Source organism: Sorex fumeus, unplaced genomic scaffold (assembly GCF_029834395.1).
Source record: "Sorex fumeus unplaced genomic scaffold, SorFum_2.1 ptg000098l, whole genome shotgun sequence".
NCBI lineage: Eukaryota > Metazoa > Chordata > Mammalia > Eulipotyphla > Soricidae > Sorex > Sorex fumeus.
In genome coordinates this window covers 828,884-900,725 of record NW_026606155.1, presented here as the reverse complement: position 1 = coordinate 900,725, position 71,842 = coordinate 828,884, and the positions used below count along the sequence as shown (strand labels likewise).

Here is a 71,842-nt window from a genome sequence, read left to right as displayed (position 1 = left end):
GATCCTGTTGGAGCCCTACTTCCGAGATGATGCTCTCGGCTGCACTGTGGTGCAGCTCCCATACACGGACAGAAGCACCTGCGCCCTCCTCATCCTCCCTGATGAGGGTCACATGGCTGAGGTGGAGGCTGCACTGCTCCCGGACACCCTCCAACGCTGGAGGGACTCAATGAAGGCGAGGTAACACATCCCTTTCTCTATTGGCCATTTTTCTTGACCTTCTCCTTCCCACCCCCACCTCACTGGGACCCACTAATACCAGAGTCAGTAATGGGATCCCAGGTAGAGGGCACACATGGGGGTGGCGCTCCCTGGGTATAGGTGCCTGCCTCATTCTGAGGGTGCATGCAGGAACAGAGGTCCAGTGGCATCTGAGTGAAATGTGCTCAGGGGCAGGCAGAGAAACCCAACTTACCCAGCAATTTACATGCTACCTTCTATCTCATTTTTGTGCACGGAGAAACAGGGAACAGAGTTGACCAGTGAGAGCCTGGGATGCATTCATCCTCTCACTGTTTCACACTCTCATTCATTCCTTCATTCACTCACTCACTCTTTTATTCACTCATTCACTTGTTCATTCATTTATTAACTCATGAATGAGTTCCAGGTGTACAATCGTCCAACACCTACTCTTCGCCAGAATCATTTCCCGCAACCAGTGTCCCCAGTAGACCTCTGTTTCCCAATCTGACACCATGACACTTTTCTTTTACCATTGTCCAAGGATACGCTTCCCTGATCTGCACCACTCCACATGATCCAATGAAGATCTTTCTGATGAACTTAAGTTCTGCTCTTCTTTTCTATTGCCTTGGGGCATTGGTTACTCCCCTTCTGTGTTTATTAATACCCCATATGTGAGAGATCATTCTGTGTCTGTCCCTCTCCCTCTTAATAATTTTTCTCAGCATGAGATATTACACATCCATCCACATAGCATACTATTGCATTACTTCATCTTTTCTTATGACTAAATAGTATTCTATTGTGTAGACGTACAATAGTTTCTGTATCTGATCCTCTGTTCTTGGGCACTCAGATTTTTTCCTGACTTTGGCTATCATGAAGAGTGCTGAAATGAAACTTGTTGTTTGGATTTGCATCTACCTGATGATTAGTAATGCTGAGAATTTTGTTCACATGTCTTTTGGCCATTTGTATTTCTTCTTTGAACACATTTCTGTCCATCTCTTCTCCCCATTTTTGGATGGGTTTGGATGGCTTTTTTTTCCTCAAATTTCTACATCAGATTAGTGATGGGCTGGTAATTTCTCCTATTCTGTGGAATTTCTCTGTAGTTCCTTTGAAGTGCAGTGGCTTCTAAATTTAATGTAGTCACGTTTGTTTATTTTTCTTTCACTTCTTTGGTCAGTGATATTGCATCCTTAAAGATATCTTTAGCTTCAATGTTATGGAGAGCCCTGCCTCTATTTGCCTTTATTTATAGATCAAGTATTATATTGAGGTCTTTAATCCAGGTTGATTTAATCATGTGCATGGCATTATGGAGGGGTCTAAGATTCTTTTCTTTTTTTCTTTTTTGCGTGTGGCCAAGCTGTTTTCCCAGAACTGCTTGTTGAAGAGTATTTTCTTGCTTCACTTCAATGGTTTTTACTCCTTTTTCAAAGATTGCCTGACATTGTACCTGAAGATCTGTCTCTGACTTTTCAATTCTGTTCCAATGAGAATCTGTACTTTTTCCAGTACCAATCTGTCTTAATTGCTACAACTTTGTAATACAGTTTGAAGTTGGAGAAAGTCATGTTTCCCTTCTTCTTCTTCCTAAGGATTACTTGTTGGGGGAAGGGGAGTTATTTTCCTAATGAATTTTGGGAGTGTTTTCTCTGGTTTTTTGAAAAAAATGTCATGGGTAATCTTATAGGAACTAAATTGAATCTGTATAAAGCTTTAGGAAGTATGTCCTTTTTGACAATATTAATCTTCCCGGTCCACAAGCAGGAGATGTGTTTCTATTTCCTTGTGTCCTCTTTCATGTCTTATTTTGTAATTTTCTTTGTATCAGTCTTTCACCTCTTTTGTTAAGCTGATTCCTAGGTACCTAATATTCAAGGCACTGTGGAAATGAAAATTTTTAAGTCTCTCTTTTTTATTTCATTATTTTTATATAAAATATATAAATTATTATGTGATGCTTTTGTAGCCTGCCACTTTACTATCCAAAACAATTGTTTCCTGGAGTTTGTCATCTGAAAATAGTGAGAGCTTCACTTCTTTTACTCTCTGGATGCTCTTAGTATCTTCTCTTGCCTAATTGCTATGGCAAATACTTCCAATAATATATTGAATAGAAGTGGTGAGAGTGAGTATTTTATCTTGTGCCTGATCTGAAAGAAAAGACTTTCAGTTTTTCCCCACCGAATATAATGTTTGTTGTAGGCTTGTGGTAAATGGCTTTGACTATGATGGGGAGGAAAGTTCCGTCCATTTCCTTTGTATTAAAGTCTTTATTTAATCATGAATGGGTGCTGTATCTTGTCAAATGCTTTCACTGCTACTGTTTCTATTAACATATGAATTTTATAGTTTTCTTGTATTGAGATGGTATATTACATTGATTGACTTGCATATGTTAAACTATTCTCGCACTCCAAAGATGAATCCCCTTTGGTCATGGTGTATGATTTTTTTTCTGTTGTTGGATTCGATATGCTGGCATTTCATTGAGGATCTCTTTGTCTGTGTTTACCACCTTTTTTGACTTCTCTCTCTGCTTTTAGTATCAAGGTAATGTTTGCTTCGTAGAAATCATTTAGGAGCGTTTCTGTTTATTTGATTTCCTGAAAGAACCTGAAAAGGATGGGCAGAAGGTCTTCTTTAGAGATTGATTTGAGAGAACTCACTAGTGAATCCATCTAGGTCTTGGCTTTTGATTTGGAGGATACTTTTGATTACCACAGTTTCCTCGATAGTAATTGGTCTCTTCAGGGTTTTTATGTCTTCTTGGTTCAACCTTGAGAGGCCATTCATAGGAGTCCAAGAAATCTATTTCTTCTATGTTATCTATTTAAAGGCATAAAGTTTCTTAAATCAATCCCTGATGCTCCTTTAGATTTCTGTCTCATCTGTTATGATGCCACCCCTTTTATTTCTAATGCACTTTATTTGGTTCTCTCTTTATATTTCTTTGTAGGAGGTGTTAGTTAATTTTTAAATTACTATTTTAATTGAATTACAGGGAAATACACTGTACCAAAGATGTTCATGCTTGTATTTCAGTCATATTATGGTGCAACACCCATCCCTTCACTAGTGTACATTTCCCACTGTTCTCTCTCTCTCTCTCTCTCTCTCTCTCTCTCTCTCTCTCTCTCTCTCTCTGTCCATCCTTCTCTCACCTTTTGGCATTATAGTTTACAATAAAGGTAGTGAAGAGTTATCATGTTTATCCCTTTAGCTAATTGCAACATTCATTTCTCTTTATTTCTTTGTGAGCATTGCTAGCTGTTTTTTATTAGTGAAACACCAAGAGGTACAGTTGTAGGTTTACAAATTTTTGTGCTTAGGTTTTAGTTATACAATGATTGAGTACCCATCCCACCACCAGTGCCCATTCTCCACCACCAATGATCCCAGGATCTCTCTCATCCCTCATCCCCCCATTCCAAACAGCCTCCATGAAAGGGAATTCCCTTTTATTCTCTCTCTCCTTTTGGGTGCTGTGGTTTGCAAAAGAGGCATTGAGTAGCAATCATGTTATGTCTATAGTCTACTTTCAGCATGCATCTCCCATCCTGGGAGGATCCTCCCAACACCCTTTACTTGGGGATCCCTTCTCTATCTGAGCTGCCCTGTTCCCTAGCATGTGTGGCTGGCCTCCAAGCCATCGAGTGAACCTCCTGGAACTTATCTCAAATATTCTTCAGTGTCAGTCTTCCATTTCGTTACTTTAGGTTCCCCGGATGAATGCAATCTTTCTATGTCTGTCCCTATCTTTCTGGCTCATTTAGCTTAGCATGATACTTTCCATGTAGTATCACTTGTATGTAAATTTCATGACTTCATCTTTTCTAACAGCTACATAGTACTCCATTGTGTAGATGTACCAAAGATTCTTTAACCAATCATCTGTTCTTGGGCACTCAGGTTTTTTCCAGATTCTGGCTATAGTAGAGTGCAGCAATGAACATAGAAGTGAAGATGTCACTTCGACTATACTTTTTTGCCTCTCCGGGATATATTCCCAGGAATGGTATTGCTGGATCAAATGGGAGCTCGATTTCTAATTTTTTTTAGAATTGTCCACACTGTTTTCCAAAAGCGCTGAATCAGTCTGCATTCCCACCAGCAGTGAAGGAGGGTCCCTTTCTCGCCGCATTCATGCCAACACCAATTGCTTTTGGTTTTTTGGATGAGGGCCAGTCTCTGTGGCATGCGATGTTATCTCATTGTTGTTTTGATCTGCATCTCCCTGATTATTAGTGATGTAGAGCATTTTCTCATCTGCCTTTTAGCCATTTAGATTTCTTCTTTGAGAAACTTTCTGTTCATTTCATCACCCCATTTTTTGACAGGGTTGGATGGTTTAACCAGTGCTTTGTATATCCTTGATATCAACTCCTTATTGGATGGGTATTGGGTGATTATCCTTTTCCATTCTGTAGTTTGTCTTTGTATTCTGGTCAGTGCATATTTTGAGGTGCAGAAGCTTCTTATATTAAGATAGTCCCATGTGTTTATCTCTGTTTCCACTTGGTTGGTCAGTGGAGTGTCGTATTTGAAGATACCGTTAGCCGCAATATCGTGGAGGCTCTTCCAACCTTGTCTTCAATGTACCTTATGGATTTTGGCATGATGTTGAGATCTTTGTTGGTGCATAGACAACAAAGACAGAAACTGCCGGAAGTGAGCCACATCTATTCAAGTGTAATCATCCGATTCATGTTGCTAGGCATTCAAATGAATCAATGCTCTTGGCCAAGTTCATTTTGACAAGGACACCAACATCTCCGATGCCTCATTTGTTGCATGTTCCAAGGAACAGTTCTTCTCCACTGTCGAAAATGGCGTGATGTGATTGATGCTTTCTTGTCTCGGTCAGACCAATAATGTCATACTAGATTGCGCTTATACCACCAGGTCCTCGATGGATGCATCTGACGCCAGCCTACATGCATTGAAAGTACAGACAGTCATTTTTGTCTTTCTTCATTTTGGCAGCCTAGTTCGACCTTAATATTTTATCAGCCTCTCCTTCCTCATCCTTCTTAATGCTGCCATATTGGTGGCTCTTTCAGGGTCAGGGGAATGAGACTCATTGTATTTAATGGTTTTGGCATATCGAATATGCCACGAATAGGTTGCCTTCTACAAGATCATTGTCGGTGATTTGAATACCAAGATAGGACCCAGAAGATCAGCCGCAGAACTCCACATCAGGACCCATGGCCTAGAATGGAACGAGCAGTGTGAGCGACTGTCTGAGTTCATCATGTCGACCAAGGTCATCCATGGTAACTCAGGGTTCCAGAAGGCTGAATATAAATGTTGGACATGGGAGTCTCCTGGTGGATGGTTCCACAACGAAATTGACCACATCATATTCAATTGACAGTTTTGCCTGACCAATGTCTCTCTTTTCCAAAAATTCCAAATGGGATGGGACCACCATCTCCTTCTTGCAAAATTCTACTTCACAGAGCGGGGAGAAAGGACTGCAAAGTTTATGAAGAAAACTCCAATCATTGGTGGTGGAGAATGGGCACTGGTGGAGGGATGGGTACTCGATCATTGTATGACTGAAACCCAAGTACAAAAACTTGCAAGGTCATCAACTCTACCACAAGGAGTTTCACTAATAAAAAAAAATAAAAGAAGAGAACTCCCAGAACATCCAGCAACTGGGAGCTCTTTGGCACTATTGTGGCAACATGGGAACATGCCGTCATTGACAACATTGACGAGAAATACGATCGACTGGTTCAGCACCTCCGTGATTATGTGAGGAATGCCAAGAGAGAGATAGCCACAAAAAAGTCTGTCTTTGAAAACTCTTTTTTTTTTACGTAGGAGTATTGCTATTTATTCAGCCATTAATTAGCTGATTGAATTGGGCATGAACTCCACCTTACTTTTATTTTTTCATTTTTTATAATTTTATTTATTGAATCACTGTGAGAGCAGTTACAAAACTTTCGGGTTTAAGCCTCGGTCATACAATGAAACACTGTACCTTCACCAGTGCCCATTCTCCACCACCAAAAACCCCAGTATACCCCCATACCACACCCTCCCCCTACCTCTGGGGCAGATGATTTCCACATTACTCTCTCTCTACTTTGATTACTTTCAATATTTTGACCCCAGACCCACCATTATTATTTGGGATTTTACCCCAACACTCAGATCTGCTGAAAAGGCAACAGTAGACAATTTTTTCTGTTGATGGTTATGAATAACATACAATGTTGTGTGGCTGCAGTAGTGGTTGTGCGATTTTTAAATTCTGAAATTTTTTTTTAATTTTTTTTTTATTTTAATTTTTTTTTTCAGTATTTTTAAAAAATTTTTATTAGTGAAACACCATGAGGTACAGTTGTAGACTTACAAATTTTTGTGCTTGGGTTTCAATTATACAATGACCAAATACCCATCCCTCCACCAGTGCCCATTTTCCACCACCACGGATCCCAGTATCCCTCCCACCTCCCATTCCCCGCCTCCCCGTCCCACCCTGCCTCTGTGGCAGAACATTCCCTTTTGTTCTCTCTCTCCTTTTGGGTGCTGTGGTTTGCAAAAGAGGCATTGAGTGCCAATCATGTTTGGTCTGTAATCTACTTTCAGCATGCTTCTCCCATCCTGGGAGGATCCTTCCAACACCCTTTATTTGGTGCTCCCTTCTCTATCTGAGCTGCCTTTTCCCCTAGCATGTGTGTCTGGCCTCCAAGCCATGGAGTAAACCTCCTGGTACTTATCTAGGCTTCTCTTGGGCGTTAGTCTCCTGTTTTATTTCTTTATGTTCCCCAGATGGCATTCAGTATTTTTTTATTTATTTTTTTTCACTATTTATTTTTTTTTTATTTTTATTTTTATAATTTATTTATTTATTGAATCACTGTGGGAAAAGTTACAGAGCTTTCGGGTTTAGGTCTCAGTCATGTAGATACCAAACACATTTCCCTTTACCAATACTCATTTTTAACCCCAAACCCCAATAGACCCCCACCTCCCACCCCTCCCAATTCTTGTGAGGCAGATGAGTTCTAGTTAATACTCTATCTACTTTGACTAGATAGATTATTTCGATAGAAGATGCACAATTATTGTTTAGAGTTTACGACCCCCCCCCCAATCAGACATGCTGAAACAGCGTTGTGAAATGATTTGCTTTCTACAACGTGGTTTAAGAATAAAATGATGTCGCGCGGCCGCGATAGCCGCGATAGGTTTTGAATTTCTGCTATTTTACTTATTGACCCTGGAAGAATTTCTATTAAAAGTTAGCTAGTTAAGAGATTGGTTTCTGTGCCCTGGAGTCGTGGCCGTGCCGGAGAGCCGCTCGTGGGGGGCAGCTGGCGACCTCGGTGGGGCGTGGGGGACGGCCCACAAAGCCCCCCTTCCCATGAGGTCCCCGCCGCTCCCCCGAGCCCGGCTCAAACCTGCTTTCCACAAGGCTCCCGTGCGGCCGCCATCTTTCTTTCCAGAGAGGAGCGAGCGGGCCGGTCAACGCCCTTCCCCCTCCGGGCAGGCTTGGTGGCGCGGATCAACACAAGTCCATTTGCTTTTCTGCTCCAAGCGGCTGGTTCTCTGTGCTAAGTCCTTGTGCCTCCGGGGCCGTGGCCATGCTGGAGAGCCGCTCGTGTGGGGCAGCTGGCGACCTCGGTGGGGCGTGGGGGACGGCCCACAAAGCCCCCCTTCCCATGAGGTCCCCGCCGCTCCCCCGAGCCCGGCTCAAGCCTGCTTTCCACAAGGCTCCCGTGCGGCCGCCATCTTTCTTTCCAGAGAGGAGCGGGCGGGCCGGTCAACGCCCTTCCCCCTCCGGGCAGGCTTGGTGGCGCGGATCAACACAAGTCCATTTGCTTTTCTGCTCCAAGCAGCTGGTTCTCTGTGCTAAGTCCTTGTGCCTCCGGGGCCGTGGCCGTGCTGGAGAGCCGCTCGTGTGGGGCAGCTGGCGACCTCGGTGGGGCGTGGGGGACGGCCCACAAAGCCCCCCCTCCCATGAGGTCCCCGCCGCTCCCCCGAGCCCGGCTCAAGCCTGCTTTCCACAAGGCTCCCGTGTGGCCGCCATCTTTCTTTCCAGAGAGGAGCGGGCGGGCCCTAAATTCTGAAATTTTAACAATTAAATCTGGAGGGATTTCTGCCAAAACCTGCAGGGCTCTGAGATTTGTTTCTGAGTCTTTTGAATCATGGTTGTTAATCAGCTTGATCAGGAGGCAGAAAGGCCTTTCATGGGAGGCGACTTGGGGTCTCATTGGAACGGGGAGAAAAGGGCCAGCTCCATCCCCATCCCATGAGGCCCCGCGTGTCTCATCACTGCAGGCCCAAACCTGACTGTCCAATGGCCTCTGGTGGATAGCAGCCACTGGTCCACCAAGGGGGAGCAGGTGGAGGGACAGCACCCTTTCCCTCCTGGGGTGGCCCAGTGACAGAAACCTACTGCAGGGTCCGGACGCATTTCTGCCAAAAGTTACTGGGTTCCGAGATTTTTTCTGAGTCTCTTAGATCATGGCTGTTAATCAGCTTGATCAGGAGCCAGAGAAACCTTTCATCACGGCGACTCCAGGTCTCGTTGGGAAGGTGAGGAAAGGGCCTGTTCCACCCCATCCCTGAAACCCGGCGAGTCTTGAGACTGCAGGCCCAAAATTGATTGTTCAGTGGCCTCTCGCATATGGCAGCCACCAAGCCACCAAGGGGGAGCAGCCAGAGGGACAGCACCCTTCCCCCCCTGAGGTGGCCCAGCGGCAGTAACCTACTGCGTGGTCCAGATGTATTTCTGCCAAAAGCCGCTGGGTTTCAAGATTTGTTTCTGAGACTCTGGGATCATGGCCATTAAGCATGACCATCAGGAGCCAGATAGATCATTTGTGGGTGGTGACTCGGGGTCTCGTTGGGATGGGGATGAAAGGACCAGCTCCATACCCATCCTGTGAGGCCCCACGTGTCTCATCACTGTGAGCCCAAACTTGACTGTCCAGTGACTTCTGGAGGATGGCAGCCACTGTGCTGCTTGGGGAACAGGCCAAGGCACGAAACCTATTCCAACCTGGGGTGGCTCAGCACCGGTAACCTACTGCAGTGACTGGACACATTTGAAAACTCTTGAGCTTATTCGCCAACGTGGCTTGGCGCAAGCCTCAGGCAACCACAAGCGAATGTCCAAGCTCGCAAAGCAGTGCAGAGAAGCGATAAAGGAAGACCTAAAAGATAGAAGAGCAGGAGTGCTGGCAGATGCTGCAGAAGCCTATAAAATCATTCACAATGCCCGCCTGACCTTCGCCAACTACAAGACCAAGACAAATGCCCTCCGACCTCCTGATGGATCTATCATAACTTCCAGAAGGGCAATGGAGAAGATTATCCATGACTTCTACTTGAATATCTTCGATAGCCACATCCACCTGCCCACATACCAAATTCTGAAGGATGAATCTGTCGTTCCCAATGTTCTCCCTTCTGAAATCCGACACACCATTTCATCAGTAAAGAAGCGAACAGCACCTGGCCCAGACAAGGTCAGACCAAACACCTGAAGGATCTGCCATCGGTACTCATCAATACACTGGCTCGGCTCTTCACAAGCTACCTGTCTGAATGCAAGATTCCATCCCAATGGAAAACCAGCAGGACTGAACTACTATACAAGAAGGGAGACATCCACGACATTGACAACTATCGCCCGATCTGCCTATTGTTTGTCATCTAGAAGCTGTTCACCCAAGTGATCCTGAATAGGATTGGCAGAACACTAGATGAAAGACAACCATACGAACAAGCTGTATTCTGCAAAGGATTCAGCAAGATCGAACATATCCACACAGCATCCAAGTTCACTGAGGTTTCTTGGGAGTTCATGATGCCACTCTCTGTCTAATGTTCATTGATTTAAAGAAGGCCTTTGATTCTGTTGAGGCAGAAGTGGTCATTGAAGCCCTAGCCAATCAGGGCATTCAAACTCAATACATCAGGATCCTCCATGAGCTGTATTACGGATTCACCACCAGAATCTCACCATTCTACAAAGAAGTAATCATCCATGTCAAGAGAGGGGTTCGGCAAGATGATACCATTTCACCAAAACTCTTCCATGCCACCCTAAAGAACGTCAGGCAACGACTGGAATGGGAAGGAATGGGACTGAAGATAGATGGTTGGCAACTACACCACCTCCACTTTGCTGATGACATCCTTCTAATAACACCAAACATTAGCCGAGAAGCACAAATGCTGGCCGACTTCGACCGTGAGTATGGATAGGTCGAACTACAGCTGAATCTCACAAAAACAATGTTTATGGTAAACGGTCTTGTTCCTGACGTTCCATTCGCTCTCAAAGGAATGAATATCTCCGTATGCAACAGTCACATGTACCTAGGTTGAGAAGTCAACATGACAAATGACCTGGCACCTGAGTTGCATAGGAGGAAGAGAGCAGCTTGGAATGCTTTCAAGAGCGTTGAAGAAATCGCTAAGAGGACGAAGAACTTCCAGCTCCTGGCACATCTCTTTGATTCCACTGTTCTTCCTGCATTAACATATGCCTCAGAGACCTGGGCCCTACGATAACAGGATGAAAACGCTATTCAAGTCTCCCAAAGAGGAATCGAAAGACATACTCATGGAGTATCACGCTTCACTGAATAGAGAGAAAGAATCCGGAGTTCTGACCTCCGTCGATGGTCAAGAATCAGGGATGCTGTCTGGTTTGTCAAGGTGTCTAAAATCAAATGGACTCGACACGTAATGAGATTTGGAGATGACTGCTGGACTAGAGCCATTACTGACTGGATTCCATGGGACATCAAAATATCACGTGGCTGCCCACCTATGAGATGGTCAGACTTCTTCGTCAAGACCCTGAATGATTGGTTTGAAGCTGTTCATTTTCCTAGAACGAGCAGATGCCATTGGGCTACACTAGCACATAACAGGGAAGAAAGGAGATGTTATTGACACCCACTCGAGCAAATCGGTGAGTAACGGGATGTCAAATGATCAAGTTGAGAACTTTTATCCATTTTGATCTGACTTTTGTGCATGGTGTTACGTCGAGGTCTAAGCCCTTTTTTTTTCATGTAGTTTTCCAGTTATGCCAGCACCATTTGTTGAAGAGGCTTTCCTTGTTCCACTTCACATTTCTTGCTGCCTTATCAAAGATTAGATATTCATACATTTAGGTTGTGAGTACGGATATTCCACACTGTTCCATCAGTCTGCGGCCCTGCCTTTGTTCCAGTACCATGCTGTTTTAGTTATTACGGCTTTGTAGTAGAGTTTGAAGTTGGGGAGGGTAATGCCTCCCCATGTCTTTTTCCCAAGAATTGCTTTAGCTATTCGTGGGCATTTATTGTTCCACATGAATTTCAGGAGTGCTTGATTTATTTCTTTGAAGAACTTCATGGGATGTCCTTTTAGGGATCACGTTGAATCTTTATAATGCTTTGGGGAGTATTGCCATTTTGACGATGTTAATTCTTCCATTCCATGAGCTGGGGGTATGTTTCTATTTCCTAATGTCCTCTTTAATTTCATGAAGTAGCGTTTTGTAGTTTTCATTATAGAGGTCCTTTACATCTTTAGTTAGGCTGATTCCAAGGTATTTACTTTTCTGGGGCACGATTGTAAACAGGATTGTTTTTTCATGTCACTTTCCTCTGTCTCATTATTTGCATATAGGAAGACCATGGATTTTTGGGCATTATTTTATAGCCTGCGACCTTGGTAGAGGATTTAGGATATTTTGAGAATCCTAAATCCTCTACCAAACATTGCTAGGTTTTGTTGATTTTGCTTTTTTTAAAAAAAATTATGTACTCTTGGTTAAATTAATTTTTTAGATTGTTTTCCCATTAAAATTGATTTTTTTCTTTTTAAAACTAATATTCAATGGAATCACTGTTAAGTACAAAGTGATAAAGATATTTATGATTGAATTTCACTTGTACATTGTTTCAACACCAGTCCCTTCATCCTTGTCCACCACTTCCAACAAGTGGTGTCCCCAGTTTCCCTCTCACCCCAGCCCCCCAGTCTCTCTCTGTGGCAGACACTTTCCTCTCCACCATTGTCCTTGTATTCCCTTTCTGACTGATACCCCGCCTCATCCCAGAGGCAAGCTTCCTATGAAGGCCAGTTCTCCTGCTCTTTGTGTCTACTGACCTTGGGTATTATTATTTAGGCCATTTAAATAAGCCCCTTATTTGTTCCTCATGAATGCTTGCATCAGTATCAACATTCCTCTTAACACTGCTTTTGCTGTGGCCCAAAGTCTGATGGCTCATGTCTTCTTTCTTCTTTTTACCAGGAATCATTTGATTTCCTCTTTGACACGCTGGTTGCTAAGTAGTGAGCTACACTTATTTATTCTTTCACTATGCATTAATCTCATTCATGTATTTATGAACACACTCATTCACTTCCTGTTTTAAAGGTAAAGGTAAAGGCCCTCCCGTTGATCGTCGATTTGCTCGAGCGGGCCCAGTAACGTCTCCATTGGAGACTTTGTTGTTACTGTGTCTGGCATATCGAATACTCTCGGTAGCTTGCCGGGCTCTCCGAGAGGGGTGGAGGAATCGAACTCGGGTTGGCCATGTTGGCCGCTTGTAAGGCGAATGCCCTACCCGCTGTGCTATTGCTCCAGCCACGCTTCCTGTTTTATTCACTCATTTATTCTTTCATTCACTTTCATTCACTCTCTATTTACTCACTCGATCAGCCTGGGCTGCAGGTAACTTATTCAGTTATTCACTTTTTCATTCACTCCTTCATCATTGATTCATTCTCTTTCTTTTGTTCTCACTCAGTCATTTATTCACTCACTCACCGAGCCGGGGTGTTGGTAAGTGAGCACTACTCGGACCCAGGCATGAATTCAGACAGGAGGGGATCCTTCTGCTGAAAACTGATCCTCTGCCACTCTCTATCCTGGAGAAAGTGACTCCCTCCACACATCAGTGGTTTGGTATCTTGAGGGTGAGGACTGGATGGCCCATTGGGGGCAATAGAGGGAATGGGGACCCTGGACCTGGAAAGGGGTATTGTGATTTGAGAAGGGCGCGGATCTGGAAGTGGGAACTCAGGTGGGGCCCATGGGGGCTTTCTAGGGAAGAGCAGCTGGAGCAGCAGGTAGCAGTCACAGGTGGGCCAAGGAGAGTGGGAGGTCAGTGGAGGGGCATGTGTGAGCTTGGCCTCCAGGTCTAAAGAGCCACTCAACCCACAGCATCAGTGTCTCTTCCTCCTCTGAGAGTAAATGATCAAATTCAGGAAACAAGTTTTTCACTCCAGCTGGATCAGGGAGTCAGGAGGTCCTGGGGGAGGGGGGGCAGCTGGGAAGTGAGCCGGGGCCGTGCCACTCACGGTTGCCTTCTGTTCCCAGAAAGATAAGCCTGAGGCTGCCGAAGTTCTCCATCTCCGGGAACTACAACCTGAAGCAAGTCCTGTCTAAGCTGGGCTTCAGCAACATCTTCTCCACAGAGGCGAATTTCTCAGGCGTCACCGAGGATGAGAAACTGAGCGTCTCCCAGGTGAGTTGGAGCTGTGGGCCCATTTTTTTGTGGGGGACACGCTCTGAGGATCCTGGTGCCCAGGGGAGGGGCGCCAGTGTCTGTTGTAACTCTCTCTCCCCCTCACATCCCCCTTTCGCCCCAGGCCCCCTGGGAGAGTGGTCCTTAGTTGTAAGTCCCAGTCATGCTCTGAAAAGTGCCCTAAGTTAGACACACCCTTTCTTGCATGGGGTCACCTCAGCCCTCCAGCCTCTGCTCATCCACCATAAAGGGGGGACTCAGTACTGAGCTGGGCACAGCAGGTGCAGCAAGGAACATCTCAAGTGGAAAAGGAAGCCCTTAGGCTGTGCTGAGATGGCACTTGGCAGAGGGGACACCTAAACGTGCCTCGACTTGCTGAAGCAGAGAAATTAATTTTGATGAGGGCAGCTGGGCAGCCTAAGCCTCTCAGGGCCTCCGAGGGACTCAGAGCAGAGGTCCAGGGCCGGGGAGGGGACATGATGCTTGGAATAGACCAGTGGGGGACAGGCAGAGATAGAGGGCACAGCACAGCCAGAAGCAGGGCCAGGAAGGAATCATGGCTGGTAGGCCATGCAGGGCCTCTGTGCCTGGCGTTGGGTGCGGCAGCTGTTTCCAACTAAAAAGGTTCAGTGTAGGAGCTAAGGAAAAAAGTCGCCAGTGCTTCTTCCAGTTCCCATAGTGCATGCCAGGGACTGCTGGACATTGCCCTAGGCAGAGCAGGACAGGCCAAACCACCCCCTCTTCCCATGTCTTTCATGTGAGTTCACTCCTGCCGCTCAAGATGTTTGTCTATTTGTGGTCTGGACTGTGCTGGCCAACTCCTGGGTTTTGGAGGGCCATGACAGGGGACTGCCCAGGGAAGGACAGCTGCCCCTCAAGGGGCTCTAAGCAGACTAGCCGCTTCCTGCTCATCCTTGTCCCGGTGATGATGGCTTTACCCTCTGTGTCCCCCAGGCGGTCCACAAGGCCACGATGGATGTGGCTGAAGAAGGCACTGAGGCCGCGGCTGCTACCGGGATGAGTCTATATTCTCGGGGAGGAGTACTACTGAATATCCTTATTTTGACCTTCGACAGGCCCTTCCTGGTGGTCCTTCTATCTAAGGACACACAGGGCATCCTCTTCCTGGCCAAAGTCGTGAACCCCCAGCAGGACTGAGCTTCCCTGGGTCGGGGTCTGGCCTGAGGAGTCAGCTCAGCCTGAATGGGCCTGTTCCCTCCTGGGTCACCTCCCTGGGGCTGTGCCCAGTATGGGGGCTATGGTGAGAGCAATAAACATCTTTCTCACAGCAACGGCTGGCCCTGAGTGTCCCTACAGCTGCCTGCCCCGGGTCCCAGTGCAGCCCCTCAGCCCTGGACCCTGTTCTGCCCCTCAGCTCTGGACAGCAGCACCTCCTGAGGTTCCTTCATCCAGGCTCTGTCTACTGGCCCAGATTCCCAGGAAGGGCAACCTGCCACCCATTATCTCCGACCACCCTAGGCTCTTGGGCCCCAGTTGAGGTCCATGCCGCCAAGGAACCTGGATTGACTGACTGGACCCCATGGGGATTTTGATTCAGACCCCATGTGCAAACAAGTCTCCCTGAGCTGTGTGGCGACCCCTGCTAGGACCCCTTATCCCAGACTCCACCCCCCAATCTGTGGAGACTCATTCCCACAAGGTTCCAGCTGGAGCTCTCAGTTACTCCAGATTCCATGGTTCCTGAACAGACACTCCTGACCCGGCACCGGATGGGAGGGCACGGGGGGGTCTGGGGAGAGCAGGAGAGCTGCCCTGAGCCTCATTCCAACCCAACAGCAGGACTGGTGTCGCCAAGCCATGAGGTGTGTTGATGGGCTGAAGCCCCATAAACATCTCCTGCAGGCAGTCCACTGAGATCTCCGTGTGCAGTGACCCATTGGATCTTGCCGTGTCCATGTGACTTCGATGCAGTTATTATTCCTGGGAATGGATGACAGAGAGGTTCAGTCATTCCCAACAAGACCACTGAATTGGCAGTTCAGAGAGCAATTGCCACGACTGGAAGCAGGGAACTCTTCTCTGGGCTGTCCCACCCACCTGCAGAGGACGCCAGAGTGCACAGATACTGGTGTAACCCCGCTGTCTCCCAGCGCACAGATACTGGTGTGATCCCACTGCTATTGTGCCTCTGACAGAGTGTCTAGGAACTGGGGCTCCATGACACCCTCAGTCCAGTTAATGTGCCAGAGCAGCTCAGGGGACTCAGAATCGAGTCCTCATGGGGCCCTGGGCCTCATCAAGGACAGAAGGCAGGAAGAGCAGCTGGGTAAGGAGCCAGGGGCAAGTCGAGGGAAGCGCAGAGTGCCCTGTCCTCTAGGTGAGCCCTTGTCCCAAGTCTCCAGGTGTCCCTAGCTGGGGAGCGCCCACAGCTCTTTGGGACTTGTGTGGTTTCTTCACCATTGTGATGGGAAAATTCCTTGGGAGGGAATTTTACCTTCTACCCACTAGCCCCCAGAGGACTATGGTGATCCTCTGGCATTAGATTAATCTTTCCTACCACCCTCTTCATCCCTTCTGCACATGTGTGTGTGTGTGTGTGTGTGTGTGCGCACACACACACACACACACACAAACACACCAGCACCCTCCAGCCCTCTCAGCACTTAGCAAATCCAGGGCTCCTGTGTGTGGTGACTTGAACACTGTTGGTGAAAACCAAAGATGCGTGAGCGAGGCAGGTTGGTCATCTGCGAGATCAAGTCCCCATTTCTCACATGTCCCAGCCCGACCCCCGTTATGGCCACAAGCATATGTTCCCTCCTACTGACCACAGTTACTCACCCTAAGGGGGATCACAGGGATAGTCCATGGACTATCTGAAGAGCAAGATAGAGGGTAAAAAAAATAAAAATATTTTATATTCTTAAATTAGGTAGGTAATGAAGGGAGCAGAACTAGTAGATGATCTGAGCAGGCTCTCAAAATTAAGTGAAGTAAAACTGAGTGTGGGGTCAGGGAAGACTTCCCTGAGGAGGTGCTGTCAGAAGAAATATCGTGGAGGTACAGGGAGGGGACTGCAGTTCTAGAGAAGAGCCAGCAAAGAGTACTGAAGACATTGGCATGAATATGAATGAATGGGGCATGTCTGGAGCAGGAAGGTGGGTATGTAGGGGGAAACTGCATATGACTGCGCTCTTGTTTCTGTGTGCAGGAGCTGATAGGTGTCTAAAATGTTCCTTCAAGTAATTAGCAGCTCCAAGAATTTTATGCAGCATTTTTGGCACCAGCCCGGCAAGCTACCAAGAGTATCTTGCCCTCACAGCAAAGCCTGGCAAGCTACCCGTGACATATTCGATATGCCAAAAACTGTAACAACAAGTCCCACAATTTGTTGTGAGATGTTACTAGTGCCCACTCGAGCAAATCAATGAACAATGGGAGGACAGTGATACAATGCTACATTTGGCACCAGATTTGAACCTGAAAAAGTGATGCTGGCAACGTTTTGTCCAGGACAGAGTAGGTGAAAGAGAACTTGGAGTTCTCTTTCTCTTCCACCCATCACCCAGCAATCTGTCAGACATCCATCCACCAGCCATCTACCAGTCATCAATACAACTAACCACCCATCCACTATCCACCACCATCCACCAGCAATACAGCTATTATCCATCCATCCACCACCCATCCAACAAACATCCATCAATCCATTCATCCACCCATCCATCCACCCATCCATTCATCCATTCATCCATCCATCCATCCATCACCATCCATCCTCCACTATCCATACACCATCCATTTACCATACACACATATACCATCCATACATCATTTATCCATCCTGAGGCACACCCAGTTCCATCAGGCACTGATAATTACATATTGCTTTTCTCTTTCCTTTATATTATTCGTATGGTTCATTTAAACAATGTCCTTTTTGTATAGACACAGGAAGACAGTTGATGCTATGCTATGTAACATGGGAGTTAATTGACTCCGAAATAATATTTACTCCTGAGCATCCATATTTTCTTGACTTAAGCCTCAGTAGTTCCTAGAACTCCAAGAACAGGGTCCCAACGAAGGACTGGATGGACCCAAGACAAGCTGTGAACTCTCCTGGCTTTAAAATGGGTCAGGCCAAATGCCATAATTCTTAACTATAAGTTAAGAACATGGTTAGGGACAAATTCTGTCATGCCCCTAAAAGTGGTAACTGAATAAGGGCCCTGCTTGTGTTAGGAAAGTCTAACCTGGTCTGAGAACTATGGTCTGAAACATATAGTGAGATAGCCCCAGGAAAAGCCAAACTTTAATTTTAATATATATCTTACTGTGTTCATACAAAATGACATTGCTAGAAATATTATAAGAAATATATTCACTATCACTGGTTAAATGGATTACTAGCTGAGAAAAGGAGATAACAAAACACCCTGGATGGAATACCAATCTTAGGCAGATCCTCTTGTAATCTGAAGTGCTGAATCCTCAGATGAGATTTTGTCCTTGAATTAATCTCCTGAAGGAGAGGCTTTGCATCACTTTGTAGTTATGATAATGTTCGACCCCACAATTGTATTCCCACCTTTTATGATTTATATATAACTATTCTGTAAGGGGTAAGAAAAAACTAGACCCTGGAACCAGATGTTGGGGGAAAAGAACAGAACTACTTTGGGACAAGACTCTTGGACTGGACTCTGGGAAGGAGATGCTGAGAGGGAGATGAAGACGAGATGCTGGGACTAGATGTTGGGAATAAGAAGTTGGGATTAGATGCTGAAGACTAGATGCTGAGTAATGGATGCTGAGTGTGAGATGTTGAAGATAAGGAGACTAGAGTGATGGAACTCAGATGGCTGGGGCTACAACCAAAACTATGACTACGATTGCACCATAACGAGAGAGATCCAGACCATGCTGGGGAGGAGACAGAAATAAATCACCTGAAGACTAGCCTGGGGTCCAGTTCCTGTGCCTCCATTCCCCTCATCCGTTCGTCCACTGAACGCTCAAGTGCTTCACATGCGAGGGCCCACCGTCCTTTTGTTGGAAACTTATGCCCTGCCCTGGGCCTTTCCCAGTCCCTCTTCCTCTAAACTTGACTTGCTCAGTAGCTCCCACCACTGCGCAAGGTCTAACTCTGGTTCTCGTTCCTTCCCTGAACACTCACAGAGTCTCCGTCCTGTGATGGAACCTGATGGATCACCAGGACAAACCTACCCCAGCACTGATCTCTGCCTCAGTTTTTTTTTATTAGTGAATCACCATGAGATACAGTTGTAGACTTACAAGTTTTTGTGCTTGGGTTTCAGTTATACAATGATCGAGTACCCATCCCTCCACCACTGCCCATTCTCCACCCCCACCAATCCCAGTATCCCTCCCACCCCCATCCCCCATCTCACCCTGCCTCTGCAGCAGGGCACTCCCTTTTGTTCTCTCTCTCTCCTTTTGGGTGCTGTGGTTTGCAGAAGAGGCATTGGGTGGCAGTCATGTTCAGTCTATAGTCTACTTTCAGCATGCATCTCCCATCCTGGGCGGATCTTCCCAGCACCCTTAATTTGGTGCTCCCTTCTCTATCTAAGCTGCCTTTACCCCTAGAGTGTGCATCTGCCTCAGTTGTGCTCTCACAGGACAGGGCTCACAAATCTAGAAGGCATCAGGTACAAAGTGAACCCTGGTTACCTCGAGGTGGTGGGTTGGTGAGCAATCTCAATTGGTGCTTTTTTATGTTATATTTATGCATATTTATTCAGTCTTCAAATAAGAGTAATTATTGGAATTATTGCAGTGACTTGAATGCTTTAGTATTGATATAACAACCAGAGATCGGCATAACTATTTTTTCAGTGACACATAGAGTTAATTTTTGAGGCTTTTAGATGATATTTGTCCCTAGCATTTGCTCCACCTGCCTTAGAGGGAAAATAGCTAAACATAGAAGATGGGTGAGGCTTTGTACCAATAAAACTTTTTTAGAAACAGGTAGCATCTTTACTTTTAGCTGAAATAGATGGCCCTTGCTGTTCCCTTTTAAAAATTTCCCAGGAACATATGAATATCATTCAACTCTCAAACAAAACTTTCGTCCTGACTTCAAGTAAACCTTATGCTTTGTTTATACTAGTTTGGCCTCTGGGCTCAATGCCAACACCCTGATGGTGCTAGTAAATTCTACTTCCATGGTAGGGGCCAACTGCTGATGCTTTATCTTCTCTCTCCTATGTACATGCTGGCTAATTAAATTAAGGAAAAGGACATGCATAAATCAAATTGGTTTGGGGATTCATTTGGGGGGGTGATACTCAGGGTTCACTATTAGATCTGCACCCAGGAATCACCCCTGGCTATGATCAGGGGATCTTGGGTTGCCAGGGATCAAATCAAGATCAGCATATGCATGGCAAAACCCTACTCTACTATCTCTCTGGACCCATGCACAGGTCAGATTCCAGAAGGGCTGGGCACCCTCTGAAGATGTAATATTAGTGTGTCAGAAGGGTGGACAGTTGAGACAGGTTCTCATCATAGACATATTTTCTTTCTTTCTTTTTTTTTTTTTTTTTTGCTTTTTGGGTCACACCTGGCGATGCTCAGGGGCCACTCCTGGCTCTGCACTCAGGAACCACTCCTGGCGGTGCTCAGGGAACCATATGGGATGCTGGGATTCAAACCCGGGTCAGCCGCGTGCAAGGCAAACACCCTACCCGCTGTGTTATCGCTCCAGCCCTCTTTTTCTTTTTTGAAATGCGAAGTTTTATTTTATTTATTTTTGGCTTTTGGGGTCGCACCTAGAGAGCTCAGGGGTTACTCTTAGCTCTGCACTCAGAAATTACTCCTGGGTGGTGCTTGGGGGACCGTATGGGATGCTGTGATCGAACCCAGGTTGGCCGTATGCAAGGCAAATGCCCTCCCCTTTATATGGTCATTCCGGCCCGTTGACGTATTTTCTCACTGATCTCTCAATATGTGTGTGCAATGAAGTATGTGATGAGTTCGATTTCATGATTACCACAAAGATTTGTGGATTTGTCTCCAAACTCTGCCACCAGCAGTGTAAACAAGGCAGACTATTTGCTTAAACAAGGCAAATTGTTTGCTTGAAGTCATGATGATCATTTTGTTGAGAGTGAAGCAATATTTATATTTCTATGTAGGTAAAAGGGAACATAAAGTTTCATCTATTCTAGATAAAAGCCAAGAGACCACTGGTTTCTTGTAAAGAAAATTTTATTGGGACACATTCTTGCCCACTCCCCTGTTTTTGGTTACCTTCACTCCAAGGCAGATGGGGCAGTTGCTAGGGACAAGATGACAACTAAAAACCTTAAAAATTTCTCTCTGTTTCTTTGCAAAAGAAGTTTTCCAATCCCCTTTTGTTGTATTTCCCTGTATCACTGTATCACTGTCACCTCATTGATGGTCGAATTACTCTAGGAGGCGCCAGTAACATCTCTATTCCTCCCAGCCCTGAGATTTCAGCAGCCTCTTCTTACTCGTCTTTTCCCAACGATTTGAGGCTCTTTCAGGGTCTAGGGAATGAGACCTATTGTCGTTACTGTATTTGGCATATCGAATACACCACGGGGAACTTGCAATTGTGGGCAGGATACTCTCAATAGATTGCCACGCTCTCTGTGAGGCAAAAATGGGTAGGAAGTGTCTTATAATATTATTATAATAATTAGTCATTGCAAGGATCCCGATGATAACTTTTATTCTTTTTTTGAAGACATTTTAAGAAATATATTACAAATAAAAGAGCAGCAATAGAGATTTCCCATCATCCTACAACCTCCTGGCAACCAGTATAACAGTGATTACATTTCTTACATAAGATAAAGATTATTAACTTATGGAAAATATATAAATCATAAGTATTGTTCTAACAATCCTTATTATTTTTATTATAGCACTGTGATTTATAAAGTTACTCATAATACAATTATTCCAGGTATTCAATGTTCCAACACCAGTCCCGCACCAGTGTGAACTCTTCACCACTGTTTCTAGTTTCCTACACACCTTCCAAGCCTATCCCCTTAGCAGACACAAATTTACTTCATATTCCTGGTTACCAAAAAATGGCAAAAGGAATTATCAAGAAATTGATGAATAAAATATTATTTTAGATCATTTTTATATGTCACAATGCTGTTACTAAAATCATCATCAGAAAATTTACTGAGCTGGTTGGTGCTAGTTGATCCTAATGTGTTATTGTTTTCACTGATTGACCTTAGTGGACTTCTATGCAAATTCCCCATCAAATTTGCTGAGCCCTTACTGGACTGTCAGTACTACGAAATTTGATTGGGCTTCAGTCATACAAAGTTCCAACAACTGTCCCTTCAACGGTGGACCATTTCTTACCACCAATGTCCCCTCCCGCCACCACCCCATACTGTCTTCCTCTATGACAGGCACAATCCTCCCTCCTCCTCCTCATCCCTATCTCTGTATCTCTGCCTCTGTCTCTCTCCTTTCACCGCCTTTTGGGCACTAAGGTTTGCAATAAAGATACTGAAATGCCATCATGTCTATTTCCTTACCTACTTTCAACACTCAGTTCTTGTCCAGAGTGATCATTTCCAACTATTATCATCATATTGGTCCCTTCTCTATCCTAACACACTTGGGGCAGGCGTCTAATCATTGACTAGTCCTCTTTAACCTGGCCTTGGTTATTGGTTTCGTAGTATTTTTGATATTAAATGAATGCAGTCCTTTTATGTCTCTTTCTGACTTATTTCACTCAGCATAGTAATCTCCATGCCCTTCTATTTATAGGAAATTTCATGACTTCATTTTTCCTCGCACCTGCATTGCATTCTTTTCTTTATTAGTGAAACACCATGAGGTACAGTTGTAGACTTACAAACTTTCGTGCTTCGGTTTGAGTTATACAATGATCAAGTAAACATCCCTCCATCAGTGCCCATTCTCCACCACCAATGAACCCAGTAGTCCTCCCACACCCCTTCCATCACTCCACCCCACCTCTGAGGCAGGGTGGGGTGCTCTCGTTTTCCTTTAAAGTGTTGTGGTTTGCAATAGAGGTATTGAGTGGCCATCGTGTTTGGTCTTTAGTCTACTTTCGGCATGCATCGTGCATCCTGAGCAAGTCCTCCAAACACCCTTTGCTTGGTGTTTCCTTCTCCATCTGAGCTACCTTTCCCCCCAGCATGTGCTGCCAGCTTCCAAGCTGTAGAGCAGACAAATTTTCTTGGGTCTTGGTCTACCTTTCTATTACTTTATATTCCCCAGATGAGTGCTATCTTTCTGTGTCTGTCCCTCTCTTTCTGACTCATTTCACTTAGCATGATACTTTCCATGTACAACCACTTGTTTGCAAATTTCATTACTTCATCATTTCTAACAGCTGCATAGTATTTCATGCTGTAGATGTACCAAAGTTTTTTTAACCAGCCATCTGTTCTTGGGCACTCGGGTTTTTTCCAGATTTTGGCTATTGTAAAGAGTGCTGCAATGAACAAACAAGTGCAGATGTCACTTCAACTATACTTTTTTTGCCTCTCTGGGATATATGCCCAGGAGTGCTATTGCTGGGTCAAATGGGAGCTCAATTTCTAATTTTTTGAGGATCGTCCATACTGTTTCCCAAAGGGGCTCAACCAGTTGCCATTCCAAACAGTAGTAAAGGAGAGTACCTTTCTCCCCAAATCCGCGCCAACACGAGTTGCTTCTTTTCTTTTGGATGCGGGCCAGTCTGTGTGGTGTGAGATATCTCATTGTTGTTTTGATCTGCATCTCCCTGATGATTAATGATGTAGAGCATTTTCTCATGTGCCTTTTAGCCATTCAGATTTCTTTTTCGACAGTTTCTTTTCATTTCATTACCCCATTTTTTGATGGGGTTGGATGTTTTCTTTTGTGGAGTTCAACCTGTGCCTTGTATATCCTTGATATCAACCCCTTATTGGATGGGTTGGGGTGAATATCCTTTCCCATCCTGTAGATTGTCTCTATATTTTCGTCACTGTATCTTTTGGGGAGTAGGAGCTTCTTGGTTTAATATAGTCCCATTTGTTTATCTCTGTTTCCACTTGGTTGGTCAGTGGAATGTCATCTTTGAAGATACCATTAGCCTCAATATTGTGGAGGGTTTCAATGTACCTTCTGGATTCTTGTCTGATGTTGAGGTCTTTAATCAATTTTTATCTGACTTTTGTGCATGGTGTTAAGTCTAGGTCTAAGTCCATTTTTTGCATGTGGTTGTACAGTTATGCCAGCACCGTTTTTTAAAGAGGCTTTCCTTGCTCCACTTCACATTTCTTGCTACCTTATTAAAGATTAGATGTTCATACATTTGGGGTTGTGTGTAGGAATATTCCATCCTGTACCATTGGTCTGTGGCTCTGCCTTTGTTCCAGTACCATGCTGTTTTAATTGTAATTGTACCACTTTGTAGTAGAGTTTGAGTTTGGGGAGGTTAATGACTCCCATCGTCTTTTTCCCAGGAATTGCTTCTTCCCAAGAAGTACTTCCAGTACTATATTGAATAGAAGTGCGAGAGTGGGTATCCTTGTCTTATCCCTGATCTTAGAGGGAAACTCCTTATTTTTTCCCCATAGAGGATAATGCTTACCATAGGATTGTCCTAGATGGCTTGACTACCTTGAGAAAAGTTCCTTCTAAGCCCATTTTGGTGAGAGTTTTCATCATAAACAGGTGTTGGATCTTGTGAAATGCTTTCTATGCATCTATTGATATGATCATATGGTTTTTATCTTTACTTTTGTTAATATGATGGATTATGTTCATTGATTTCCAAATGTTAAACCATCCTTGCATCCCCGGGATGAATTCCACGTGGTTATGGTGTATGATCTTTCCGATGAGTTGTTGGATTCTATTTGCTAATATTTTGTTGAGGATTTTCGCATCCATTTTCATCAGAGATACTGGCCTGTAATTTTCTTTGTTAGTGGTGTCTTTGTTTGCTTTGGGTATTACGGAGATATGTGCCTCATAGAAATTGTTTGGGAGAGCTCCTGAAAGTGATAGAAATTGATTGTCATTCAATGCCTCTTTTGCAAACCACAGCACCCAAAAGGAGAGAGAGAACAAAAGGAAATGCCTTGCCACAGAGGCAGGGTGTGATGGCGGGCTGGGGGTGGGAAAGATACTGCGATCGTTGGTGGCGGAGAATGGGCACTGGTGGAGGGATGGTACTTGATCATTGTATAACTGAAACCCAAGCACAAAAATTTGTCAGTCTACAACTGTACCTCATGGTGTTTCACTAATTAAAATTAAAATAAAAAACTCCATCGGCCTACTGCAATTCCAACAAAAGACCAGTGTACGCAAGAAGCTGTACAAGCCAGATATAAAAGAGCACCTCCTCCTACACTACACTAGATGCCCATCATAAGCCACAGAATAATATCTGAGAGAAAGGACATATTCTAGAAGGGGAGAAGGGTGACCACCATTGACCAACATTATTCATAACCCTTTCCCAAAATAAGAGGGAACAGTGCTAGTGAACTTAAAGGTTTTACTTCGATACAACGACAACAGCATAGGAAACAGCACAAATCTCCACTATGAGGAGAGGACGAAGGAAAGAGTCCTCAGGGAACATCAAGGAACAAGGAGGTGTTGGATGGAAGCCCAACACCTCCTGCAGGCAGTCTGCTGAGATCTCCCAGGCCCATTCAATCTTGCCATCATTGATACTGTCATTAGTCTTGGGATCTGGGGAGCAGAGAGAATTATTGATATCAATAATTCCTCATAAGGCCACTGATTTGGATGTCCAGGGAGCAATTTCTGAGAGCAGGGAGCCTCCCACCAGGGCACTAAGCATTTTGACCACCATTAGGAAGTCCCAGAATTCAACTCAGGGCTGATGCTATGCACTTACAGTGTGAGAAGTGGTGGGTTCCTGCACTGTGGGGAGGCTGGGGGTCTCCACAGTGTGGGGAGTGGGTGAGGACCCTGCAGGTCAACTGCAGAGCACAATCATGCCATCACCACAGTCCCGGGTCCCGCTGTGTGCTGGGCCATGGGACATTAGGAGTATCTGGGTCAAGGGTTCAGGGATCCAGAAAGGCTGGGATTGGTGGGGGGATATCACCGTGAAGTGACCCCAGGTAGAGACTGGAGCGACCCTTGTGGGGTGACAAAGGAGAGAAGAGGCAGGTGAAGGCACCTAGAGGCAGTCCAGACAGAGCATGCCCAACACCAGGCCCCACCCAAATCCTGGGCCTTCGGGTGATTCTGCACCAAATATGGATACCCAAACCACACATAAAAGATCCCTGAGTACTGCCAGGTGTGGCCCCAAAACAAACAACAATAGCAACAGAGCCCAGAGTATTTGCACCAAATTTTTTATGAGATTCGATTCATACATACATGCTGTTAAAATAGACATTGAAAAAATAAACAAAATGCCTTGTTTATTTTTTGGTATCACAAGGCCTGTGGGTCATCCATAAACCAAATAGAAGTGAATAGGGAACCTTGGGAATTTGATTTGGGGGTGGCGGGCAGGTCCCTGTGAAGAAAGAATGAGCTAGGCTTCTCCTAAAAGAGAGACCCAGAGACTGGATGATTCCTGGCTTCAGAAGAGACCAAGAAGGCCAGGCCAGGCTGGACACAGAGTTCTGGACACCTGTGACCAACAGGGAATGGAGTTGGGAGCTTATAGGGAGCCTTAGTGTATAAGGAGCACCTGGCTCTGTGTGTGTATCTGCCTTTGTCTCTCACTGATTATCCCTGATTCTCTCTCTGACTCACTCTCTCTCTCTCTCTCTCTCTCTCTCTCTCTCTCTCTCTCTGGGTCCCAGGGTCTCTATCCATATCTCTGACACTACTAATCCTGACCCTTAGCTGCTCCATGGCTCCATGCTAGGAACTCATCAGACCCTCTTCTGGGACCTCACATTGGGTCTAGGAGTGTGTTCAGGAGTGGGCTTGAGTGGTTTCCAAGAGTCCAAGGCCACAGAGGGGTGGGAGGTGGGGGTGAGTGTCCCTGAAGGGGGAGTTTCTGTCCCACAGGGGTGAGGCTCATGTCTGCTTCGGTAGGATATAACTGGGCACCCCTGCAACTGGTCACCCAAAAGTGGGCACCCATGCTGTTCATACCCCATAGACGCAGGCGCCCTGTGCAGATGACAACCCACACAGCTGCCAGGAACTGCAGGTTCAGAGATTCAAAGTCAAGAGGGGCCCTGCAGGCTAAGCTCTCAGCAGTGCAAACTATTTTTGCACTATAATTCCCCTGAACTGAGAGCCAGACACCCCAAGTATCTCAGCACTGATGGGCTGCAGAGGTGACCAAAGTCACACAGACACCTGCCTACCACCAATGGTCAAACAGATGAGCCCTTTCTCTTGGCACTGATGTGACGAGAAAGAGATGAGAAACAACAATCTGATGGGAAACGTGTAACTGCAAAGAAACGGTTGCATCAGCCTGAAGTAAATAAACCGGTGAGCCCAGGGAGGAGGTGAGGGTGAAGGTCTGTGTTACCTCAGGCAACTCTTTAGGGTTCAGAATGGGGGACTCAGGGGGAGAGAGCCAAGAATCATGGGTGCAGGTGCCTGAGGGGAACACTGTGGCAGAGGAGAGGCGGCAGAAGCTGAGGGACGGACCCTGAAAGCTGTTCAGCCTTCCAGACATGGAGTCATGTCAGTCCTGCTGGCCCTGCTCCTGGGGGCTGCACTCTGCCCCCGTGTCCTCAATCTCCCAAAGGGCACCACCGAGCTGGAGATGGTGACCCAGGTGGACAGCGACAACAGCACCCTGGTGGGTGTCCTCAGTCTAGCCCGCAGCAACACCGACTTTGCCTTCAGCCTCTACAAGCTCTTGGCTGCCCAGAGTCCAGGATCCAACGTGATCTTCTCCCCATTCAGCGTCTCCATGGCCTTGGCCTTCCTGGCACTGGGGGCCTGTGGTTCCACCCAGACCGAGATCCTAGAGGGCCTCAAGTTCAACCTCACTGAGACCCCCGAGGCCGACATCCGCCGGGGCTTCCAGCAGCTACTGAGACACCTGAGCCGGCCCGGGATGCCCCTGCAGCTGAACGTGAACACGGCCATGTTCCTGGACCAGCAGTTGGACCTGCAGGAGAACTTCCAGCAGGAGGCCCAGGCGTTGTATGCCCTGATGCTTTCTCCACAAACTTCAAGGATGCCGCTGTGGCAGAGAAGCTCATCAACAACTATGTGGAGCAGAAAACCCAGGGGAAGATCAAGGAGTTGGTCAAGGACCTGGACACAGAGATCAGGATGGTCTTGGTGAACTGTCTCTTCCATAAAGGTGAAGCCACGTATGAGGGAGGAAAATGGGCGTGAACTCTGAGCCTTCGGGGCACATCTGCCCTGCACAGCCTGCTGTGACCCCAGGAGCCAATGCCAAGGCTCGGCCACCCACGTGGAGACCAGGGGCCTACTAGGAGCTCAGCGTGGGCCTGGAAGGAGCTGTAGGGTCCTGGCCTGGGGCTGGGGCCTGAGGATGGGTCTTTGAGCACCCAGAGCTGACTGACCCAGGTGGCAGATCAGGGTCCAAGAGAAGACAGCAGGCTGGCCTTGCTGAGGAGGAGACTGAGGAGGGCAGAGGATGGAGGTGCTGGTGCGGACTGCGCGGCTGCGGGCAGGAGCAGGAGGATGGGCCTTTGGAGGGGTCTGTGGGTCTCAGTCAGTGCCCCAGGCTGCGTCACAGCCACTCTGCTGGCCTGACCCCCACATTACCAACTGAGGGTCCTAGGTGCAGAAACTAGGAAAGTCCCCATCCCCCACCCTGTGCGATGGGGAGAACAGGGACCAGGCTCACTGTAATATGGGCAGATACTCACTCACCCACAGGCCCACAGTGCTCAGGAGCCTGTTCCCTCAGCTCAGCACAACCAGCTCCTCTGGGCCCAGTTTCCAGCCTGCCCAGATGACCCCGGGTCCAAGAAGTACCTAGACAGTGTACAAGGTGGCCATTCCCTGTCAGGTGCTCAGCATTCTCTCTGCCTACAGCCCAGTGGAAGACGCCCTTTGACCCCCACGACACCTACCAGTCAAATTTCCTTGTGAGCGAGAGCAGGAAGGTGAAGGTATCCATGATGAGGGCTGAGGACATCCGGGTATCCTACTTCCGGGACGAGGTGCTTGACTGCACCGTGGTGCAGCTCCCGTACAGGGACAGCAGCGCCTGTGCCCTCCTCGTCCTCCCTGACTACGGTCACATGACCAAAGTGGAGTCCAACTGCTCCCGGGCACACTCCAACGCTGGAGGGACTCGCTGAAGATGAGGTACCCCACCCTGTCTCTTCAGCTCCTCTTCCTCACCCTCACTTCCCTATTCCTACCAGTGGGACCCCCTCACCTCACAGTCAACAATGGAACCCCTGAGTGGGTGCAGCGTTATGGTAGGGGTCCCCCAGGCTCTGGTATCAGTCCAACCCTGGGGTACCAAGGGGAGCATAGGGCCAGCTCCCTTTGACAAGCACAGGCCTGGAGGGAACGGGATGACCCCGAATCCCCAGGACTCACATGCTTACACCAACGCCCTGTCTCCATGTCATGAGGCCGGGATAGAGGACAGGACCCCTGGGGGCTGGGAGAGATGGGCCTGGGGCAGCTGTGCCCTGGCTCAGGGTGGAACTATTCTGGGCTGAGATAACATGGAGGTGAGGGACTTGTCTGCAGTGATTGATTTTGGCTCCACCCCTGGCACCCAGATCCCTCGAAGCGATGCCTGAGCCAGAGCTAGGGGTAAGCACTGAGGATCATTGGGTTTGACAGGAGAAATTCATTCACACTCTCATCATTAACTCATCCATTCACTTACTCATTCACTCACTCATTCACTGATTCATTCACTTTCTTTTATTCTCTCACTCTCTCATTCATTCACTCACCCAGCCTGGGGTGTTGGTAACTGAGCACTACTCGAACACAGGCATGAATTCAGAGAAGAGGGGCTCCTGCTGCTGAAACCTGGTCCTCTGCCTCCCTCTGTCTGGGGGAGAGTGACCCCCTCGATACGTCAGTGGTTTGTTGTCTCGAGGTTGAGGACTGGATGGGCGATTGGGGGCACTGGTTTGTGAGAAGGGGTGCTGGAGATGGGAGCTCAGATGGGGAGCCGTGGGAACTATCCAGGAAAGAGCAGCTGGGCAGAGAATCAGTGGGCAGCACTCACAGGCGGACGGCAGCCAGCAAGTCAGGCTCTCTGTCTGAATTCATGCCTGGGTCAGAGTAGTGCTCAGTGGCAGCACCCAGGCTCAGTGAGCGAGCAAGTGAGTGAAAGAGAGAGAGTCACGGGTGGAGGGGAGCTCAGTGGAGGGTTGGGTGTGAGCATAGGGGCAGGGCCATGCACCCACAGGGTAAGTGTCTTTCCCTGCTTTGAGGGAGCCCAAGGGATCAGTTAGGGGCCTCACCCAGAGGACCCGGAGAGCAGCTGAGCAGAGGGCCATGGACAGCACTGCTCGCTTCATGGTTTCCTTCTGCTCTCAGAACCATCACCCTGCACCTGCCCAAGTTCTCCATCTCCGGGAACTACGACCTGGAGCAAGTCCTGATGGAGCTGAGCCTCAGCAGCATCTTCTCCAAGCAGGCGGATTTCTCAGGCCTCACCCAGGCTGAGAAGCTACACGTCTCCCAGGTGAGGGGGACCTGCGGACCTGCGCCTCCAAGAAGGACGCACTCCAGGCCCCCCGGAGCACCGAGGGCCCCCAAATCTGTTGTAGCTGTGTCTGTCCCTCTGCTTGCCTGCCCCTGGGCTCCCCAGGAGAGTGGTCCTAGTTGGGAAGGTTCCAGTCCCACCTGGAAAGGGCCCTGAGTCTGGACCAACCTTCTCCTGCCCAGGGGTCACCCAGGCCCTCCAGCCTCTGCTGGCCCAAAAATACATTGGAGGCTCAGTACTGGTCACAGCCCAGCAAGGACCAGCAGCTCGAGAGGTAAAGGAATCTCATAGGCTGTGCTGAGATGGCCCTTCGTCGGTGGGACCCTGCACCTGCCCTGACTCCCCAAAGCATGAAAGTTCATTCCTAAAGGGTGGTCGGCCTGATCTGGTCTGGGAGCTGGTGGCTGGGGGACATGCAGAGTCAGTGGGCACAGCCCATCCGGGAGCAGGGCCCTGCAGGAAGCAGGTGGCTGGGGCTGTCCACTCTGCTCCAGGCGCTGTGACAGCAGCTGCCCCACTCACAGGGTCTCCGTCTAGGAGCTAAGGAAAAGTACCGAGTTGCCCCTTCCTGCTCCTAGAATGTGTGTTGGGAACCTCGACCACTTTCCCGGGCATAACAGGACACCGAGGCCCCTCTCCCATCTCCACGTCTGAGCTCACTCCAGTCCATGGCCCGGTCGACCATCTGTGCTGTGGACTGTGCTGGCCAGGCCCGGTGTTCTGAAGGGGCCATGACTGGGGACCCTCTCCCCAGTGCCAGGACAGCTGCTCCTCGAGGAGCTCAAGCTTGCTGCCTTCTGCCTTCTGCTTGTCCTGCCCAGTGGTGACAGCTCTGTGTCCCCCAGGTGGTCCACAAGGCTGTGCTGGATGTTGCGGAGGAAGGCTCTGAAGCAGCAGCAGCCACAGGAATCAAATTCTATCCTCTCTCCGCAAGGTGGTATAATACAGTTGTGAACTTTGACAGGCCCTTCCTTGTGGTCCTCCTCTCTGAGGACACACAGAGCATCCTCTTCCTGGGCAAAGTGGCAGACCCCCAGCAGGCTCCCACTCCCACTGAAATGGGTCCTGGCCTAAGAATTCAGCCCTGCCCCAGGTGCAGGCACTCCCCATCTCACCTGGACCACCTTGCTGGTGGCAGTGTCCATGCTTGAGACTGTGTGAGAGCAATAAATGTTTTCAAAGGTACAGATAGTACAATGGTCTGGGCATTTGCCTTGCATACAACCAAGAGGGTTCAATCCTGGCACCCCATATTAGTACCACTAGGGACTCCCTGCTCCGTTTCCGACCTGGACCGGTTCACCCCTCCTTAGGCAACCTGGTGGTCCTCCGCTCCTGGAAGGTCACCATATTGATGCCGAACTTAGTGCAGACACCCGATCGGCATAGCGCACTACAACCGAGAACTCCTGGACTCAAGCGATCCTCCAGCCTCAGCCTCCCGAGTAGCTGGGACTACAGGCGCGTGCATAGCACAGCGGTAGGGCGTTTGCCTTGCACGCAGCCAACATGGCCGACCCGAGTTCGATTCCTCCGCCCCTCTCGGAGAGCCCGGCAAGCTACCGAGAGCATCTTGCCCGCACGGCAGAGCCTGGCAAGCTCCCCGTGAGGTATTCGATATGCCAAACACAGTCACAACAAAGACTCCAATGGAGACTTTACTGGGCCCGCTGGAGCAAATCGATGAACAAGGGGAGAACAGTGACAGTGACAGTGACAGGGACTCCCAGGGATGTCCAACCCATCTGCAGAGGGCGCCAGAGCTCACAGGTGAGAGGAGCTGTCTCCCAGCACCACCCAGCGCCCAAATCCTGGTGTAAGCCTGCTGCTATTGTGCCTCTGACCGAGTGTCTAGGAACTGGGACTTCATAACCCCCTTCAGCCCCATTAATGTGCTAGAGCAGCTCAGGGGACTCAGGATCAAGTCCTCCTGGGGCCCCAGGGCTTCACCAAGGACAGAAGGCAGGAAGGGCAGCTGGGTGAGGAGCCGGGGGGAAGGTCGAGGAAAGCCCAGAACACCCCATCCTCTAGGTGAGCCCCTGCCCCAAATCTTCGTGTGTGTCCCCCAGCTGGGGAGCACCCGTAGCCCTTTGGGATCTTTTCAGTTTGTTCACCAGGGGGAGGGGCAACCCCATCATCTCCCCACTAGCCCCCTAGAAACAAACACCGTTCCTCTGGAAATCAGTCCACTATTCCTGATGCCTTTGACTCCTGCATATACACTAGCCCCTTCTGGCCCTCTCAGCGCTTAGGAAATTCAGGGCTCCTGTGTGTGGTGACATGAACACTGTGGCTGAAGACCAAGGACATGTAAGCAAGGGAGGTTGGTCATCTGCAAGATCAAGTTCTCGTTCCTGACACATCCCAGCCCGACCCCAGTAATGGCCACAGGCGACCTGTTCCCCACCTGCTGGCCACAGTGACTCACCCTGATGAGGCTTACAGGGATGGTCCATGGACTGTCTGAAAGGCAAAAAAAAGGGTGACAAAAAATCAATATTTTTAAAATGTTGAATTGATTAAATAGTGAAGGGGCAGATGAGAGCAGGTTCTGGAAGGTCAGTGAAGTTAAACTGAGTATGCAGTCAGGGAATATTTCCTCAAGGGGGTTAGGTCAGAGAAAGCACGTGGGGGAGGGGAACTTGGGGAGGTGCAGTGACAGCAGCGTAGAGAAGAGAAAGTTCCGACACCAAAGAGTAATGCAGACATTGGCAAGAGTTGGAAGAATGGGGCGGGTCTGGAGCAGGAAAGAGGGTTTACAGGGAGATGACCTATATAGCTCAGCTCCTGTTGCTGAGATCAGGGGCTAGTAAGGTGTCTAGAATGTTCATTCACTGATTCCATCAGTGACTCCAAGAATTTTTTGCAAATTTGCTGGCACTTGATTTTAACTTGAGAAAATTAGGGTGGTGGCTTCTCTGCCCAGAACAGAGAGGGTGGGAAGGACTTAAATTTCTGTATGTATTCCACCCACCACTCACCCAACCATCACCCACCCATCTACCATCCATCAATACAATCATCCATCCACCACCTATCTCCACCACATACCTTCCATCAATCTGTCCATTCAACCATCCAGACAGACAAACAGACAGACCGTGAACAAGTGTCTCGGGCTCTTAGCTCCTTATGCCCCAGTGAGGAAGATCTGGGAGAGTGTGGGATGAATGTGGGTGAGTGTGGGATAAATGTGAATGAATGTAGATGAGTATGAATGAGTGTGGGTGAGTATGGGGTGAGTGTGAGGTTGAGTGTGGGTGAGTGTGGGGTGAGTGTGTGTGGGTGTGGGGTAGTGTGGGTGAGTGTAGGGTGAGTCTGGTGAGTTTGGAATGAGTGTGGGTGAGTATAGGGTAACTGTGGGGGGGTGATTGTGGGTGAATTTGGGGGTGATTGTGGGTGATTTTGGGGGTGATTGTGGGTGAGTGTAGGGGGTGTGGGGTGAGTGTGGGTGAGTATGGGTGGTGAGGGGTGAGTTTCCGTAAGTGTGGGTATGAGGTGAGTGTGGGGGTGAGTGTGGGGGTGTGGAGGTGACTGTGGGTGAGTGTGGGGTAAGTGCGGGTGAGTGTGGGTAAGTGAGGGGTGAGTTTCGGTGAGTGTTGGTGAGTATGAGGTGAGAGTATGGGTGAGTGTGGGTGAGTGTGGGGTGAGTCTGGGTGAGTCTGGGTGTGTATCTTTGGGGTTGCCTCAAGTGTGGGGTGCACATTCTCAGCCCTGGGTTCCCCTCTCTCCCAACGCAGCCTCATGGAGCTCTGGCTCCTTCTGAACCTGATATTCCTGTGCCACCTGGTGGCCGCCCCCATGACCACAAAGCTAGGAGGAATAAGTAGGGCAAGGCCCAGCCTGTGCCCAAAGTGTCCCCTGCTTGGCCCTGAACTTCATCTTGGGCCTCTACCCCAGGAGCGGGCAGAGAGGAGAGAAATCAGGACACCCACACAAGCTGGAGGGACTCCAAGAGCAAGGAGGGGAGGGGAGAGAAGGGGAGAGCAGGATACCCTTTCCTTAGGTCCCGCTGTACCTGCTACCGTCATGGTGTCAGGGTCTCAGTGCGGGACCCATCACCAGGCTGCAGACATTCTGTCCTAACTTGTCCTGTCCTTTCCTGTCTTCTCCTGTCCAGTCCCATCCTGTTCCATCATATGCTGTTCTTTCCTGTTGGTTCTGTCCTGTTCTGTCCTGTCCCATCTTGTCCAGGTCTATTCTGTCCTGTCCCGTTCGGTGTTATCCCGTCCAATTCTGTACTGTCCTGTCCTGTTCTGTCCCATTCTGTTCTGCTCTGTTTGTTTTGTACTGTCCAGTTCTGTTCTCGTTCACTGGGAAGTCCTTGGGCATTGAAGGGCAGGGCAGAACACACTCTAATAAAGCCATCATGAGTTTACCTGTCTTTCAGGGTTACCCAGGCCTGGCCAGTGTGAAGATGTGAACATCACGTCAGTTGAGGGAGTCAGGGAGGCCTCTATAGGAGTCTCCTGGCAGGAAGGAGTCCATCCCCTCCCTCTCCAGCATTGGAGGGGTCCTGGTCTCCAAGAGCCTTTTTGATGCTGACAGCAGGCCCCAGGCTGTGGTCAGTCATTGAAGATCTGCACATTCCGCATTTTCCACAGCAGAGATTCCCAATGAGTCTTTGAGCTGGCCTGCCTTCAGGATCTCTCTGAGCTTAGTAGAGAAACTAAGGCACTTGAACAGGTTACAAGTAACAGATACTTGTAATGGTACGTGTTATTATAAGACCTGCTCCTGCCATTTAGCCTTGTGCCTAACTGCATCCATGGAAAGGGCTTGTGGGATCCCATAGCTGCTTTGAGATTCCCTGTGTGTAGGAATGGTAGACCATAACACCCTCGTACACTCTCTATATGAGTTTATGCAAGCCAATATAGTGCCGATAAGCATTAGAAAACATACTGAATTGTGCTTTTGGGTCCCTGGGATATCTTCTCAGAAGCAGTATTACCGAGTAGTATTGAAACTCAATTTTCAATGCTTTTGAGAAATAATCTTACTGTTTTCCAGAAAGGCTTGGCCATCGGCATTCCCACCAGCAGTGAATGAGAGTCCCTTTCTCTCTGCATCCATGTAAGCACGAGTTGTTCTTTTTTTTATGTAGGAGTACTGCTATTTATTCAGCCACTGATTAGCTGATTGAATTGTGCATGAACTCCACCTTACTCTTTTTTTTCATTTTTTATAATTTTATTTATTGAATCACTATGAGAGCAGTTACAAAGCTTTTGGGTCTAAGTCTCGGTCATACAATGAAACACCCATACCTTCACCAGTGCCCATTCTCCACTCCCAACAACCTAGGTATACCCCCGTCTCACACCCTCCCCTTACCTGTGGGGCAGATGATTTCCACATTACTTTCTCTCTATTTTGATCACATCCAATATTTTGACACCAGACCCACCATTATTATTTGAGATTTTACCCCAACACTCAGATCTGCTGAAAAGGCAACAGTAGACAATTTGTTTTCTATTGCTGGTTATGAATAACATATGATGTCGCATGGCTGCAGTATGGGCCATGTGATTTTGAAATTCCGAAATTTTGACACTTAAATCTGGAGGGATTTTTGCCAAAACCTGGTGGGTTCCGAGATTTGTTTCTGAGTATCTGGGATCATGGCCGTTAAGCAGCTTGATCAGGAGCCAGAGAGGCCATTCGTGGGCGATGACTTGGGGTCTTGGTGGGGTGGGGAGGACAGGACAGGCTCCACCCCCATCCTGTGAGGCCCTGCGTGTGTCATCACTGGGGGCCCAAACCTGACTATTCAGTGACCTCTGTAGGATGGTGGCCAAAGCACGAAACCTATTCCCACCTGGGTTGGCCCAGCACCAGTAACCTATTGCAGGGACCAGACGCATTTCTGCCAAAAGCCGCTGGGTTTCGAGATTTGTTTCTGAGTCTCTGGGATCATGGCCATTAAGCAGTTCAATCAGGAACCAGAGAGGTCATGCCTCCAGTTATATACCTGAGCTGGAGGTGGTTTGTGGGTGTATTTCCCACATACCTAACTTTTGGCCATTTACTTTCTTGGCAAAGTTTGCCCCAAGTTTTGGGGGTCTGGCCAAAGGCACAGCAGCAATTTGGGGGTATCTGGAAGTCTGAAGGCACTATGAGGCTGCTGATGCACTCGCCTCACAGGCAATTGACCTGCTGGCAGCACCACACCCCCGACGAGTTGTTCTTTTGATGTGTGTCAGTCTCTGTGGTGTGAGATGATATCTCATTGTTGTTTTGATTTGTAGCTCCTTGACAATTAATTCTGTAGAGCAAGTTTTCATTCGCCTGTTGACCACTTGTATTTCCTCTCTGAGGAAGTTTCTGTTCATCTCTTCTCCCCATTTCTGGAAGAGGGTGGATGTTTTATTTGTAAAGTTCTACCCTAACAGATGAGTCATATGCATTGCCCTTATTAGAACTATTCACAATAGCCAGAATCTGGGAAGAACCCAAGTTCCCAAGGACAGATGAGTGGATAAAGAAGGAATGGTACATATATACAATGAAATACTACACAGCTATTAGGAAAAATAAAGTAATGAAATTTTATTATACTCGTATAGACATGAGATGATTATGCTAAGTGAAATGAGTCAGAGAGAGGGACAAACACAGAATGACTGAAATCACTTGCAGGATACGAAAAACTGCAAAATTTGAGCATAAAAACCAAAGACAGTAGAGACAAGGGACAAGAGGACTGATCCATGGTAGAAAACTTGCCATAAAGGTAGAGGGGAGATGCAGTTAGGACAGAGAAGGGACCACGATGAAATGACAATAACACTTATCATTGTTTGTGTTAATACCAATTAGCACTATTCACAATAGTAATAAAGGTAAAGGCCCTCCCGTTGATCGTCGATTTGCTCGAGCGGGCCCAGTAACGTCTCCATTGGAGACTTTGTTGTTACTGTGTCTGGCATATCAAATACTCTCGGTAGCTTGCCGGGCTCTCCGAGAGGGGCGGAGGAATCGAACTCGGGTCGGCCATGTTGGCCGCTTATAAGGCGAACGCCCTACCTGCTGTGCTATCGCTCCAGCCCACAATAGTAATAATAACAATAATAACAATCATGATTACTCTGGACAAGAAATGAATGCTGAAAGGAGGTAAAATGATAGGCATGGTACCTTTTGAGTAACACTATTACAAACCATGCCTAAAAGGATAAACGGTAAAATAATAAGAGAGAGAGAAAGAGAGAGAGAAGAAAAGTGTCTGCCAGATAGGCAGGCTGCAGCAGGGTTAGCGGGAGAGAAAATGGGGACATTGGTCATAGGAAATGTGCACTGGTGAAGAGTTGACCGTTGGAACGTTGTGTGACTGAAACCCAGTCATGAACAAATTTGTGGCTGTGCATCTAATGATGAGTCAATTTTTTAAATAATTAATTACTTTTAAAGTACTGAAAGTGCCAACAGGAGAAGAAAGCAAGTATTTCACTTTGCTTGCAATAAACTCCATCCACCCATTTACTGTGGATCCTGGTTTCAAATACACTATTAAAACCTGTAAAGGCAAGGCATACAATTTAGCAATGTTATTTCTTTTGTTCTTTAAATTTCACATGGAAAACCTTAGTTTCCTGTCCTTTTTTACTGAATCCCCAGAAAATACACAATTGCGAATTTGTTCATGGCTGGGTTTCTTCAGTCATACAATGAGACAAATACCAGTCACTCATCTACTTTACATTTATAATCACCAGTGTTTCCAGTTTTTTCCTGCCTGGCCCCCCACCGACTTCCTCTATGGAAGACATTATTCTTCTTTCTCCCTCCCTCCCTCTCTTTCTCTCTTTGTCTCTGTCACTCAATATCTCTCTCATTCACTCTCTTTATATATGTGTGTGTGTGTATAATTCTCTCTCCTTTGGGCCATTATAGTTAGAAATATATGAAAGGGTATCATGTATTTCCTTTTACCTGCTTTTAGCATTCAGTGCCTGTCCAGGGTGATCATTTCCAACTTTCATTGTCGGAAGTGATCCTTTCTCATCTCAAATACCCCCTTCACTTGTGGCATGTTGCCAACCAAGGATCAAGTCCTACTACCCCTCATTTCTATTCTTCTTGAGTGTTGTTTTCATACTATGTGTTTTCATATTCCGCAAATGCATGCAATAATTCTGTAACTGACCCTCTCCCTCTGACTCATTTCATACAGCATGATACTCTCCATGTCCATCCATTTATAAGAAAACTTCATTACTTCATTTTTCCTGGTGACTGTGTAGTGTTCCATTTTGTAAGTATGCCAAGGTTTCTTTATTCATTCATCTGTTCTCACAAACTCGGGGTGTTTCTAAATTCTGGCTATTGTGAATTGTCCTGCAATGAATAGAGAAGTATGGGTGTTGATCCTGATGAGATCAACAGAGTATATTTTGGCCCCCATACTATATTCCTAGAAATGGTATTGCTGGGTCATGTGGAAGCTCAATTTCTAGTTCTTTGAGAAATGCCCATATTCTTTTTCCAAAAGGCTGGACCATTAGGTATTCTCACAAACAATTAATGACTTCATCTTTTCTATCAGCTGCACAAACAATTAATGAGAATCCGTTTCTCCCCTCAACCACATCAGCACTGGTTGTTCTTGTTCTTTTTTAAAAAAAAATTTTATTAGTGAATCACTGTGAGGTACAGTTACAGACTTATAAACTTTTGTACTTGTGTTTTAGTCATACAGTTATCGAGTACACATCGCTCCGCCAGTGCCCATTTTCCACCACCAGTGGTCCCAGCATGTCTCCCCCCACCCCTACCCCATCCCCTCCACCCTACCCAGCCTCTGTAGCAGGGCATTCCCTTTTGTTCTCTCTCTCTCTTTTTGGATGTTGTGATTTGCAATAGAGGTATTAAGTGACCATCATGTTTGATCTACAGTCAACTTATAGCCTACATCTCCAATCCCGAGCGGGCCTTCCTAGCACCCTTTACTTGGCGGTCCTTTCTCTATCTGAGCTGCCTTTTCCCCCAGCATGAGAGGCCTGCTCCTAAGCTGTGGAGTAATCCTCCTAGTACTTATCTCTACTATTCTTGGGTATTAGTCTCCCATTCTATTAATTTATATTCCACAAATGAGTGCAATCGTTCTACATCTGTCCCTCTCTGACTCATTTCACGAACATGATACTTTCCATGTTGATCCACCTATATGCAAATTTCATGACTTCATCTTTTCTAACAGCTGCATAGTATTCTATTGTGTAGATGTACCAAAGTTCTTTAACCAGTCATCTGTTCTCGGGAATTCGGTTTTTTTTCCCAGATTCTGGCTATTGTAAACAGTGCAGCAATGAACATATAAGTGCAGATGTCATTTCCACTATGCTTTTTTGTATCTCCAGGATATATTCCCAGGAGTTGTATTTCTGGGTCAAATGGGAGCTCAATTTCTGATTATTTTTGAGAAGCATCCATACTGTCTCTCGCAGATGATATGATACTATATTTAGAGAACCCTAAAACCTCTACCAAGAAACTCCTAGCTGTATAGTAATGATGCAGGCTATAAAATCAATACCTAAAAGTCCATGTCTTTCCTATATGCAAATAAACAAAGAAAAATAGTGACATGATAAAAGAAATCCCGTTTACAATTATGCCTCATAAAATCAAGTTCCTCGGAATCAGCCTAACTGAGGAGGTAAAGGACCTCTACAAAGAAAACTACGAAAATATGACTTCACAAATTAAAAGAGGAAATGGAAATATATCCCCTGCTCATGGATTGGGAGAATTAACATTGTCAAAATGGCAATACTCCCCAAAACACTGTACAAATTCAACACGATCCCTATAAGGTGACCCATGACATTCTTCAAAGAAATGGAGCAAACACTCCTGAAATTCATATGGAACAATAAGCCACCACTAATAGCTAAGGCAATTCTTGGGAAAAAGAAGATGGGAGGCATCATCTTCTGCAACCTCAAACTCTACTACAAAGCGGTAGTAATTAAAACAGCATGGTACTGAACAAAGGCAGAGCCGCAGACCAATGGAACAGGGTTGAATATACTGACACCCCCCCCTTTGATAAGGGAGCAATAAATGTGAAGTGTAGCAAGGAAAACCTCTTTAACAAATTGTGCTGGCAAAACTTGATAGCTACATGCAAAAAAAGGGGGGGGGGGCTCAGACCTCTACCTAACACTATGCACAAAAGTCATACCAACATGGATTAAAGACGGCAACATCAGACCAGAATCTACCACGTACATTGAAGACAAGATTGGCAAAACCCTCCACGACATTGAAGCTAGCAGTATCTTCAAAGATGACACGCCACTGACCAAGCAAGGGGAGACAGAGATAAACAAATGGGACTATCTTAAACTAAGAAGCTTCTACACGTCAAAAGAAACAGTGACCAAATTACAAAGACAGTCTACAGAATGGGAAATAATATTTACCTAATACCCATCTGATAAGGGGCTGATATCAAGGATATACAAGGCACAGGTTGAACTCCACAAGAAGAGAACATCCAACCCCATCAAAAAATGGGGCGATGAGGCACAGAGGCAGGGTGGGAGGGGGAAATGGGGGGGGATACTGGGATCCGTGGTGGTGGGAAATGGGAACTGGTGGAGGGAAGAGTATTTGATCATTGTATAAATGAAACCCAACACAAAAATTTGTAAGTCTACAACTGTACCTCATGGTGTCTCACTAATAAAAATTTTTTAAAAATGGGGCAATGAAATGAACAGAAACTTTCTCAAAGAAGAAATCCGAATGGAAAAAGGCACATGAGAAAATGCTCTACATCATTAATCATTAGGGAGGTGCAGATCAAAACAATAATGAGATATCATCTCACACCACAGAGACTGGCCCACATCCAAAAGAACAAAAACATCCCGTGTTGGCACGGATGTGGCGAGAAAGGGACCCTTCTTCACTGCAGGTGGGAATGCCAACTGCTTCAGTCTCTTTGGAAAACAGTATGGATGATTCTCAAAAAATTAGAAATTGAGCTCCCATTTGACCCTGCAATACCACTCCTGGGAATATATCCCGGAGAGGCAAAAAAGTATAGTCGAAGTGATATCTGCACTTGTTTGTTCATTACAACACTGTTTACAATAGCCAGAATCTGGAAAAAATCTGAGTGCCCGAGAACAGATGACTGGTTAAAGAAACTTTGGTACATCTACACACTGGAGTATTATGTAGCTGTTAGAAAAGATGAAGTAATAAAATTTACATACGAGTATCATGCTAAGCGAAATGAGTCAGAAAGAGAGGGACAGAGATTGCATTCATCTGGGGAACATAAAGTAACAAAATAGGAGACTAACACCCAAGAATAGCCGAGATAAGTACCAGGAGGTTCACTCCATGGCTTGGAGGCCAACCACACATGCTAAGGGAAAAGGGAGCTCAGATAGAGATGGGAACACCAAATAAAGGGTGTTGGGAAGATCCTCCCAGAATGGGAGATGCATGCTGAAAGTAGACTATAGACCGAAAATAATTGCCACTCAATGCCTTTTTTGCAAACCACAGCACCCAAACGGAGAGAGAGAACAAAAGGGAATGCCCTGCCACAGAGGCAGGGTAGGATGGGGGTATGGGGTTGGGAGGGATACTGGGATTAGTGGTGGTGGAAAGTGGGCACTGGTGGAGGGATGGGTACTCGATCATTGTATAATTGAAACCCAAGCACAAAAATTTGTAAGTCTACAACTGTACGTCATGGTGTTTCACTAACAAAAAAATTTTTAAATAAATAAACCACTGAGCCCAGGGAGGAGGCAAGGGCGAAAGTCTGTATTACTTCAGATAGCTCTTCAGGTTCACAGCACCGGACTCAAGGGGAGAGAGCCCAGAATCATAGGTGCAGCGGCTCGAAGGGACACTGGGAGAGGTGAGGCAGAAGAATCTGAGGGCCAGACCCTAAGAGCTGCTCAGCCTTTTAGACTGAGGGTGGAGGCATGTCAGTCCTGCTGGCCCTGCTTCTGGGGGTGCACTCTGCCCCCATGTCCTCAGCCTCCCGGAGGGCACCATGGAACCGGATGACCCGGACAGACAGGGACAACAGCGTAACGGTGGGTGTCCTCAGTCTAGCCAGCAGCAACACTGACTTCGCCTTCAGCCTCTACAAGTTCTTGTTTGCACAGAGTCTCAGGTCCAACGTCATCTTCTCCCCGCTCAGTATCTCCATGGCCTTGGCCTTCCTGGCATTGGAGCCCGCGACCTCACCCAGACCGAGATCCCAAAGTGCTTCAAGTTCAACCTCACAGAGACCCCCGATGTCAACATCCACTGAGGCTTCCAGCAGCTACTGAGACATCTGAGCCGGCCCTGGGGGTCCCTTGCATATGAATGTGGGCAGCTCTGTGTCCCCTGACCAACAGCTAGACTTGCAGGAGCCTTTCCGGCAGGAGGCCCAGATGTTGTACGCCACCGATGCTCTCTCCACAGACTCCAGGATCCCGCGGCTGCCGAGGAGCTCATCAATGACTATGTAGAGCAGAAAACCCAGGGGAAGACCAAGGAGGGGGTCAAGAGCTTGGATGAAGAGACCCGGATGGTCTTGGTGAACTGCCTCTTCCTCAGAGATGAGATCATTCTGGGAGGGAAATGGGCGTTTCCCTCCTCTGAGCCTTGGGGCTGCTTCTTCCCTGAGGCAGCCTGCTGTGACCTCCTGTGCTGAGGAGGAGACAGAGAAGAACAGAGGACGGGGGTGCTGGGTGCGGGCTGAGTGGCTGCGGGCAGGAGCAGGAGGATGGGCCTGTGGGTGGAGGGTTCTGTGGGCCTCAGTCAGTGCCCAGGGCTGCATGACGTTTGCTCTTCTGGCCTGAACCCCACGTGACCACCTGAGGGTCCTGGGTGCAGAGACTTAGACGGTCCCCATCCCTCACCCTGTGTCATGGGGGAGCAGGGACCATGCTCTCTGTAAGGTAGGCAGAGACTCACTCACCCATGCCCCACAGTGCTCAGGAGTCTGTTCCCTCAACTCAGCACAACCAGCTCCTCTGGGCCCAGTTTCCAGCTCGCCCAGATGACTCTGGGTCCAGGAAGTACCTAGACAGCATACAAGGTGACCATTCCCTGTCAGGTGCTCAGCATTCTCTCTGCCTACAGCCCAGTGGAAGATGCCCTTTGACCCCCACGACACCTACTAGACAAATTTCCTTGTGAGCGAGAGCAGAAAGGTGAAGGTGATGAGCGCTGAAGACATCCGGGTGCCCTACTTCCGGGACGAGGTGCTTGACTGCACTGTGGTGCAGCTCCTGTACAAGGATAGCAGCGCCTGTGTCCTCCTCGTCCTCCCTGACTATGGTCACGTGGCCAAGGTCGAGGCCACACTGCTCCCAGGCACTCTCCAAGCTGGAGGGACTCGCTGGAGATGAGGTATCCCACCCTGTCCCTGCAGCCCACTTTCTTCACCCTCACTTCCCTGTCCCCACCAGCCGGACCCCCTTCAGCATCAACAATGGGACCCCTGAGTGGGTGCAGCAGTGTGGTCGGGGGCTCCCAGGCTCTGGTATCAGCCCAACCCTGGGGTACCAAGGGAGCAGAGGGCCAGCTGCCTCTGACAATCACAGGCTCAGGGGGGACAGGATGAGGACCCCGAATCCCCAGGACTCACATGATTACACCCCACCACCTGTCTCCATGTCATGAGGCCAGGACGGAGGACAGGACCCCTGGGGGCTGGGAGAGATGGGCCTGGGGCAGCTGTGCCCTGGTTCGGGGTGGAATTGTTCTGGGCCGAGATAGTAAGGAGAGTGAAGGACTTGCTTGCAGCAGCTGATTCAGGCTCCACCCCTGGCACCCGGAGCCCTTGGAGTGATCCCTGAGCCAGAGCTAGGGGTAAGCCCTGAGGACCATTGGGTTTGACAGGAAGAATTCATTCACTCATTCATTCACTCATTCACTCAGTCATTCATTTACTCATTCACTCATTAATCACTGGATCATTCACTTTCTTTTATTCTCTCACTCACACATTCTGTCACTCACTCACCCAGCCTGGAGTGTTGGTAACTGAGCACTACTTAGACTCAGGCATGAATTCAGACAAGAGGGTATCCTGCTGCTGAAACCTGGTCCCCTGCCGCCCTCTGTCCCGGGGAGAGTGACCCGGGGAGAGTGACCCCCTTGACAAGTCAGTGATTTGGTGTCTCGAAGTTGAGGACTGGATGGGCGATTGGGGGCCCTGGAGGGAATGGGGACCCTGGACCGGGGTGTGTTTGTGAGAAGGGGTGCTGGAGGTGGGAGCTCAGGTAGGGAGCCATGGGGAACTATCCAGGGAAAAGAAGCTGGGCAGAGAATCAGCGGGCAGCAGTCATAGGGGGTGGCAACTGGCGAGTCAGACCCTCTTGTCTGAATTCATGCCTGGGTCCGAGTAGTGCTCAGTGGCAGCACCCAGGCTGAGTGAGCGAGCGAGTGAGAGAGTCACGGGTGGAGAGGAGCTCAATGGAGGGCTGGATGTGAGCATAGGGGCAGGGTCATGCACCCATGGGGTCAGTGTCTCTCTCTGCTCTGAGGGAGCCTGGAAGATCAGTTCGGGGCCTCAGTTCAAAGGACCAGAGAGCAGCTGTGCAGGGCCCAGGGGCTGCAACGCTCATGGTTTCTTTCTGCTCCCAGAATCATCACCCTGAACCTGCCGAAGTTCTCCATCTCCGGGGACTACGACCTGAAGCAAGTCCTGACAGAGCTGGGCCTTAGCAGCGTCTTCTAGCAGGTGGATCACTCAGGACTCATCCAGGCTGAGAACCTGTATGTCTCCCAGGTGAGGGGAACCTGCAAACCTGCGCCTCCAAGGGGGATGCACTCAAGGCCCCCAGGAGCACTGAGGGCCCCCGAGTCTGTCATAGCTGTGCCTGCCCCTCGGCCTGCATATCCCTGGGCTCCCCAGGAGATTGGTCCTAGATGGGGGGTCCCAACCCCGCTGTGGAAATAGCCCTGACTCTGGACCCACCTTCTCCTGCCCAGGGGTCACCCAGGCCCTCCAGCCTCTGCTGGCCCCCCATACAGTGGGGGTTCCGTACTGGTCACAGTCCTGCAGGGCCCAGCAGCTCAAGGGGTAAAGGAACCCCATAGGCTGTGCTGTGATGGCCCCGCACCTGCCCCAACTCTCCAAAGCATGAAAGTTCATTCCTACAAGGGTGATCCAGCTGATCTGGCCTGGGAGCTGATGGCCAGGGGACAGGCAGAGACAGCGGGCATAGCCCAGCTGAGAGGCAGGGCCCTGCAGGAAGCAGGAGGCCGGGGCTATCCACTCTGCTCTAGGCGCGGTGACAGCAGCTGCCCCATCTAGGAGCTAAGGAAAAGCACCCGAGTTGCCCCTTCTTGCTCCCTTCTTGTGTGTTGGGGACCTTGGACACTGCCCCGGGCAGAGCAGGACACCGAGACCCCTCTCCTGTTCCCACGCCTGAGCTCACTCCTGCCCACGGCCTGGTCAACCATCTGTGCTTTGGACTGTGCTGGTCAGGCCCTGAGTTGTGGAAGGGCCATGACTGGGGACCCCAGAGCCAGTACAACTGCCCCTCGAGGGGCTTGGGTAGGCAGGCTGCATGCCGCTCGTCCTGCCCAGTGGTGACAGCTCTGTGCCCCCCAGGTGGTCCACAAGGCCATGCTGGACATGACCGAGAATGGCACTAAAAACGCTCCCTTCCGGGGAAAGTTCCACCCTCTTACTCCAAAACCACTGGAGATTATGAACTTCAACAGGCCCTTCATGGTGGTCATCATCTCTGAGGACACACAGGACATCCTCTTACTGGGTAAAGTGGTAAACCTCAAGAAGGCCTGAGCTAATGCTGGAATAATGGGGCCTATCCCAAGAGCTGTCCCTGCCCATGACCCTGCATGCCCTGGCCCACCTGGGTCACCTTCCTGGTGGCTGCTTCCAGTATAGGGGACTGTGTGAGAGCAATGAACATCTTCCTCACAACACCAGGCTGGGCCATGACCCATAGGTCTTTGAGGGGCCTTTTATCTACCTCCACCTGCCCATGTCCTGGACCTCAGCCCTGTCCCTCAGCTTTGGGCCCTCCATGCTCAGAAGCTTCTTCTGGGCTCTCAGATGGTGGTCCAGATGCCCAGGCAGTGGACACCTGGGTCCTGGCTGTGTCCGACCATTCTAGGCTCTTTGTCCTCAATTAGGATACACTTTGCCCAGGGTCCAGATGTGCCCACCTGGACCACTCAAGGTCCCTGAGTCAGTGCTGCATGCAAACAGATCACCCTCAGACTGAAGCTGAGCTGGTGACTGTTGCTTGGCCGCTGCCTTTGACCCCATCTCCCCAATCTTCAGAGAATCATTCCAGCCAGGTGCCAGATGCCTAAGTGTCCCCTCCTTCCTGGACAAAACCCCATGAACAAGGGCTAGAACGGAGGACGGGGGTATCTCTAGAGCAGCAGAGCTGCCCAAGCCTCATGCATGCACCCACATTCCACCTGGGCACCAGGGACGGTGTCACCTGTCCCCGAGATGTGACAACAGGCTGAATTCCAACACCTCCTGCAGGCAGACAGCTGAGATCTGCTTGTGCTGTGACCCATTCCACCTTGCCACCACCAAGTGATCCCATGCTGTGATTAGCACCAGAAAGAGGGAGGGGACACAGGGAGGTTCAGTGATTTCACCTCAAACCCACTAAATTGTGTGTCGCAAGAGCAACTGCCACATGGGTGAGGACAGGGAAGCCCCATCCACCAGACCACCAAGCATTTCCACCACCACTAGGGATGCCCAGAATTTAGCTCCGGGCTGACCCACCCACCTGCAGGGGGCGCCAGAGTGCACAGGTGAGGGGCACTGTCTCCCAGCGCCACCCAGCTGGTGTGACCCAGCTGTTACTGTGCCTTTGACCGAGTGTCTAGGAAGTGGGTCTCCATGCCCCCCCTCCAGCCCTGTTAATATGACAGAACAGCTCAGGGGATTCAGTATCGAGTCCTCATGGGGCCCCCTGGGCTTCACCAAGGACAGAGGCAGGAAGGGCGGCTGGGTGAGGACCAGGGGCAAGTTGAGGGAAGCCCAGAGCACCCGTCCTCTAGGTGAACCCCTGCCCCAAATCCCCAAGTGTTCCCCAGCTGGGCAGCACCCACGGCTCTTTGGGATTTGTGTGATATGTTCACCAGTGTGACGGGGAGAGAGGCAACCCCATCCTCTCCCCATTTGCCCCTGGAAACACAAGGTGGTCCTCTAGCAATTAGCCCACCATTCCTGCTGCCCTTTGACCCTTGCACACACACCAGCCCCTGCCAGCCCTCTCAGCACTTAGCAAATTCAGGGCTCCTGTGTGTGGAGAAAACTGAGGGTGCATGCACAAGGCCCATTGGTCATCTGCAAGATCAAGTCCACATTCCTGACACATTGCAGCCTGACCCCAGTAATGGCCACAGGCAGTCTGTTTCTACCTGCCGACCACAGTGATTCACCTAAAGATGCTTACAGGGATGGTACATGGGCTATCTGATGGACAAGATAGAGGGTGACAAAAAATTTTTTTTTTAGGTTTTTGTAGTACGTAGATGATGAAGGGCAAAAATAGTAAAGGGTGAGAGCAAGCTCTAAAAAATTAAGCAAAGTAAAATTGAGTGTGAGGTCAGGGAAACTTCCCTAAGGAGGTGCTGTCAGAGGAAGCATGGTGAGGATGGTGGTGAGGGTGACTGCAGGACTAGAGAAGAGAACGTTCTGGCACCAAAAAGTGATGGAGACATTGGCAAGAAGTTGAAGGAATCGGGCAGGTCTGGGTAGGAAGGAGGATTTTCAGGCAGGAAGGGGTTATGATTGAGCTCCTATTGCTGAGATCAGGAGCTGGGAATGTGTCTAGAATGTTCCTTCAAGCCATCAGTTGCTCCAAGAATTTTGTGTGTGTTCTTGGCACCATATTTGAACCTAATAACGTGATGTTGGTGGCTTTTCTGCCCATGATAGAGTAGGTGGGAGAGAACGTGGAGTTCTATATCTATGTCTACCCCCCATTCAGCAATATGTCATCTACCCACACACCATCCATCTCCTGTTCATCCATACAAACTTCCATCCATCCAAACTTCATGTACTCCCCATCCTTCTATTGTTCATCCATCAACCACCCATCTACCTTCCATCGAACTGTCTATGCACCCAAGTGTGTATCCATACATCATGTCCCGACCATCCACCCAGACAACATAAACCCATCATCCATCCATTCTACATACGTTTATCATCCATCCATCCATCCATCATCATCTTCCTTCCCACGTCAACTCAATCACCACCATCCACCATCTATCCAACATGATCCAACCATTGATCCAGCCATCCATCCACCCAACTCCTATCTATCCATCTTCAATTTATTTTTAAAAATACGTCATCCATCCATCAACAATCCACTAATGTCCAACCATCTAGACATACATTCGTTTTACTACTGCCATCATTATTCATCTTCCTACCCAACCATCATCCATGGTCATCATTCATCTATCCTTCCATCCATCTACCCATCTGCTCATCCATACATCCCTGCATGCATGCCTCCATCCATCCATCAGTGGATGCCTCCATCCATCCATCCATCCATCCATCCATCCATCCATCCATTCATCCATCCATGTAGACATGCATGCAAGCTTCCATCCATCCTGTGATGCAGATGCTCTCAGGATTTACTTACAAGGAAATTATTTTCCTTCTAATCTTGCTTATATCTCAGGAGGAGAAGGGCAGTGATGGGCAGGGAAGACTGAGGCCAGATAGACAAGTAGGGTGGATCGCAGCCAAGGGCTCAGGAGCCCTTGGAATCTTAAATCTGGGGCAGATTTTCCTCAGAGAACCCACTGGCTGAGATAGGAAGCAGCTGGTCGCAGACCCCCCAGGGCACTGGAGAGGGTCAGCATAGTTGTGAGGCCTCCTATGTGTCTGGGCTTGTGACATCACAGGCAGGACCAATCCTGGACAGCACAGTGACTTGGGGAACCCAACGGGGCTTCCAGGAAAGCGTCCCTGAAAACACGCTCCAGGGCACCTAGCAACCCTCGGCCAGGAGGATTGTCTCAGTGTGGGCAGCAACGCGTAGACTGGTTCTGGGTGGCAGAGTGGCACCCCACAGGTCACACGTGTCCCATCTGGGCTTCTATGACCAGATGCCCCCAGATTGAGGGCACCAGCCTTGGGGTGAGACATGACTAGGGACTCGGGTAGGACAGGGGCACGCATGTCCCCGACCCATCCCATACCACCCTAGGAAGTAGGGGGCAGACTGAGCCCTGGAGCCAGACCACAAGACAGGGAAGACTTTGGGGTCCAGGTGTGCAAGGTAGAGAGGAGGGTCTGGGGCGATGGCTGGAGCGGAAGAGTTCAGCAGGGAAGGAGATTGAGGGGTGGAGGAGCCCACAATTCTGCAGAGGAGACAGGGGCCCTGCTGGGGAGAAGCAGGAGGAGAGCACCCCTGCTAGAAAAATGGAAGCAGGTGAGAAGCACCCCTGCTGGGGAAAGGAAAGGAGGAGGGCAGCGCCACCTGCTGGGGAAATGGAAGTAGGAAGGGATAGCGCCCTGCTGGGAAAAGGGAAGCAGGAGGGGAGCGCCACCTGGTGGAGAAAGGGAAGCAGAAAGGGAGTGTGCCCTGCTGGCAAAAGGGGAGCAGGAGGGGAGCGCCCTCTGCTGGGGAAAAAGAAGCAGGTGGGGAGCGCCCCTCACTGTGGAAAGGGAAGCAGGAGGGTGGCGCCCCCTGCTGAAGAAAGGAAGCAGGAGGGGAGTGCCCTGCTGTGGAAAGGGAAGCAGGACCAGAGGGTCCCAGCTAGGGAAAGGGAAGTAGGAGGGGAGCTACCCCTACTGGGGAAAGGGAAGCAGGAAGGGAGCGTCACTGCTGGGGGTAAGCTAGAGGTGAGCGCCCCCTGCTGGGAAAAGGGAAACAGGATGGGAATGCCTCCTGTCGGAGAAACGGAAGCAAGAGGCAACCCCCTCATCCCCCGCTGAAGAGAGGGAAGCAGGAAGAGAGCGCCCCCTGCTAGGGAAAGGGACGCAAGAGGGGAGCGCCACCTAATGGAGAAGTGGAAGTAGAAAGGGAATGCGCCCTGCTGTGGAAAAGGAAGCAGGAAGGGAGTGCACCCTGCTGGGGAAAGGGAAGCATCAAGGGACCGCCCCTGCTGGGGAAAGGGAAGCAGAAGAGGAGCAACCCCATACTGGGGGAAGGGAAGCAGGCGGGGAGACCCCATGCCCCCATGCTGGGGAAAAGGTAGCAGGAAGGGAGCACTCCTTGATGGGGAAATGGAATCAGGTTGGGAGCGCCACCTGCTGGGGAGATGGAAGTAGGAAGGGAGTGGGCCCTGCTGCAAGAGAGAAGCAGGAAGGCAGCCCCCTTCTTGGGGAAAGAGAACAGGAGGGGAGCGCCCCTGCTGGGGAATGGGAAGCAGGATGAGAGTGGCCCCTGCTGGAAAAAAAGGGGAGCAGGAGGGAAGCGAACCTGCTGGGGAAAGGGAAGCAGGAAGGGAGCGCCCCCTGCTGGCGAAAGGGAAGCATCAAGAGAGCGACCCATGCTGGGGAAGCTGAAGCAGGAGGGGAGCACCACCTGCTGGGGAAATGGGAGTAGGAACGGAGTGTGCTCTGCTGGGAAAAGGGGAGCAGGAAGGGAGCAAGCCTGCTGTGGAAAGGGAAGTAGGAGGGGAGCGCCCTCTGCTGGGGAATGGGAAGCAGGAGGGGAGCGCCCCCTGCTGGGGAATGGGAAGCAGGAGGGGAGCGCCCCCTGCTGGGGAATGGGAAGCAGGAGGGGAGCGCCCCCTGCTGGGGAATGGGAAGCAGGAGGGGAGCGCCCCCTGCTGGGGAATGGGAAGCAGGAGGGGAGCGCCCCCTGCTGGGGAATGGGAAGCAGGAAGGGAGCGCCCCCTGCTGGGGAATGGGAAGCAGGAGGGGAGCGCCCCCTGCTGGGGAATGGGAAGCAGGAGGGGAGCGCCCCCTGCTGGGGAATGGGAAGCAGGAGGGGAGCGCCCCCTGCTGGGGAATGGGAAGCAGGAGGGGAGCGCCCCCTGCTGGGGAATGGGAAGCAGGAGGGGAGCGCCCCCTGCTGGGGAATGGGAAGCAGGAGGGGAGCGCCCCCTAGTGGAAGGAGGACAGAGGCAGTGCTGATGTGACTGGGCTGAAACAGAGTTTGCTGCTCTCCGTGCAAACAGTCTCAGGGTCCCCCAGACTCTGGCTTGAGACCACCTCCTCCTGATACAGGGTCTCTCCGTGCATCTCTGCCTCATCTCTTCTCCCTGAAGGTCCCTACCACAGGGAAGGGCTCCTCATGCCCTCAGTTTGCCTGAGAGACACTAAGGCCTGAGGGTCCTGGGCCAGTCCTGAGGTTTGGGGCTTCATGTCACTGCACCTTTGGTCCCATAAGACCGTCTCAGGGGAAGAGGGGGATGGGGGCTCTGGGCACGGGGCTCTTCCTCCAGGGGGCTGACGGAGGAACCTGGGAGGAAGGCCTGGAGCAGCCTGGGAGCACCAGGAGTGATGGGGTGTGTGTACTGCAAATCGGGGACTCCAACCACCAACCCACAGGCACCCCTAAATGTCTGCTGCAGGCGAGAGGGACCCAGAGTTCAGCCTGTATCTGAGTTAAAGTTTCTGGGAGCCAAGAGGCCTGCAAGCACTTCCGGGTTAAAGTGACACAGAGGTCAAACAGAGAAAGGGCTCTAGTCCTATAACCATGGACACGATGACAGAGAACAAGGGGGGAGAGCCACTCCCACTCCAGTACAGGATCCCGAGGGGGTCTCCCCTGGAGAATTGCTCCCACTTCCGGTCTGCACCTCCTTCTCTCCCTGTTGTATTTACCCCTTCTGGAATGTGTCCTGAACCCCTTACACCCGGAACCCTTCCCAGCCCCAGCTGGTGCCCATGACATGATGCTGCCGTGGGAGTGACTCTGGGAAGGTTTCTCTGCCCTCATGCCTCCTCTGCCCCCAGCACCATGGGACTCTCATTCTTCCTCGGCCTGGCGCTTCTGTGCAGTGGCTCAGCACACCCTCTCCCATAGAGAGAACCTGGCCAAGACCCAGCCTGTCCCTGCAAGTGTTCCCGTGTCCAGGTTCTGGACTGTTTCTTTGATCTCTGCCCACCTTCCTCCAGTGGCTTCTTCTCCCTCTGATTATAACCATGAGCCTGGTTGTGCTCCCCCTGGGTGCCGAGAGTAGCATCAAAGTACAGCTCCTGAGGGCTCTGTGTCTGGACACCCAAATGATCTGAGTAGCAGTTCCCAGTGACTTCCAGAAGCTTCTGCAGGACCTGAACCAACCCAGAGATGGTCAGCAGCTGAGCCTGGGCAGCAGTTTGTTCATCCGTGCTAAGTTGGGGACCAGGAGCTGTCCTGCAGGGCAATGGTGGTGCCCAACCACAGAGACGGCTGTGGCCTCCCGGTCCTTCCCCTGAAGGGTGTCCTGCAATGGCTTGAGGGACAGATCAGCTGAGAAATACTGCACAAGCGGCTCTGGCTGCTGAGGAAGAGGCGTCTGCACACCGGCTGCTCCCACCCCCCCCCCCCCCCACACACACACACTGTCCCAGGCTGCAACTGCCCTAAAGCTGTCGCCTGGGTCTGGACATGCCCATGGCCATCCTGACGGTCACCTGAGGACTGGATATCTCTGGGCCTTTATGTCCCTTTAAGGTTGCCTCTGCAATTCCCAATGCTCTCGGAGACTTGGGACTCCTGGGTGTCTTAGCCCAGTGCACTGAAGGGCTGCAGAGGTGAACAAAGTGACACAGACACCCACCTGCCACTAATTGCCAGAAGAGCCCTTTCTCTCAGAAAATCTGACAGGAAACATGTTTAACTGCAAAGAAATGGTTGCATCAGCCCGAGAATAAATAAACCGTTGAGCCCAGGGAGGAGGCGAGGGCGAAGGTCTGTGTTACCTCATGGTTCACAGTGCCAGACTCAGGGGGAGAGAGACCAGAATCACTGGTGCAGGGGCCCCAGGGGACACTGTGGCAGAGGGGAGGCGGCAAAACCTGATGGCTGGACCCTGAGAGTTCCTCAGCCTTCCAGTCTGAGGGCGGAGGCATGTCAGTCCTGCTGGCCCTGCTCCTGGGGACTGCACTCTGCCCCCATGTCCTCAGCCTCCTGGAGGGCACTAACGAGCCGGAGACAGTGACCCAGGCGGACAGGGACAGCAGCACCCTAGTGGGCATCCTCAGTCTAGCCCACAGCAACACCGACTTTGCCTTCAGCCTCTACAAGCTCTTGGCTGCCCAGAGTCCTGGGTACAATGTCATCTTCTTCCCACTCAGCACCTCCATGGCCTTGGCACTGGGGGCCCGTGAACCCACACAGACCAAGATCCTGAAGTGCATCAAGTTCAACTTCACCGACACCCCCAAGGCCAACATCCACCGGGGATTCCAGCAGCTACTGAGACATCTGAGCAGGCTTGGGGGGCCCTTGCATATGAATGTGGGCAGCGCCATGTCCCTGGACCTGCAGGAGTGTTTCCGGCAGAAGGCCTGGGTGTTGCATGCAGCCAACTCCATCTTCTTCACAGACTTTCCCTAAAGTAACTTAGGTATTAGATATTTGGTGTTAGAGTATTCTGAACTTAACTATAGTTACTTCGCTGGATTGCATATTCTCATGTTTCAAGTTACTCACTGGCACGATTTTTATTTCACACAGAAGACTTCCTTGGTGTCCTGGCAAATTGTTCTAATAGTGATTAAACTACCTCACTTTTATTTGGAAACTCCTTTCTCCAGAACATCCTTTTTGTCGGCAATGTGGAGTGCACTCAGCAGTGCTCAGGAACTTGTCCTAACTCTGTATTACCAATCTGTTCCCGCAGTGCTAGGGTGACCTTCCTGGGGATTGACCTCAGGGTCCTACTAGAAGAGAATGACCTCTATCCCCTGAGCTACCTCTCCAGCACTCTCTACTTTTCTTTGCTAAGATATTCCAGGAGCAGGTTTTTGCTCTTGTTTTATAAATCCTCCCTTCCACTCCCTGGCTTATCACTGTCACTGTCACTGTCCTCCCATTGTTCATTGATTTTGCTCTAGAGGGCCCAGTAATGTCTCCATTGGAGACTTTGTTGTTACTGTGTTTGGCATACGTCACGGGGAGCTTGCCAGGCTCTGCCGTGCGGGCGAGATACTCTCGGTAGCTTGCCGGGCTCTCCAAGAGGGGCGGAGGAATCGAACTCGGGTCGGCCATGTTGGCTGCGTGCAAGGCAAATGCCCTACTGTTGGAGTACACGGAGCTTAGGTTTATCAGATTGTACCCATCACAGTGCTCCCGAGTCACTCCCATTACTTTGTCTGTCTGTAACCTCTTCTATGCTCTCTTCCCCAACCAATTTGTAAGGTCTCATCCTTCTTAGACACTGAAGCTGTACTGTAAGTCAATATTGTCTTTCTCCTCTCCTTATGTCTTTGAGCAGTTTACTTTAATGCAATGTCCTTTTGTATAGATACAGGAAGACAATTAATATTATGCTTTATAACTTAGGAATTGATTGGCTTTGAATATTATTCACTCCTGGGCATCTGCCTTCTCAGCTTAAGCCTCAGTTGCCCTCACTTCCTAGCATCCCAAGGGCAGGGTCCCGACGTGGGACTGGATGGAACCAGGGCAAGTTATGTGCTACCCTGGCATCGCGATGGGCCAGGCCAAGGTGCCACGATTCTTAACTATAAGTTAAGAGTTTGGTCATAGGCAAATGATGTCATGATCCAAAAGTAACGACAAGACTAGGGCCCTGCTGCTAGGAATAGGAAAGATATCTGGCCTGAGCACTGCAGTCTGAGATCAAGATGGCCCTAAGAGAGCAATTCTATAAGCTCAAAGTATTTCTTACTGTGTGCATATGAAATGATTACATCTCCATTGGAGACTTTGTTGTTACTGTGTCTGGCATATCCAATACTCTCGGTAGCTTGCCAGCCCCTCTCGGAGAGCCTGGCAAGCTACCGAGAGTATTGGATATGCCAGACACAGTAACAACAAAGTCTCCAATGGAGATGTTACTGGGCCCGCTCGAGCAAATCGACGATCAACGGGAGGGCCTTTACCTTTACCTTTACCTTTATGCTTATATGTTGGTTGGACAAGGAGAGGAGAAACACGTCCTAGAAGCAGTTTCCTGTGTGTCCTGACTAGCTTGGATGAGACTGCTTTTTTGGAGATGTAGATTCCAAGCTCTAGCAGACTGGTCTTTGTTGTGCTAATCTAAGTGCTTGTAGCTTGTGAAAAGGTGAGGCCAGGATTACTGGCCTGTGGATGTAAGGAAACAATGTATGTTTGCCGCCTCAATGTTCTTTCTGTAACTCCTTTTGATGACATCATTATATTGCGCCCTTTAGAGGTACTATAATCTATATAAGGGAGATTTCAGGGCTCTCTGGGGGGACACGTGCATCAGAGAACCTGGGAAGATGGGGCTGAGGACAGAAGCGGAGAGAACAAAGGCGCACGTGCTCGAGGATTCCTGAGGCCTCCATGACATACATCTCTTCCATGTAATAAACGGCTACTAAGACCAACCAGCCTGGTCCCCGTTTCCTTCCTTCGCCTGACCATCGCCATCGACCTCCCTGGAGTGGGGAAACGGCCAGACCGCCGGCCCTTTTTATTTTGTGTGTGTTTACACACCCTACTGCTGTGCTATCGCTCCAGCCCTGGCTTATCATGATCATTTATCATTTTGTTGATAGCCATATGTAGATTCCCTTGTAAGTGATCAGCTTCTTTCTGACTGCTTTTAGGCTATCATTTTCTTCTATTTTTGAGTTTTTCTATTGGGTGTCTCAGAGAAAATTTTTTTCTGTGTGTCCCTTAAAGTACTGCATTTCTGTCTTCATGTCTGAGGAAGCTGTCATGTGCTCTTGTCTTACCTGACCATCTTTGAAAAAGAATCCCTCAGTCCGGCTTGTGAAATCTCAGTCTTTCTAGGGCCAGCTGTGAGCACATCTGTGCCAAGCTTCTTGCTCCCTCTGGTGGCAGAATTTTTAAGCTCCAACGACTTGATTTTGGAACACTGTGGGCCAGTTGCTTGCAGTTTTTTTTATTACTTTTCTAATGAATCCCCGTAAGATATAGTTATAAAGCTTTTATAATTGAGTCTCAGTTATGCAATGATCAATACCCATCCCTCCACCAGTGTACATTTTCCACCACCAATGTCTCCAATATCCCTCCCACCACCCCACCCTACCCCACCCCCTGCCTCTATGGCAGACAATTTCCTTATTATTCTCTCTCTACTTTTGGGAATTATGGTTTGCAATGCAGATACTGAGATGTCATCATGTTTGGTCCTTTATCTACTTTCAACACACATCTCCCACCCCGAGCGATCCCTCCAACCATCATTGACTTAGTGATTCCTTCTCTATCCCACTGCCTTCCCCCACAGCTCATGAGGCAGACTTCCAACCATGTGGGAGCAATCTTCCTGGACCTTTTCTCTACTGTCCTTAGGTATCAGTCTAAGATTATGTTATTTCATATTCCACACTGTGTTTGGCATATTGAATACGTCACGGGTAGCTTGCCAGGCTTTGCCGTGCGGGCGAGATACTCTCGGTAGCTTGCCGGGCTCTTTGAGAGAGAGAGCCAAACACAGTAATAACAAGTCTCACGATGGAGACGTTACTGGGCCCACTCAAGCAAATCAATAAACAACGGAAGGACCGTGACCGTGACCATGACATTCCACAAATGAGTGCAGTCATTCTAAGTCTGTCGCTCTCCTTCTGACTCATTTCACTTAGCATGATGCTCTCCATGTCCATCCACTTATAAGCAAATTTCATGACTTCATCCGTCCTAACAGCTGCATAGTATTCCATTGCAGAGATGGACCAAAGTTTCTTTAACCACTCATCTTTTCTCAGGCACTCTGGTTGTTTCCAGATTCTGGCTATTGTGAACAGTGCCACAATGAACAGACAAGTTGCTTGCAATGTGTTTGCTTTCCCAAGGCTGGGGTCAGCTCTCGGACCCAAACTCTGGCTGGCATTCTCACATGCTTACTGTGTACGTACAAATCTCATTTCCACCAGCCCCGAGAAGAGGCACACAAATCTGACTGTGGGAGGGGGTGAGGCATGCAGAGTCTCTGGGAGCCAGTTTCAGGCACTCTGTGGATCTGGGTAGCTTGTGAGCGGATGTGATTGTCCCAGCCCTGTACTCCTGCAATGGGTCACTACCGGAAGTCAAGCCATGCACAACTTAGCACTCCAATGTGGTGAGAGAGAAACTGGAGGGGAGCTGTGCTCTCTCCCTGCTCTGACTTCTCCATTTAAGAAGAGAATGATTGGGAAGCTCCTCTTGGCACTGAAAAGGCCACCCTGAGGGGGGAAGAGAGGGTGACCGTGGTAGCACTCACTAGGACTTGTGGCCTTTCTGGTACATCCATACTCGGGAGGTCTAGAGTATCTCTACCAGCATCCTAAACTCTTTACATGGGCCATTGTCCAAGATGGTGGTCTCCAGGGGTCCCCAGAATGCAGCCAAGAGAATGAGGTGCTCGTTAGCCCCTCTAGGGTTTGTATCCCAGCTGAAGTCGGTATGGCCACTGCCTGGCTCCCCCGCATCTTGGATGTATAAATCTGGGTCCGTCCAAACCACAAATGCATACTTTTTTGTCCATAGATTGAGGCCAAATTATTGCTAGGGGGAATGTCTTCTTGTGCTTATTTGGCGGTGCTCAGGAACCAAGTCTTGGCTCTGTGCTCAGGGATCCCTCTCAGAAGTGCTCAGGAAACCACCTGTGGTTCTGGGGATCAAATTCAGGGTAACGGCCTGCAAGGCAATTGCCCTGCACACTGGGCTATCTCTCCCATCCTTCCTGGGGGGGTATGAGAGACACGGCTTATTTAGTGACTTTATCGACATCACCCACGTCACCTCAGAATGGGTTCAAAGAGTGATGGCTAACAGGACAACATTGCAGATGGGGAGAGATTTGAAAACGTCACCCTTACGGTGGAGAAGCAGTACAAAGAGCTAGTGTGGAAGCTTCCCATGAAGGAGATGTGGGTTCAATCCCCAGCATCAGACTGCCTCCCTAAGCAACTGCAAGTGTGATTCCCAAACAAACACAATGAGAAAAAAAAGCCATCCTGACAGGTGCCAGAGACATGGTACAGTGGGTAGGGCTCTTGATGCTCACACCGCTGACCCAAGTTTGTTCCCCAGTGCCCCATACGGTCCTGTGAGTCCACCAGGAGTGATCCTCAGTGCAGAGCCAGGAGAGAGCCCTGAGCACCATTGAGTGTGGCCTCCCCAAGGAAACAAAGCAAAACAAACCACATGACTAAAAAAACGAAGCAAAATGCCCCCAAAATTCTATCTTGACCCCCTGGTGTTAGAAACTGTGAGGAGAAAGGGAAAGGGTCCGAGAGGTGTCTGAGAGGCATAATTGACCCGGTTTTGTGTGTGAAGGGCAGGAAGGAAGCAAGACTGACGCTCCCGTTGCAGGGTTGGGAGCTTGGCGAGCTGAAGAACGCCGTGTCTCTATGAGAGACAAAAGGAGAGAGGTGATGTGCTCTCATTCCGCCATCGGCCTTGGAAGAAGAGAAGTAGTGGGGCTTAGGGACGTAGCAGAGGCAGAGTGAGGAACTCTGGCTGGAGAGATGGGCTTGGTGGCCAGCGTGCCTCAGTGGAGCTCCGAGAGGAGACGGGGATCTTGTGAGCTCATGTGTGGTGGAGAGTTGGGTGCCCACAGCAAGGGGCAAGCAGAGCACAAGGAGGAGGACAGATGTGAGGAAAGCATGGTCTCGAAGCAGTGGGGACACAGCAAGTGGAAGGAGGTTGAACAGCCACAGGGAAGAGCGTTGCTCTGAAATCATCTGACAGTGGTGGGCAGGAGACAGGTGGGGATCAAGCTCGAGAGGTCAGTGCAGGAGTGAGACCAGCACCAGGGAGGGAGGAGCAGGAGTGAGATCAGCAGTGGGGAGGGTCAGTTGAGGGGTGAGACAAGCACCAGGGAGGGTAAGAGAAGGGGTGAGACCAGCAGTGGGGAGGGTCAGTGCAGGGGTGAGACCAGCAGTGGGGAGAGTCAGTGCAGGGGTGAGACCAGCAGTGGGGAGGGTCAGAGCAGAGGTGAGACCAGCACCAGAGAGGGTCAGTTCAGGGGTGAGACCAGCACCAGGGAGGGTCAGTGCAGGGGTGAGAACAGCACCAGGGAGGGTCGGTGCAGGCATGAGACCAGCAGTGGGGAGGTCAGTGCAGGGGTGAGACCAGCAGTGGGAGGGTCAGAGCAAGGGTGAGACCAGCACCAGGGAGGGTTGGCCCACTGTGGCTTGGGTGAATGAAAGCCACTCTAAGGACCTGTGGCTCTAACCTGGGGTCACCTAGGAATGCTCTCAGGGACTTTAGAGACGTGCTGTGGAAAGATCTCAAATGACCTGTGAAGGGAAATACTTGGTGGGGGGGGGGGGGGTGGTGAGAGCATGAGGAGGGAGGGGGCTGAGAGCAAGCAGGGGGCCTAGAGTGAGGGGGTCAGCTGCTCCCAGGCCACCGTCCCTAGACACCAACCAACAGAGCACCAGGCCAGCACCTCAACACAATGGCAGGTCTACCCAGGCAGGCGTGTCTGAATACAGCTGGTCCAACGGAGGCTGGGCACAGTCCAGGAAACCATACTGCCTCACCTCTGCCCCTGGCATGGAGTCAACTTTGAGCCCAGGTCCCATTATTCAAGGTCTCTGCTGGTGTGGCCTCCATGTCACCCATTCCTGAAGGGACTTTGGCCGCAGTGAGGGGCTGAGTCAGGAGCACGGCTGAGATTTGAGCCCTGGCTTCGTCCTGGCCAAGCTCTGCGCAGGCCAGTGAAACATTGCTCTTGCCCTGAGCGGGGAGGTGACCGTCCATGCTCACGGGGAGGGGTGAGAAGTGATCTCAGGCTAGGGTTTCTGTTTTGATCAGAGAAGTGACAGACTGCCAGGCCTGGTTCAGTCCCAACAGAGCAGCAAGGGACGGTCCACAGCACAGGGACTGCATCTGTCAGCTGACCACTGCCTAGCAAGGGGCTGGAATGACAGGTGACAAGTCTGACAGTTAAGTGTGGAGTCTTTTACTTTGGGAGAGTTGAACCACACCCAGTGATGCTGAGGACTTGCTCCTGGCTCTGTGCTCAGGGGACCACATGCAGTGCTATGGATCTTAAGTCTGTTGGGCTGTATTGTCTAACTTACTCCAGCTGAGGATTTCATTGGGGACCACAGCCGACAGTGCTCAGGGCCTCGTCCTGTCTCAGTGCTCAGGGAGCCTGATGTAAAATCAGCACCTTCCCTGCTATGCTGTTGGATTATTTGCCCCAAGCGTGGGGTTTTGAGGTGGTTGACAGAGCTCAGTGGTAGAACAACTGCCTTATTTGTGGGAATCTCTGGTGTTCAATTTCTGGCACTGTCCAAAAACACAAAACAGGAAACAAAAAACAACTTAGGTGTGGAGTGAGTATGGAAGTCAGAGCGGTGGGGCAGTAAGAAGGCCCACTGAGGAGCCCCGAGGGGTTATGAACAATTCCAGCATTTTCCATGCTGGTGACTTGCAAGGCTGCCATGCCCCTGGGCTCTGAGGGTGCTACCCACCCAGCTCTCTCCCAGGAGCTCAGGAAATGACTTTGCTGCACCCAGGAGGCCTTAATCCCACAGGGTCATACCCCAAACTCTCAGCAGACAGCCCCACAGAACCGTCAGGGACCCTTTGGGAGCAGAAATTGGGTCGATGTCCTCTGCATGGGCCGGGGGACATGGCTGGGTCTTGGGGAGGTGTCCTCTGGAAGTGAGACAAGGCCAGCCAGGAAGCTGTGTGGAGCCAGAGCCCTGACAAACCTCAGGCCTGCCAGAAGCCCGTGTGGGGACCCCCAGAAGGGGCGTGAGAGGGTGGAGGGAGTGCAATCAAGAGAGCATGCACCCTATGCCAGGACCTCCTATGTTACACACACGTGCATGCACACACACACACACGCACACGCACACAAGCGTACCCAGACCCCCTGCACATCTCTGATACATGTATGTATCACACGCACAATGTGTGTATGTGCACACACAGAGATGACACACACAAACATGTATACACCCTGAATGCATCACTCATGCACCGGACACACGGCACTTGCCTACACACATTCACATGCATACATGGACACACACTGTGCACATGGGCACGCATGCAATTGCACACGGCGGGCTGAGGACAGCGGGAAGGCAGAGCCCGGAGTGCAGAGTGAGGCAGCAGGAGGAGGGGAGAAAGCCTCACGGGCTCCTGGCAGAGCCGAGGAAATTGTTTCCAGAGACACTTTGGAGCTGTCCCCCCCCACCCCCCCGCCCCTGCGGCCTGTCACTTAGCAGGCCTAGGGTCTAGAGGTCCCCTTGCAGCTGCCAGGGCTGGGTGGCAGGAGGGCAGGCTGGGGCAGATGGGGCTGCTGGAGAAAATCTCCTCAAACCAGGCTTGGCACGCGACCCCCCCGGGTTGCCCTGGGCCGGGGGAAGGGGGGGTTGGCTGAGAAAAGTGCTCCAATCTGGAGGGTCCACAGGCCCTGTCCAAGGCTCCCAGGCTCATTGCCGCAGGCTGTGAGGTAACCGGAGAGCCCTGAGGCATGGGCCTGCACCCAGGCCCTCCCTAGGGAGGGGCGCTTGTCTGCTGGACGTGGGGGTGACCAGACTCAGGCTCCCATGGTCCTCAGGGGACAGAGCTGTGCGCGTGCAGGGTCCAACAGGAGACTTCTTCTTTCATTGCAGATGCATCATGGGGGGGGGGGGGCGCGAGGTGAGCCCCCGCCCCCCCACAACACAAGTGTCCCCTTGGGGATGCCAGGGGACATCAGCCGTCTCCCCTCCCTAAGCTCCTCCTGACCCTTTCCCAAAGTTCCAGGATCCCCTGCAGGAGGGAGAGTTGGTGGCTTGGATGCTGCCCTCAGTCTCTTCTGTGTCTCCCTCCCTGAGTTTATCCCTGGCAGCTGACAGAACCGGACCTACAGGCCAGATACAGCAGGCAGAACTGGTCCTATAGTCCAAATACAGCTCACAGAACCAGTCTGACAGTCAAAACCCATCTCACAGAACTGGTTCTGCAGTTCAAATACAGCACACAGAACCAGTCCAATAGTCCAAATACAGCATGCAGAACCAATCCTACAGTCTGAAAAGAACTCACAGAACTGATTCTGCAGTTCAAACACAACTCACAGAACTGGTCCTATAGTTCAAAAATAGCACACGGAATAGGTCCAACAGTCCAAATACACAGAACTGGCCCTACAGTCCAAATACAGCATGCAGAACCAGTCCTACGGTCTGAAAAGATCTCACAGACTGGTCCTGCAGTCCAAATACAGCTCGCAGAACTGGTCCTACAATCCAGATACAGCATGCAGAACCAGTCCTACAGTCCGAAAAGAGTTCACAGAACTGGTTCTGTAGTCTAGATGCAGCACACAGAACTGGTGCAACAGTCCAAGTACAGCTCACAGAACTAGTCCGACAGCCAGAACACAGCTCACAGAACCCATGCTACAGTCTGGATGCTGAGGCCTCCATCGTCCTGGGACAGTCTGTCTCTCACAGTAGAACACCCTGCAGAGCCAGCCTCTAGTAACGAACCCGTGTAGTGAAAAGGTGACCTATCATACAGGGGGGAAAAAAAACAACATTTGCAAACCATGTATCTGGTAAGAATCAAGACCCAAAATGTGTAACTCAAGAGCCAAAAAACATACACAAAATACCCCATTTAAAAGTGGGTAAAGGCCTCAAATCAACCTGTCTCCGAAAAAGACATACAGATGGGTAACAGGTACCCAAGGAGCTGCCCCACTTTACCCATCACAGAGGAAACACAAATCAAAAGCAGCATGAAACCAGCTCCCACGATCAGGCTGGCCAGATTCCAGGAAAAGGGGGTAGGGGCGGGGGGACCAAGAAACAGCACAGAGCTTGGTGCAAAGCCCTGTAAGCCTCTGGTCACAAGTTCAGGTCCCCGATGTCCCACGTGCACCGAGGACAGTGTCCGGCTGGCACCATGAATATGGGTGTGACACCCCTGCCCCCCCAGCAGGTACTGCAAGAAGAGTGAAACTCATGGGCCCCGTGGCCACGTGTGTAAGCATAGTGACCTCATGTGTGGCCCCAGGGCAGCACCACCGGCAGCAGAGCCTGCACCCACACAGCCACCCCACCCACAGCAGTGACGAAGGGACGTGGGGGGATGAAAGCAAACAAGGTAACAGAGGAGACGAGAGGGTGACAACAAAACCATAGTACAATGGGGAGGGCATTTTGCCTTGCACACGGGTTCGATCCCTGGCATCTCATGTGGTCCCCCAAAGCACCGCCAGGAGTGATTCCTGAGTGCGGAGCTAGGAGCAAGCCCTGAGCACTTTTTGGGTAACCCAAAAATCCGAAAACAAAACAAACAAATAAAACAAAAAGGTGACAGCAAATGGCAAGCATTGGCGATGCCCCACAAAAACTGAACACAAGTGGCGGGTGAGCGGCACTGCAGGAGTGTGGAATCCCTCCCCAAAATAGAAGCGAATCCAGAAGATGGTCCCAGGGTTAAGCACCTGCCTCGCAGGCCTGAGGTCCCAGGTTTGATCCCCAGCACAGCCACATTCCACCAGAGGCGGAGAGAAGGCCACTCCCAGAGACGGGGGTGGGGTGGGGGAAGGAATTCTCTCCCTTCCCTCCTCTGGCCCACCAGAACCCTCCTGGACTTTCCCCACCAGGGCTTTGCTGAGGCAGTGATGGGGAGACAGACTACTGTGACCTAAGGGAGTACACAGTTGCTCGACACCCTCCCGCCACCCCAAGCTGGAAGTTCTGCTCCCCGTTCTTTGGAGAAAACTCAACGGACACAACTCATGCTGCTAAAGAACGTCAAGTGTCAACCTTTTTGATTTCTTGACATCACACACGCAAGGCAAGCGCTCTGCCCCTGAGCTGCATCCTTCTCCCAATCATTCTCTTGTTCCTTTTTAAATTTTTTTCTTCTGATATTGGGAGTCTCACCCAATGGTACTTGGGGGCTCTTCCAGGCTTGGTTCTGGGGAACTATGGGGTGCCTGGCTGGAATGTGAGCCTCCTGAATGCCAAGCCTGCATTGGTCTGTTGAGGTCTTTCAGGCTCCAACAATAGTTCTTCATGTCCAGACTCCGTGACCTGCCAGCACCCTTGGAGAAGTGGCCCCGACTAAGGCCTCACGACCATTTGGGACGAGGTGACTCTGCACACTGCTCAGACTGGCCTGATCCTTCCCTTTCAGCTGCACAACCTCTGGCAACTTGCAGATGGAGCTTGCTGTCCAGTTCCTCTCAAAAGGGTTTATTTCACACCTCCTTCTAGGGACTTCCCTTGCCCACCCTTTGCTGCTGGGAAATGAGGGTCTAGCCAAAGGCACCCAGAGCCTGCTGGCTCAACACTAAGCGGAGTTGGCTTCCTGTTTCAGGATGCGGAGGGAGCCCTGAGACCATCACTGGCTGGCTCTCAGGACATCCCCCTTCTCCAGGGTATGGAGCAATGCCGCCTACTCCTCCTGGAACCATCACCCAGGAAGTTTCCAGAAGCCATTTCTCCCTGTGTCTCTGTCTCATGGCTCCTGACAAGCACTGGCCTGAGGTGAACCCTAAACCGCTGTCTTTTTCAGGCTCCCCTAATGTAGGGACCAAAAGTTCAGTCGTGGGGGTGGGGGAGGTTTGTGTGGATATCTGAAGGCCAGCATCTACCAACATCGAATTCAAATGTGCACCCAGAACCAGGTTCAAAGCCAAGGCTATGTGCACAAAAATTATTTTTAAAAATATGTGTAAATCTCATTTATTAAGACGTTCAAAATTTTTTAGATGAAAACCAAAAGTTTCCTTACTGTTTCTTAGCTCCCAGTAGCAGGATTCAGCCTGATTGCAGAAACATCTCCTCGAGAACCTGATTACTTGCAAACATGGTGTTCAGTCCTGGGTCCAGGATGTTTCTATGACTTCACTGCCCCCCAGGATGCTTCCTCTATGGGGTGGAGGCAGGGGTAGTCTACGTAAGATACTAGCCTATCCCCGTCTTGCCACCTTGCCAATAACCAACCTTGACAATAAGCTCAAGTTCGTTGTCCTCTGATCTAAATATGGAAAAGAAAACGTCTTTGAGCAATTCAAGATTACCCTTATGGGAACATTAGATCATGCCTATTTCCCTTCCTCAGCCTTGGGTTTCACTTGATCACTTGACTTCTCGTTTATCGTTGATTTGCTCGAGTGGGCACCAGTAACATCTCCATTTGTCCCTGTCACGTGCTAGTGTAGCCCCATGGCGTCTGTTTGTTCTAGGAACACAAAGAGCCTCAAACCGATCGTTCAAGATCTTGATGAAGAAATCTGACCATCTGGTAGGTGGGCGGCCATGCAGTCTTTTGACGTCCCATGGAATCCAGTCGGTAACGGCTCTAGTTCAGTGGTCATCTCCATATCTCATTACGTGTCCAGCCAACCTGATTTTTGATGCCTTGGCAAATGAGACAGCGTCCCTGATTTTGATCGTCGATGGAGGTCGAAACTCCGGATTCAGCCTTGGGTTTAATCATTACAAAGAGGGTTGGAGAAAAGTGATTTTTACCCATACAAATAGGAGCTAGAAAGAAAGTGAGGGGTGGGGCAGGAAAGATAGCAGGTAAGGTCCTTGCCTCACCTGAGGTCAACTTGGGCTCTATCCTCAGCATTACATAAGGTTCCCTAAGCACCAGCAAGGGTCCCTCCTGAGTACAGAGCCAGGAATAGGTGTGGCCAAAGGGTATAGCCCAAACACACAGCCCCAGGAAAAAATTTAATAAAATAAAATAAATTTAAATAAATTAAATTGAGGGGATTAAAAGAGGAGTGTGTGAGAAATAAAGAGAAGGAAGGAGGCTCTCCTTCTGGGATTGCAATAATGTTTAAAAAAAACTGTCAGAAGCCACCTTCAAAGCTGGTCCAGCTTTCAACAGGGGGGAAGGTTTCAACGATGCTGAAGAACATGAGAAAGATGCATGCACTAGGGCCCAGGAAAGGAAGACTCCATGTGGCAAAGATATCTGTTCTTCCCAAGTTACAGCACACAGGATTTTCAATAAGAACATCAACAGATGTTGCAAATAAGCAAAGATGACACTAAAATCCATATGAGAAAAAATAGGAAAAGTCAGTAAAATTCAAGGAGGGGGGAAGAATATTGGAGGAGTCCTACCAGATATGAAAACTTTATGATAAAATTCCAAATAAGAACCTGTAAAATGTACCATTCAAGCCAGACAGATTCGGCATCTGTATAGAGAGACTGGGGACTGGAATAAGAAGAAAATCTGTAAATAGTCCCAAACGTAGCATGGATTTTAGAAAGCACTAAAGTGTTTCCAATCAGCGGGGAAAAGGGGATTAGATGCTAAGTAGGGCTGAGAAAACACAGTTGTCGTCTGGAAACAAAATGTTCAAGCCCCGGATTCTGGTAGCAATCACAGAGTCCCTGCACAAATGCCTCACGCCTCTCTCTCTGGCTAGGCAAGGGCTTTGATCAGTGAAGTGAAGGCAGAAGCAAGTCTCCCAAGAGAAAGCCAGTCCATCCAAGCCTGTCACCCTCTCTACCTCCCCCCACAGTGGTCAACAACGATCTCCATAACGTGCCTGCATCATAGAGCCCCAAGTCAGCCATGAATGGGTTTGCAACATGAGAAATCAAGCAGTTTTTGTGCCCTCAGCTCCTCTTAAGACATTGGTGTCCATTGTTACTGCAGCCTAGTTTAGCTTATACTGTGGAACGGTTGCAATCCTTGACTTATACTGGGATAAATTTCCCAGGCATTTAAAAAGATTTTATTGGGGCTGGAGCAATAGCACAGCGGGTAGGGCATTTGCTTTGCACACGGCCAACCCGGGTTCGATTCCCAGCATCCCAAATGACCCCCTGAGCACCGCCAGGAGTAATTCCTGAGTGCAGAGCCAGGAGCAACCCCTGTGCATCGCTGGGTGTGACCCAAAAAGCAAAAAAAAAATTTAAATTTTTTAAAAAATAAAAAGATTTTATTGCTAAGGGCTTCAGTAATTGTTCAGTGGGGGAGGGTGCTTTCCTTGCATGTCGCTAACCCCGGTTCCATGCCTGGCATCTCAGATGGTCCCCCAAGCACCACCAGGGGTAATTCCTGAGTGCAGAGCCAGTATTAACTGCTGGGCAAGGGCAGGTGTGGCTCCAAAATAAAAACAAACAAGGAAAAGATTTCAATACTAAAAATTAAAACCATAAAAATTCGACAAGAAATTGAGAGAAGTTAGAGACTTCGAGGAAGGGGCGGAAGAGATGCCTCAATGGACTAGAGTGCACTCTGGGCATTCAGGATACTCAGGTTTGATCCCCAGCACCACATGGTCCCCAAACACTCTGTGGAGTGACGCCCCCCAAGCAAGTTGGGAGTAAGTAACCCCTGATGACCCCTGGGTATGGTTCTCTCCACCCCTGCATAAAACACAAAGGAGAGAGTAGAAAATAAATGACTTTCAAACTAAGAAATGAAATCCAATGCCTTCTTTTTATTTGTTTTTGGTGCTCGGGGCTTACTCCTGGCACTGTGCTCAGAAATCACTCCTGCTTGTGCTTGGGGGACCATTCGTATTGCCAGGGATCGAACCCAGGTAGACCACATGCAAATCAAGTACCTTAAACCCCCTGATATCGCTCAGACCCATAATGCCATTTTTACGACAGGTAGTTTTTTTTTATTGGGGGGTCACACCCAGCCATTCTCAGGGGTTACTCCTGGCTCTGCACTCAGGACTTACTCCTTATTCATGGGACTATATGGGATGCTGGAGATTGAACCCAGTCGCGTGCAAGGCAACTGCCCTCTCCTCTCTATTATCACTCTGACCCCAGTAGGTAAATTTAAATATATAGAAATCAAAAAAAAACTGTGAGACAAAAATGATCATAAAGAGAGTCAAAATACAAAGGAAAAATTGGGGAAAATAGGCACAATTCACATCATGGGATAATTTCACTCATGTGTAAAGAGTTCTTAAAGGTAATTTAAAAAATAACAATATCCCAATATAAAAATGAGCCCCCAACACTAATTAAATGTTCATAATAATGAAAACCAACGTGGCTCTTACAATTAAGAAAATATCATTCTGATAAGAGAAACATAAGCAAGAGGAAATTACAAACAAGAGGCTCATTTCAGTTGTCAAACCAGCAGAGATCCAGAGTGGACACTGAATTGTCAGAGTATGGGAAATAGGGACATTCATATAGTCCTAGAGCAAATATAAGCTGGACCCACCTTTGTGGATTGAGATGTGATAATAGCTCTCAAAAGTGTACCTGCATCTAGCCTTTGGTCCAACAATTATCTTTCTCGAATTTATCCTACAGCTATAGTTAGACAAGGGAGAAATCACACAGATTTTAAGCTATGTGTATGGCATCAGTGTCTGAAATTTCAAAAATAGAAAAAAAGACACAACCAAGACACCCATCGATAAATGAGCTTACATAAGTGACAATCCATGGGTTGTGATGAAATATGACACGATGGGAAAGGAAAACTAGTATAACGGTGATGTTACTGCATCAGGCCCACCACCCAAGTATGAATGTCCCTCCACCACCCCTCTTACCATCCATAGGGGTCCCTTCTCGCTCCACCTCCATCCCATGGTCAGTCTAAGGTTTTATTTTCACTATCAATCCCCAGGATTTAGTTCTCTATTGCACCAACCCTGAGCAAGATCATCAGACATTTGTCTTCTTTCCAATTCCTTTCACCCAACCTGGCACCCAAAGAGGAAGTTCTCTGTGAACTAAAAGGGAAAGGTCCCCAAAGCACAATTCAAAGCACGTGAAAAGAGCAAGGTGTGGAGCAGAGCTATCTGGGTGCTATTTGTACAGGAAGAAAATATTTCCAGGGGAACAAGTGACTTAAAGCTTGCTTTTGCGCCTGAGAGCTTGGGGAGGCAGAGATGGGGAAAGATTTGGAGAAAAATTACACAGGACATCCGTCCTTGAGTTCAAATTTTGAACCATGTGACTATTATCTGTTTTTAAAAAAAAAATAAATGAGGGGAAAACAAAAAGCTTTTCTGAGGCTGAAGGAGCTCTTTGCACTGTGCCAACTCCAGGACTCATCAAACAATGAAATTAAGTGTTTATGTGTTTCCAAGCATTGGAAACAATTATGTAACCCTAGATGTGCCTGGAATCTCATACTGAAAAGGTTCAAGGCAATTGACCATAATTTCTCGCTGCATTGAGTTTCGTATATTCCAGAACTGGAAGACATTTTTCTTCAGAAAACCTAAGACCAACATTTTTTTAAAGGTCAACTGTAATTCCATTTTAGCACAGAGATTTTTTTCCCTCTAACTAAAGCCATCAAATTGCTCCAGAAAGTCAAATATATGTTTAATCTTCTCATAACCGAAATTCCCACGGAACACGGCTCTCAAGGCTTCCTTCCCAGTGAAAAGACCAGGAAGTCTTTGCATATAAACAGAGTGTCTCCTTTTTCATTTATCCCTTTTTTGTTTTTTTGGGCCACACCCAGCAAGTACTCAGGGCTTACTCCTGGCTCTGTGCTCAGGAATCACTCCTGGCAGAACTCAGAGGTCCATATGGGCTGCTGGAAATTGAATCCAGGTTGACTGCGTGCAAGACAAGTGCCCTACCCAATGTCCTATCACTCCAGTCCCACAAATGGGGAGTTTTTTTGTCCATGCTCAACCATTGATTTCACATGACCAATACCAGCCTGTTAATTCCTTCAGAACAACAGTGCTCACTGGTACACTAGGAACTGGGATGCATCTAAGAGCCAGGGAACTTCCCACACTGATGGCTCCTCCTCCCTGCATTGCCCATAGAAGAACAGTGAAGGTCAGAAGATTTCAAATCCATATTGAGAGACATGCTCCCTTAATGGGTGTTTGCGGAGTCCTCCCAGTCCCACACTGTGCCTGGTGGGTGAGCCAGTTGCCCACAGTGGAATCCCATCTCCAGTCCTAGAGAGACTGATGGTGACATTAAAGATTGGAAGCATGGAGGCACCACACAGAGAGAAGAACTGACTGGTTCCACCTGAGTGAGCCCCATCAGACCATCAGACTCCAGCAGCTGACCCTGAAGGTCCCCTCTGAGGGGACTCAGAGTAGGGGAACTAGGTTTGAACTTGAGGAAAGGAGGCGCTTCTTGTACAACTCCATTGGTGGGGAAGAGTAAAAAATTACCTCAAACGTTTTGTGATTGTAATACTTTGCAGAAGATGCTACATTTTGGGGGTTCCAATCTATTATTGCTACTTTTTGTCTTCCATGGGACTCCATCACACTGCCCTACACCAGCCGGAAATGACTTTCTCTGAGCTATTATCCCCGCCCACTGCCCCGCTACCCAGAGTTTCTCTCCCACTGCTCTTGAACTTGGTGATGACCTCAAATTGCCCCCCAGACACTGACCTTAGCTCCACCCTCTCATCTCCAGAACCGGTTAGTCCCACCCTGTCCCATGTCCAGAAACAGGTTTGGGCACTAATTGTTGCCTTCCTTAGCACCTTCCATGTCCTCCAGACCCTTCACCTTTCTCCCTGTGTTCCTGCCAATCAACCTATGAGTTCCCCTCGCCCCTGTTCCAGATTTGCACTTTCTAGAATCCCACATTTAATAAAAAATGATATTATCCATACCCTTGACTTGTTTCTCTAAACACAGATGAGTGAGCTCTTCCTGTATTTTGTTCTTCATCCTCTGGTTTATTTCACTCAGCATGAGACTCTCCAATTCCTTCCAAGTTGCTCCAACTGCATGACTCTATTTTTCCCAGTGACGCCATAGTTTTGAATAAGAACTGCACCCAGCCCATTGTGGCATAACATGTTAGAGAGATTCTCAGGTTGCTCCTGTTGCTTCTAGATCTTCACCAACAAGAAAGATGTGACAGGACCCAAGTGATAGCACAGTGGGTAGGGAGCTTGCTGTGCACTGGCCAACATGGCTTCAACCCCCCTACATCTCCTATGGCCCCCTGAGCCCCACTAGGAGTAATCCATGAGCACAGAGCCAAATGTAACTCTGGAATACCACCATATGTGGTCCAAAACCAAAAAAAGAAGAAAGAAAAATGAAAACCGTGACAATCCCTCTCTGATATGCCAAGGAAACTTCTCTGTGACAGCCGACGCCCCTCCTACTCTCTCTCCACCGGACCCGCCCAGCACCTCCCCAGCCTGTACCTTGAGATTCCCATCTGGTCCTCTTGCACTTGGTCATCTTGAAGGAGGCCCAATGGCCAAGGTCTCTCTCATCCACGGCATCTGCAGACACTGATGCTCCTTTGAGAAAAATGTTAAAGAGATAAACATCGGATGATCTCACTTGTATACAGAGTAGAAACAAAGTTGAGAACAGACATGGAAACAAATCCTGAGATATAAAAAATTGTCAATAAAACTAAGTGAAGCTGCCAAGGGAAGGAGCGTATTGGGGCATGGAGGGACTGGGTGACAGAGGAGGAGACATATTTACACTGCTGGTGGGTGTGACAGTCACTGTCACTGTCATC

The 71,842-nt window shown here is 49.2% G+C and overlaps 2 protein-coding genes across 2 annotated transcripts in view; both read left to right on the top strand.

The window, feature by feature from the left end:
• The window catches only part of LOC130041832 (serpin A3-8-like), a 17,210-nt gene extending 2,224 nt beyond the window's left edge, over positions 1–14,986 (top strand). The window contains exons 3-5 of the mRNA XM_056134103.1: positions 1–180; positions 13,553–13,700; positions 14,655–14,986. The exon at positions 1–180 is cut by the window's left edge and continues 97 nt beyond it. Coding sequence (XP_055990078.1) covers positions 1–180; positions 13,553–13,700; positions 14,655–14,858 — 532 coding nt within the window. The 3' untranslated portion in view covers positions 14,859–14,986. The remainder of the gene's footprint in view (positions 181–13,552; positions 13,701–14,654) is intronic.
• A 12,347-nt stretch (positions 14,987–27,333) lies between these two features.
• Positions 27,334–46,108, top strand: LOC130041184 (serpin A3-8-like). The gene is given in 13 exon segments (XM_056133235.1): positions 27,334–27,808; positions 27,811–27,966; positions 28,671–28,892; positions 28,895–28,946; positions 30,150–30,297; positions 31,164–31,411; positions 34,059–34,144; positions 42,334–42,532; positions 42,769–42,883; positions 43,473–43,657; positions 43,761–43,853; positions 44,941–44,998; positions 45,914–46,108. Coding segments are annotated over 13 exon segments (2,232 nt in total).
• Positions 46,109–71,842: the final 25,734 nt, after the last annotated feature.